This window comes from Bidens hawaiensis, unplaced genomic scaffold (genome assembly GCF_021521415.1).
Source record: "Bidens hawaiensis isolate Kalapana, Puna unplaced genomic scaffold, B.hawaiensis_p1.1 tig00032165_1, whole genome shotgun sequence".
NCBI classification, from domain to species: Eukaryota; Viridiplantae; Streptophyta; class Magnoliopsida; order Asterales; family Asteraceae; genus Bidens; species Bidens hawaiensis.
Window position 1 is genome coordinate 20,326 of NW_027495470.1, and position 71,626 is coordinate 91,951.

The 71,626-nt window shown below is 40.3% G+C and overlaps 4 protein-coding genes and 3 pseudogenes across 11 annotated transcripts in view; 5 read left to right on the forward strand and 2 right to left on the reverse strand.

Moving 5' to 3' along the window:
- Positions 1-630, forward strand: part of LOC143583192 (putative inactive receptor kinase At1g48480) — a 6,727-nt pseudogene extending 6,097 nt beyond the window's left edge. The window contains exon 3 of the transcript XR_013144114.1: positions 10-630. The product of XR_013144114.1 is annotated as a putative inactive receptor kinase At1g48480 (transcript). The remainder of the gene's footprint in view (positions 1-9) is intronic.
- Positions 631-3,462: 2,832 nt separating this feature from the next.
- Positions 3,463-8,111, forward strand: LOC143583179 (plant UBX domain-containing protein 2-like). The gene is made up of 3 exons (XM_077065556.1): positions 3,463-4,561; positions 6,658-6,936; positions 7,755-8,111. The coding sequence occupies exons 1-3, from the start codon at positions 3,749-3,751 to the stop codon at positions 8,001-8,003; spliced, it is 1,341 nt and encodes a 446-aa protein (XP_076921671.1). The 5' UTR covers positions 3,463-3,748; the 3' UTR covers positions 8,004-8,111.
- A 6,902-nt stretch (positions 8,112-15,013) lies between these two features.
- LOC143583180 (protein TIFY 7-like) lies at positions 15,014-31,016 on the forward strand. 4 transcript variants are annotated; one of them, XM_077065560.1, is made up of 10 exons: positions 15,014-15,133; positions 15,235-15,320; positions 28,807-28,845; positions 28,989-29,038; positions 29,144-29,282; positions 29,365-29,459; positions 29,552-29,819; positions 29,906-29,963; positions 30,623-30,734; positions 30,765-31,016. In XM_077065560.1, exons 2-9 carry the CDS (start codon positions 15,242-15,244, stop codon positions 30,714-30,716), a joined length of 822 nt encoding a protein of 273 aa, XP_076921675.1. In that variant the 5' UTR covers positions 15,014-15,133; positions 15,235-15,241; the 3' UTR covers positions 30,717-30,734; positions 30,765-31,016. The 4 variants fall into 4 exon arrangements, with proteins under 4 accessions (XP_076921675.1, XP_076921672.1, XP_076921674.1 ...); XM_077065557.1 differs by having other exon boundaries at positions 30,623-31,016; XM_077065559.1 differs by having other exon boundaries at positions 15,028-15,142; positions 15,242-15,320; positions 30,623-31,016.
- Positions 31,017-32,420: 1,404 nt separating this feature from the next.
- Positions 32,421-36,779, forward strand: LOC143583182 (cysteine protease ATG4-like). Of its 2 annotated transcripts, none has more exons than XM_077065562.1 (9): positions 32,421-32,628; positions 34,260-34,724; positions 34,800-34,885; positions 35,107-35,157; positions 35,244-35,623; positions 35,720-35,858; positions 36,074-36,129; positions 36,223-36,293; positions 36,461-36,779. In XM_077065562.1, exons 2-9 carry the CDS (start codon positions 34,274-34,276, stop codon positions 36,655-36,657), a joined length of 1,431 nt encoding a protein of 476 aa, XP_076921677.1. In that variant the 5' UTR covers positions 32,421-32,628; positions 34,260-34,273; the 3' UTR covers positions 36,658-36,779. The 2 variants fall into 2 exon arrangements, with proteins under 2 accessions (XP_076921677.1, XP_076921676.1); XM_077065561.1 differs by having other exon boundaries at positions 32,421-32,620.
- A 2,149-nt stretch (positions 36,780-38,928) lies between these two features.
- LOC143583194 (glucan endo-1,3-beta-glucosidase 3-like) lies at positions 38,929-51,625 on the forward strand (annotated as a pseudogene). The gene is made up of 5 exons (XR_013144115.1): positions 38,929-39,183; positions 40,212-40,830; positions 50,558-51,148; positions 51,238-51,265; positions 51,366-51,625. The product of XR_013144115.1 is annotated as a glucan endo-1,3-beta-glucosidase 3-like (transcript).
- A 575-nt stretch (positions 51,626-52,200) lies between these two features.
- On the reverse strand, positions 52,201-54,211 carry LOC143583193 (uncharacterized). The gene is made up of 2 exons (XM_077065570.1): positions 53,907-54,211; positions 52,201-52,621 (listed from the first exon to the last, which is right to left on the reverse strand). Exons 1-2 carry the CDS (start codon positions 54,195-54,197, stop codon positions 52,460-52,462), a joined length of 453 nt encoding a protein of 150 aa, XP_076921685.1. The 5' UTR covers positions 54,198-54,211; the 3' UTR covers positions 52,201-52,459.
- Positions 54,212-58,761: 4,550 nt separating this feature from the next.
- LOC143583196 (cell number regulator 10-like) lies at positions 58,762-60,167 on the reverse strand (annotated as a pseudogene). Its single transcript, XR_013144116.1, has 4 exons — positions 59,977-60,167; positions 59,796-59,867; positions 59,087-59,289; positions 58,762-58,979 (listed from the first exon to the last, which is right to left on the reverse strand). The product of XR_013144116.1 is annotated as a cell number regulator 10-like (transcript).
- Between the last annotated feature and the right edge of the window lie 11,459 nt (positions 60,168-71,626).

The following is a 71,626-nucleotide window of genomic DNA, read 5'->3' on the forward strand; positions in this document are numbered from 1 at the left end:
TTATTATAGGAAACATGGAGGAAAGATCTCAATTAACATGGGAGATTAGAAGTAAAATTGCTTTGGATGTAGCTTGTGGTCTTGAACACCTTCATTCTCACAATCTTTCTCATGGTAATATTAAATCAAACAACATTCTTCTCACCGTTGGATACCAAGCATGCTTGTCGGAATCCGGATTGATACAACTTGTGTCATCTTCGACCCCAAACTTGTCTGGATTCCGCGCTCCAGAGTTGATTGATACACGTGTAACATCTAAAGACGCGGATGTGTATAGTTTTGGGATACTGGTTCTTGAACTTTTGACGGGTAAGGATCCTACGGATTTGTTGAACGAGGAAGGGCTTGATCTTCCTACATGGGTCCAGTCGGTGGACGATTCTAGGTGGAAGAACGATGTGTTTGATATAAATATGGTAAACAGTAATGATAACTCGGATAAGATTATCAAATTGTTGCATCTTGGTATACGTTGTGCTTCTCAAGTTCCACGTAGACGAGGTTCTATAACCGAAGTGGCGAAACAAATCAAGAAAGTATGCAAGTTTTGATGTGCTTATTTAGTTACTTTTTTTAAATTGATGTCTGGTTAGTGTTTGGAATCTTGATGTATATTTCTTGAGGATTGATTGATGTAAAAATATTATTTTTATCCAATATTTACATCTGCTAGTATTTTTTAATTGTGGGGCAAAAATTGTGATTCAAATTGCTATAGAAGTCTTTGTAGATATAATCCTAAAAAGTGTCCATGAACCATTCTGTTCCATATATTAGCTAAGTTGACCAATGAACACATAGTTAGGGATTAAAGCCCAAACAAACAGCCCAGTTTTTACTCAAATGGATTGTATCTACTCTCTGCTTTCCATTTTTAATTGTCTACTCAAGAATTTTCCCTTTGCTTGTATCACCATAGTATAGGATAGCAGATTATATTTGTCACACATAATTATGTGGACAATATTAGGCTCTTCCTACCTAAAACTATTATTAGTAGGATCCTCTCCGAGGACATGATTGGAGATAGGAATTCTTGAAGAAATATGATTAAAGTTAAAGATTTTTATGAAGAAATTAGCACCTTAAGGCTTCTATTTACCTTATTTTGGTCACACATCATATACTATTATTATTATTTTATTATTACTAGTATTGTTTTATTATTACTGTTATTATTAGTATTATTATTAATACTACTACTACTACTACTACTATTATTATTATTATTATTATTATTATTATTATTATTATCTCATTTAATATATATTGCCTCATACATATGATTACATAGATGAGGGTCTCTCTGAAAGCCACCTCTTTATCCCGTTGGATAGAGGTACGGTGTGCCTACATCCCACCCTCCCCAGACCCTACTTATAGCTTTGCTGTTGGTGGGACTTTACTGGGTATGATTGATTGAAGTCTTATGGAACATGTTGGATCTTTAGTTGGTCACTTGTGTCGATGGTCAGGAGGGTTCACTTCCAAGTAATCAACTTTTGTTAGCCTGGTAAATGGAATCTGTTCTAAATCTTATGAAATGTCCTATTGATAAAAATATACGATTTGTGTAGCTTTTGTTAGCCCGTAATTGCGTTGGCCGGCTCATCGAGCCTATGATGAGCTGGTGTTTTGTTTATCATGTTGGGTCCGTAATATGATTTACAAGGAATAAATGTCGAGCTAATGACTTAGACAACGATTTATTTATTTATTTATATAGATTTTTTTTTACTAATTATTATTTTAATATGATAAGGCTTTGTATTATAGTCTAATTAGGTTTTCAAGTTTAAATTAGTATATATATACCCGAGCTTGTAGGTCATACCAATGTGAATTGTAATTTTCGAGTTGAATGATGCTTATAGAGATCAAGCTTATGATCTAAATTTGTTTTCTTTTTATGTGTTGATTCTGGTTACCAAACTTCAGCCTTTTCTTTGCTATGAGTGCTCAAACTCAAGACCTCATGAAGAACTCTTTTCCGGGATTGTATTTGCTTATGAGTTATCGAGTTTAGGATATAATTAGCAAAGTTTTTGTGGATTTTGTATGATTATGTAATAGTTAGATACCATGTTCATGTTTAATGTAAGAATTTTGTTGATACCACCATACTTTATATATTTCTTCATGAGCTACCCTCATGAGTCATGGCCTCATGATCAAGACTAAAGGACACCTTGTCAGGCCCAATTCAAGTCGGCCGAAGTTTAGTAAGCCCGAGTCAGGACTGGGCAAGATTTAGTGAGCCCAAGCTATGGTTGGCCCATTATGATTAATTCCAAATTAACTTACATGAATAGGGGTAGATATGAAACAAAAGACGGTTCGGGCTTGGTAAACCGGTTCCTGACACGGCCCAATAACACAGAATAACCAGTTTAACTTAAACCAATTTAAACCCGACACCACCCTATAGTTTGGCTACCGGTTCCCCTCTCATGGCCCATATCGATTCGTAACCCGACCTGATTCCCCACAATCCAATTTCAAATTGACCTAAACCGATTTTTACAGGGTTCAAATATTATCTACCAAAGCCGATTAATGACCCAAACCGGTTTATCCTCAACTAGTTTTCACCATCTGGTATGGCCTTCAAAGGTTTGGTGTACTAAACAAGTAGACATAAATCAACTTTTTAATTGTCGTGTCTAAACAGATCAAATATCCATTTACCTATTAAGTACCCATCAGTACCTGATTATATGTTATATACCCTAAATAATTACCCTTAAATATATGTACCAAACAATCAAACACGAGCTACATCATTTCAATCCAACATCAAGTAGACGACGTACAAACCCTTCTCTAATTCCCCCTTCTCTGGATCTCCGGTAGTATGGTGTTTTCCATCCACATCTCCGGTACTCGCAGCCCTTCGATTCTCTGGCAATCCAGCCTCCTCGCAATTGCAGCAGCGCCACTGGCCATCGAACGGCCGAACCCTTCTTCGATTATTCAGCAGGTTTGTGTCTTATCGTGTACACATGGTATTAACAAATTCGCGTTCGAGTTTGGGATACAGGTACACGATAAATTTTCATATCGTGTACATGTATGTGGTCATACACAATAATGTGTATACATAATGTTTTAACGTAAGCCACACGCCAATCTTGGATATGGTCGCACCATAACTATCGTACTTTCAACACATACATGAATCAAAAACCTAATCTTGATGCATGTAACAACCAATAATAGCCAAATATCCAAATAACCAATAACCTCCAACACAAGGCAACAAACCGAAACCCGACATTAGTAACAAGTTCATCGTCTTCTTCATTATTCTTCGTTGTCACTTTCAATTCATCCATCTTTTCAATCAAATTCAACCACTTTCTTCAAATTAAACCAAAACGCACTTTTAATTGTTCATCAATTTCTTTAGATCAGCTGTTTTTTGATCTGGGTTTTGATCAAATTCAAGTTTTTTTTTTTCAGATTAAACCAAAAATCAACAAAACCCACCTTCAATTCTTCATCAATTTCTTGAAATCATCTGTTTTTTGATCTGGGTTTTGAACAAATTCAAGACTTTCTTCAAATTAAACCAAAAATCAACAAAACCCACCTTCAATTGTTCATCAGTTTCTTAAAATCAGCTGTTTCTAGATCTGGGTTTCGATCAATTTCAAGACGTTTTTTTCAAATTAAACCAAAACCCACCTTCAATTGTTCATTAATTTCTTGAAATCAGCTGTTTCTTGATCTGGGTATCAACCAAATGGACGATATGAAGGATAAAATGAAAGGATTCATGAAAAAGTTGAACAAAACTTCATCTTCCAGCAAATTCAAAGGCCAGGGTCGGGTTTTGGGCTCATCTTCTTCGGATCCGGTTAATCCGAAACCGACCCGTTTACCCGATCCGAAACCCGTCACTTCCCGCCCACCCAGTTCGTCAGTTTCCAACAATTTGCCTCAAAAGTCTTTAATTTCTGAAAAAACTGAAAAGTCAACGGATGGGTTTGACCCCTTTGATGCCTTGATCACAACTGGTAAGAGGAATAAAAATGGGTATGATTTGAAGGTGTTTGAGTGTCCGGTGTGTAGTCGTGTGTTCGGGTCGGAACAAGAGGTGTCTGATCATGTTGAGAGTTGTTTGACTAATAATGAATCACAATCAACCGATGAACGAATACCGAGTGAGTTGGATACTTGTGTTGGTGCGTATGTTTCTGGGAAGCCGTTGGACGGGTCGGTTGAGATTGTGCTAAAGTTGTTGAGGAATATTGTTAAGGAGCCGGAGAATGTGAAGTTTAGGAAGATTCGGTTAGGGAACCCGAAGATTAAAGAGGCGATTGCTGATGTGGCGGGCGGTTTGGATTTGTTGGAGTGTGTCGGGTTCGAGTTGAAAGAGGAGAATGGGGAGATGTGGGCGGTGATGGAGGCTGCGAGTGATGAGAAGGTTAAGTTGATTAAGCAAGCGGTTCGCTTGTTGGAGCCGCCGAAGAATGATAATGTGCAGCCTGCGGCTGCAACTGCGCAGGCCAAGGCGGTTGTTGAACCGGTGGAGGTGAAGAAAGTCGAGAGACAGGTATATTGTTATATTCTGTTGAATTGTTACGGTTTTGTCGGTTTCTTGTATATGTGTTATAAGTGGTCCTATAGGATTGTTTTATGTTATAAGTTTTAAGGCTAATTAGACAAATTTTGAGTAGAAACAACAACCATACCGGCGAAATCCCACCCATAGAAATGCTATTAGTAGGGTCTGGGGAGGGTGGGATGTAGGCAAACCGGACATTTTTTTCAAAGGATAGAGACGTTGCTTCCAGGGGAGGCAAGAAGAAGGTAACATGCAAAGGCCATCAAAAGTATAGGAAAAGCTAAGCCCCTAAGATATGTACCCGACTACCCTCTCCTAAAATGTCCTTGACCTTAATCTTACGTTTTCACGAAGTCCTATTAGAAGTGCAAGTCTAGCAACTCCTACCTAATCCGCTCATCCAAGTTAGTTTGGGTCTGCCTCTACTCTGCAAACCTATAACAAGTTTTGATATAACAAATTAAAGTTAGGTACTTAGGGGTGATGTGTTAACCGATTTTGTCCTGTTTACGGTGTAGGGTTTATTAAGTTCTTGCCTTTTAACTTTCAAGTCAAATGGGTAGCTTTTGAAGAAAATAAAGTTACAAATTTGTGGCAATTATTATAATTTTCTTTTTGCATTACTAAATGGTAAAAGTGTTTATTTTCATAAAAAACCAGTGATTATGATAACAAATCAAAGTATACGGAATCTTTGGTTGACAAAAAATATGCTCGATTGAGGGTGTTTGTTTTTGCAAGTAGCATTTGTATTGCTTTATGTTGTTCATCATTTGCCATTTTTGTTTCATAGGCCTTCCTTATATGATGATAGGAGATTAAGATCTAGTTACGGGTCGTGTACACTTGTTTTGAAGTACTATCGATGGATCCTATAGAATGAAAAATCTTGTAAATTTGGATAAACAAATAGTGTTGGGGATTTTGATATAGCAACGTGGATTATTTAGAGAGTCGTGTGATAACTTTCAGATTAAAACTTATTTCGGTGGTTCTCCAAAACACGTTAATCGGATGAAACTCTAAACCGAGACAAGAATTTAGAATGGAATTTGTGAGGAAGATTGAAAGGAGCGTCATCTATATCTGCAAGAGGCCGTTAGATGTGGATAACCGCATAAGGCAGTTATAATTCAAATTTTAATTTTGATTAATATGCCTCCAAAATAATACTTCTGATTATGTGTGACACAATCATAAATTAATTTTCAAGTGAATTTTTAATGAAGCAATATTAACGAAAATAATTTTTTTCTAGGGGCTCTGCCCCTTGGACCCTGCTAGGGGCAGGATCCCACCACCGAGGCGCTGCCTCCGGACCCCCTAACATCATAGTAGACTAAATCAAGCGTGCACTCCGCACATCCCGAACTTTCTTAATGTTTATTTTGATTACATTGATCGCCTAGTTAATCCAGTTACACTAAAATACTAACAACTAGACCCTTAATTCTTTCTTTTTTATATGAATTTGTCTTTGAAATGGTCAATTGTTTGACCTTCCCATTATCAATAAGCTTATAGTGCCCTTATTAAGAAACCTTTGGATGTTTTAGTTGGCCACATTGACTATACCGTAAGTGTTATTTTTATCTTTTATATTTGCAATAGATGATACCGTGACTTTGCATTATCGTTATACTTTAATATCATTCTTTCTTTCTGTTGGCACATCACCTTGTCTATTTGTTGGGAGAGAGCGAAAAATTGGGGTCATGATTGACTTTCTATTGGATAATTTGAGGGAATATTAGAAGTAAGCATTAAGGCAGGACAACCTGTTTTAGACTTTTTTAAGAAGTCAAAGTTCTTTGTAGAATACTAGAATATATAAAGATGCTATCTATTCTCTATGATAGTTTAATACAATGTCAGCAGGTTCATAAATTTCAGCTTAACAGCCAAGTTCCTAACCGATATTGCAAAAATACAAAAGGATAACATAAACAAAATTATGACTAATTTGTGAAATAATTCAAATATCACATTTGTTAACTTGTGTTCAAAAACTTTACAAAAATGGAAATATTTTTATGTTTGATTTTTTATTAATAGTTCTATATAAATCATTTTCTTTATCACAGATTAGAGTGTTCTTTTCTGTATCTGAAAGTGTAGCTGCAAAGATTGAGCTTCCGGATTCTTTCTATAATCTCTCCATTGATGAAGTGAAACGAGAAGCCGAATTAAGAAGGAAAAAACTTGCAGAATCTCAACTTTTAGTACCAAAATCTTACAAGGAAAAACAAGCCAAAGCTGCAAGAAAACGACACGAAAAAACCGTCATCAGAATACAGTTTCCTGATGGGGTGGTGCTCCAAGCATTTTTTAACCCAAGGGAACCAACAACCGCTCTTTACGAGGTTAGCTGTTAAAAAAGATTGCATTTTTATTTGCTTTCATGATTATTTCCGATGCGAGTCACGTTTATATTAGATACCCACAAACCGAGAAAGTGTAATTTAATAATCTTGTTTAAAAATTTATATTTTATATTATAGTTTGTGAGCTCGTCGTTTGAAAAGTATCTTTATCGGTATCATTTATACTAGACACTTACAAACCGAGAAGTGTAATTTAACAAACTTGTTTTCGAAAGTTATGTTCTTTATTATATTTTGTGTGTTCGTTGTCGAAACAACTCATTTTTATTTACTTTCTTGATTATTTTAAATGCGGGTCTCGTTCATACCAGACGCCCACAAATCGAAAGTGTAAATTAACTATCTTTTTTCAAAATTTATGTTATTTGATATTATTTAGTGAGCTTGTCGTTGAAAGATCTCATCTTTATTTACTTTCATGATGATTTTCAACTCGGGTCTTGTTTACAATATACGCCCACACACCGAAAAGTGTTATTTAACAATCTTATTTTTTTCAAAAATTATGTTTTTATTATAGTTTGTGAACTCGTCATCGAAAGATCTCATTTTTATTTACTTTGATGATATAGACATCTGTAACCCGAAAAGTGTAATTTAACAATCTTTTTTTTTTTCAAAATTTATGTTTTTTATTATAGTTTGCGAGCTCGTCATTGAAGCACCTCATCTTTATTTAATTTTTTATGCATATTCCCTGTGTGGGTCCCAGTTTTACTAGACACCCACAAACCGAAAAGCGTAATCTAACAATCCTTTTTTTTATTTTTTTTTCTAATTTATGTTTTTAATTATAGTTTGTTAGCTCGTCATTGAAAGATCCGAGCTTGGAATTTGAATTACTGCATCCTGTTTTGATAAAACGTCGCGTGATCCCAAACTTTGGAGAGAAAGTTGTAACACTTGAAGACGAAGATTTGGTCCCATCGGCTTTAATAAAGTTTAGACCAAAAGAAACGGATTCGGTTGTTTTTACAGGTCTTTGCAATGAGATTCTTGAAATTATGGAGCCTTTAGTTTCTGAATCAGCAGTTGCACCACAATAACAGTTTGAGCATGATAATGATTTTATGTTGTCAATCCTCTTGTTGGACACATTTTTGTTATATTGAATTGCTATTGTTTTGTTATCTTTTAGTCCATACAATCACTGGGATAAAACTGTCAAAGTTGCATAATTTTAATTTTAATATTAAGAGAAAAGTTAATATTAGTTAATAATATTAGTTAATTATTGTCTATAAGTTATAGTATTTAAGTTTACTCACTTGGATTCGCGCCATTATTTAAGTTTATTGTCTAAACGAGTTGAGTGGAGCCAAGCATGAGATTATCTAAAACCAAGTACAACATATATGAGATGCATAAGTTTTCTTGAATGCTTTAAGGTCAGTGGCGAAGCTTGGACGAAGATGTCGAGGGGCCAGACGAAAATACGCATTAAAAACTCGTAAACAGAGGGGGCCGGGATCTAATTTTGGGTTGAGAACGGGTAAATTTGCACTACGTATAAAAAATGTCGGACGAAAACGGATAAATTTACAATACTGCGCAAAAAAACGGAGGGGGCCGGGCCACCCCTGGCCCAAACTATCCTCCGCCACTTTTTAAGGTTACACATTATAGTTTCTACAATTTAAGTGTTTAAACGGGTCCAAACGAGTTGTGTCGAGGCGTCGAGCCAAGCCTGAGATTTTCTAAGATTAAGTACGACATATATGTGATGTGCAAGTTTTATTCGCGCCATTATTTAACTTTATTGTCTAGACGAGTTGAGTTGAGCCAAGCCTGAGATTGTCTAAAACCAAGTACGACATATATGTGACGCGTAAGCTTTCTTGAATGCTTTAAGGTTACACATGATAGTTTCTAAAATTTAAGTGTTTAAACGGGTCTAAACGAGCTGTGTCGAGCCAAGCCTGAGATTGACGAAGATCAAGTACGGCATATATGTGATGCGTAAGTTTTCTTGAATGCTTTAAGGTTACACATTATAGTTTCTATAATGTAAGTGTTTAAATGGGTCTAAACGAGCTGTGTCGAGCCAAGCCTGAGATTGTCTAAGATCAAGTACGACATATATGTGATGCGTAAGTTTTCTTGAATGCTTTAAGGTTGCACATTATAATTTCTACGGTTAAGTGTTTAAATGGGTCTAAACGACCTGAGTTGAGCCAAGCCTGAGATTGTCTAAGACCAAGTACGACTCGTTAGTGTAATAAAGCTTGAGCTCAATTCCTTTCAAGTAGCATGTCTAATCGAGCTCGGATCATCAAGAACTTTTGAAGCTCGGGCCTGGGATTGGCTCAGCTTGGCTCATTTGTTATCTAGAGTTAAATACATTAATAGTCTGTGTAGTTTAATAAGAACCGACATATTTGAAAGCCTAAAGTTGAAAAGCAACATGTTTGATATTTCTAGTTTTAGTTTTGTAACAGTTTTGTGATCTAACACGAACTTTTGTCTATTTGGGCGTTGAATCACTTGATAAGCCCTGCACATAAGGGTGTGGTTGGCATAACACTTACCCCCTCTCTCTTGCCGCTTGTTGGCATCATTCATGCTTATTCCGTTGTTTTCCCTCTTGAAAACCCTAGTGTTATCGTTATTTATTGTACACTTTGCAAAACCGTAGCATTTAAGATTGTCATCCTTTGTTGCGGCCTTGCTAACCAACTAACCAGACGACAACAATACTTCTTATGCACTTTAACTTTTATTTATCTGACTTTGTTTTCAGGGTACTGTTCGACCTTAAATCCCATGAATGACTTCGACAACACGAGGATCAACCACCCAATGAATCTACACCATGGTCTCCGATAGAACTTTGTTTAAATTAGGTTTTGATCAAGAAAAATGTAGAACACACAAATTACAGACAAGAGTAGAATGACGCCCCCATGATGTATGTATTACTTGTCTTTCACGGGCACTAACCAACATTGTCGAGTTTGAATGAAGAAGATGGTACTTGATCGGGATAGAGTTGAGACAATGTATAGTTCGAATAAAAAAAGATAATTTGGTATAAAATAAATTAAAGTACAAGAATAACCAAAATAACCTCATGTGCAAGACACATAGGGCCCTTTTTAACAAAAAATCGACGAAAGCTAGTATTACATCTCGAAAGTGTTATAAAACTGAAACTAGAAATATCAAAGTTGTTAGTTATAAAACACGGAAACTGTTTATGTATTTAGCTCAATTGGATACTAAAATATAAATTTCATATTTATATACATATATAATTATTTATTTCTTGTTTTTATATCTTTATAGAGTATAATACTTGTTATATGAAATAAAATCTATTATATTCTTAATGAAAACGAGAGCATAACATGTGATGCACAAACATGGTCAAATAGCACATTTGGCATTTAAGTTTTATTTTGCAATATAATACACTTATTAATCAAAAATAAAATAATAACTCAAGAAAAGGACCACCAATTCTTTGTATTTAAATAAAAACAAAAAAAATATTATGAATATTCGCAAAGACAGCACAAATTGTAATATGTGGTTACTAGTTTGATTAACCAGGACCACATTTATCAATTATCATAGCAAGATTAAACATATCTGTATCTCAATGGTCCATAACTTATTTCTTCAAGATAAGTTTGTTTATGATTAAGACAGAAATGATTAGAAAGGAAAAAAATCCAAGATTCAATGGAGGTTTTTGAATTAGCTATTATTACGTAAAGTTGCGGTCTCTCAGTTGAGACAGGTTTAGGTTAAAATGGAAATTCTGGAAGATGTAATTGTTATGTAGGTAATTAGGTATCGCCACGGGTGTTTCTAGATGGTTGTAATGTGTTATTATTGTAATTGTTGGCATGTTACTTATTCTGTATTGTTTGTACTTGTTTTGCCCAACCTGAGCTTATTTATCGGTTTTCTCAAAACCCCAAACACAACATTGGATACAGCTATGAAATCTTGTCCTGAGAGTACCAACTTGTGTAATACTCAAAGATATGTCGTGTATCATTTGCGGGGATTATGATTGTGCTTAGGGTAATCGAATAAACAATCTAATGGAATATGCGAAACCATTACCAAGTGTATGTTGGTGAAGACAGTTGTGTCTGACTTAATTGAGTTGGAATCTGGCTAATGACAGTCAAATTTGTTGACCCCGTCCTGCCTTAATCACATGACTGTATATTTAGTTAATTGTATAACTTTATTTTCTTTCTTTTATAAGTTAGGTATAATAATTACTTCTTACAAATTTATTTCTTAGTAGAAGTTAGTGGTAAACCCATATGTCTTAATGTAAGTTAGTAGTAAACCCCAGGATGTTACAATGTAAGTATTAAGCATACAACCTTTTAAAGTTACATATTAATTGTGTTATTTTTGAATTTTGATAAAACGTACGCGTATCTGTGTAATCAAATCTTTAATTCGTTACTAACATCACATATTAAAAAGATGCCGGGGGGGGGGGGGGTGTTAATGTGTGTGCACGCGCATCTTATAAAGCTTATTTCGACAACATTAATGTCTTGACTTGTGAATGATGAGTTAAGTACAAAATTAAATTTTAGACAGGGAAATATAAGAATTGTATAAACACATATTCATAGTGCATCAAAGATAGTCCACATATGGTGAGGTATATGGTTGAATTATTACCGCATTTAACGCAATATATGTTATAATATTTTTATTTATATTTATATATGATAATAAATTATATTCTAGTAATCACATGTGTGATGCCCTATTTTGAATTTTTAAACATCACATTGTTTTTAATATTTAAAAAAAACATTACATTGTTTTTAATGTGTAACACCCAAAATTTTTAAAATTCAATAAAATATAATTGGTGGGGTAGTCAACTCACAAATTACTTTATATAAAACATAAAAAGTATAAAACAATGAAAAGCATCTATTGTGGGGACATAGACATGGACATGGTTTGTGCAAAACCATGGGTTTTTGTTTGGTCCTCGTTACATATTATTATACATAAATATCACATGTGTTTTTTTAATCAATTTTATAATATATATGATTATTAGGTCGACATAAATATCACATGTGTTTTTTTAATCAATTTTATAATATATATGATTATTAGGTCGACATGTTTACGCTTCCACCCAAAGATTCCTTTACAAATTATATACTGGTTCATGTACACCTTTTAATATCTGCTATCTATATTGCATTTTAATACATGCGAAAATGGCGAAAATATAAGTTAAAGTAACAAATTAATTATTATAATTATTAAAATAAAATGTATAATTCATTAAATCTTTTGAATCCCTAAATCTATTTAAATTTTTATAATTTTGTCTGTCCTGTAATGGATGAGAAAACAACTTTAGATTAAAAACGGTCATAAAATGGCTTGTTGCTTTCCCGAATAATTTATTCATTTAATTGTTAAGTTCGCTTTGATTCGAGAAGTTTATCTATTTTACTTTAAATGTATAAAAGTCAAACTTTGTATACTTGTTATTTTTAATAAGCAAGTGTAGTATAACTTAAAAAAAACAACTTTAGATTAAAAACGGTCATAAAATGGCTTGTTGCTTTCCCGAATAATTTATTCATTTAATTGTTAAGTTCGCTTTGATTCGAGAAGTTTATCTATTTTACTTTAAATGTATAAAAGTCAAACTTTGTATACTTGTTATTTTTAATAAGCAAGTGTAGTATAACTTAAAAGGGTAATCCCGTCAAATAACATGACGAGTATTAAATAGTTCGTGATAAAAGAAAAGGTGTGTAGGTTCTATAAATATATGACAATTGATCACAACAAGATTCATGTGACCACACATCACTATTAGGCCACAAGTAAAACACCTCTTGCCACTCATGTTGCACAACTCGTTTAATTTATCAACACGACGTAGATGATATATAAATAATTAGGTTTACAATCAATCGTTTTAACTTGTTTAATAAACATATCACTGTGTATACTCACCTGTTAACCTGTTTAATAATAGACCGTGTCGTATAAAATTTAAACAAATTTGCTAACTTAAGGATTTAAAAGTCTTTCATTTATGGGAAAAATAGTTAAAAAAATAAAATTACTTAATTAATATTTCTCTTGAAAAACACTTAGGGTCTCTTCTTAAAAAAACTAATTTGAATCATTGTGATTAAAGTTATTCTAGATTTAAATATGGTTGTTATCTTAGACTGAGGTTATAAGGTTGTAATTATGTTCAAGTTAGTGTTAGATAATTGAGACGAGTACATATAGGTCTTGTTTAAGTTCATTAACTACAACACATAAACTTGATATGTTTGTCGCCTCCACGTATTACGCGTTAACAACAAATTTTATAAGTTCGTAACTTTAACATTAAAAGAGGTGAGGTGTTGAGTTTTAAACAATATTTTTAAATTTGAGTGATACAAATCCGTCAAACTAGTTGGTCCCCGGCAAGGTCACAATTCATTTTGGAGGGAAAACGTTTGGTAATAAGTCGTATTAATGAAACTCAAAATAAATTTGTGAACCAAACTATGGTTTTTCGAACAAATTTTTTTTATAGGTTTGCAGTTTATAATTACACTACTTGTAAACAAATAAAATCATTTCTAATGTACTAAAAAACACCGACAAAAGGTATATGATCAACCATTACATCAGATTCCAACCATCTTTAAAAAACATATTTACGTTTCAAACTATCAATACTTTTATACTTGGTTTTTGTCTTAAACTTACTTTTTTTACTCGTATCTAAAAATAACAATGAGGACAACCACATTTTCCCCATACTACGACTTAATCGTGATATAATTGTAGGTATTTAATATACATGTTCGTTAAAATCTTGATGTTTTAAGAGGTGGTCCAGTCTTTCGTACCGTAGTCAGTGAATCATACCAAATTACCCGACCCAACTTTTAATACCTTATTTTTTAATAGGTCTGGATTGGTCACATGTTAATTTACTGGCCGCATGAGTTGTTTATTCAAAAATTCGGGCTCATCTCATTTACTATTTATTGATTAATTTAAATATAAGCTAAAGGTGGATAAAGAATCGTCATTCAAACAAAATCTATTTATATATATTTTTAATTCTTTTTATATACTTCAAAATAGATCTTAACCGAGCCAAAGAGTAATCCCGATAGCTACTTTATCCCTACATTTATAATTACAATAAAAATTAATTTTTTTTCTTCTCACTTCAAATTAAATAATACAATACATTTTTATACATTATCATTACTTTTTTCTCTCCCATCACTCAACGACTTTAAAAAAATATCAAAAATTTATAGAGCATGAACCACGTCATACCAAATTTACTTATGAGTAAACATTTCAGGTCTCTCATACACTCACAACCACGCACAACTACTCCATAATATTTAGAGAACACACTTACATAAATATAGAGTACCTATCGTGAATGCCCTAAGCCCCACTAAAGATGATGTAGTTCTTTAAATGGGTTGTAACGTGTGAAATTAATACATATAAGTCCAAACGAGAGTTAACATTAAAAATTACACAAGGTTCGATAAGCTTAAACGAGCTTCCATGCAACGCTCGAGCTCCGGCCCAATAACTCTGAGGCTCGGCATCACTCGAGCTCAACAGGAAACAACTCGAATCTTTTTGAGCTTTTTATCAATTCAATATCAGTAGCTCAACTTATTTGCACCCGTGACACCAAACCCGCTTTTAATACTTTAGTTTTGAAGAGGGTTATCCAGGTGCTGATCTACTAGCTACAAAATCATTTTTTATATAACTTTTAATTTTTTATATATATATTTAGAAAAAAACCTTAAATAATTCTCGACGAGCCTAAAAAAGCTTCTATGCAACGTTCGAGCTCCGGCTCGATAACTAAACAAGTTTTATTTAAGGCTCGAGATCTACTCAAGCTTAAAAAGGCTCAGCTTTTTTATCATTTCAGTATCGAGTAGCTCGTCAGCAGCTCAACTTGTTTGCACACCGCAACACCAAACCTGCTTTAAGAGGTTTGCCACGTGCTGATCTACCGTGTACAAAGACAACCACTTTACAAATAAGTACGCAAAACATAAGAATCACACCTCCTATTAATAATCTTTCTCTCTCTCACATATACACACAAACACAAGCTTTTTTCTGTAATCTTGTTGGGTCTTTCTTGATAAAGTTTTGATCTTTGAAGGTGATTTAAGTTTCTTGATTTCAAGATTCTTGTGGGTGTTCTTGATTCATCAATTTTATCAATTTTGGTTGTAATTATAATATAATTTATAATTTGTGTAGGTGAAAGATGGAAAGAGACTTCATGGGTTTGAATTCTAAAGATTCAGTGGTCAAGGATGAAGCTGTTGATGGATGCAAAGATTCAGGTTTATTTATTTATTTATTTATTTATTATTATATAAATATTTTGATCTAATTAAAATTATATTGAAGAGGTAGGTCCCCGCAGAGCCCAGTTGGACCCGCAAGACTCACCTTGCAGAGGGACGTCTGCTCAAGGACCAACTGGTTCCGCAGGACCCACCATGCTCAGAGATGAAGACCTTACGCGCAGTACGCCAGCTGTTCACGCAGGGAAAGCCTCCCAATGGTGAAGTACCCCGCCTGTCCCCGCAGCTGCGGATACAAGCCATCAGGGAAGGCTACCCGCACTAATAGCAAGGCTACACGCACAAGGCACTAACTCAATAATTCAGTGTCACCTGAAGGAATGAGCAAGGCGGGAATACTCCCGCCCAAATGAGCCAGTCCGTATGCTTCTGGAAGATCTTTTGTACTATACCTGCCAAGGTATGGACAAAATAGACAAGATCTGACCAAAGCAGCCCATGAACCAATCACAGGGTGACAGCTCACTGACAAACAGTACGAGGAGCATGCTCTAGTACTGTTTGTCACTATTAGCCGCTGCCTACTCACCAACCCTTGTCATGGCACGCACATAGCCTGCAGTTGGTGGAAAAGGAATAGTACACAGCCGGCCTGGTCACTATCAGCCGCTGCCTACCCACCAACCAGCATGGCACGTGCGTAGCCCGTAGTTGGTAGAACAAGAATATTATACAGCTGGCTGTACCTGCTTGGAAACCTACCTTCGGCTATAAATACTCCAACACCTTGGAACGGTAGGATCATCTGGTATTTTACCTTCACTAGCTATTTCTCTCAATATACACTTATATTCAGAGCAATCTAGTCTGATTCTCACGCTGGAGGGTGGTCGCAAGGAGGAACCCCCCCCCCCTTCTCAGTGACGAGCTCACGGTGTCTGTTTTGTAGGTCATCTGAAGAACATCCTTCTTTGCCGGACCTAACCCTCGTGGGAAACATTACTTAACCCCCAGATTATCCATAATCTACTCGGGGTCGATTAGTGTTTCTTCATTGGCGCCATCCGTGCATAAAAGCTAGAACTAATTCAGTTTTTTCAAAACTTCTGAAAAAACGGTTAACGTTAATCCGGTCCCAAGGCCAGTAAGTGACCAAGAAACCCCGGTAACCACAACCCCAGCTACTGGGGGGAACACCGGCGGTTACACAAATTTTACGAACACTACCCCGGTTACCCAAGCCAGGGCAAGTGCAGTAAACAATATTTCACTGGGGTTCACTGATGCCAAGTTGGAGAAACAGACGAGGCTCCCTCGCCAAACACTCGATCAAGTTAAGGCGTGGGCCGAAGCACGTCAGAAGGAATTCCAAGCTGAGTTGAATGAACGCTTGCGTTCACTCCAACAGGCTGACGAATTCGGGAGCACTCGACAACAGCTCAACATGAACAGTGAGTGCGAGTACTCGGACGACGATCGGGAGGAATCCGACACTGACGCGAACCCTCGCCATAGGGCGAAAGGGAAGCGTATAGAAACGGGCTTCCAACCAAGAAGGAATTTCGGAGAAACCTTCAAACCAAGGAACGCGGGGGGAAACCCACGCGACTTCTCCAAAACCTTTAGACCAACTGCTGCAAATGCGGGAACATCCAAGTTTGCAAGGGACATTGCGGAAGCAATCGCCCGAGAAGTGCCAAATAGATGTCCAACATCGGCACTTATGATGGTCTATCCGACCCAGACGATCACTTGAACAGATTCATAGCGGGGGCAACCGTCAGTAACTGGACGGAACCCACGTGGTGTTATATGTTCCAAATGACGCTGGTTGGAGCGGCCAGGGCGTGGTTTGATCGTTTACCGGTCCACCACATCTATGATTGGGCGGACTTTCAACACAAGTTCAGCCAACACTTCAGTCAACAGAGGAAATATACTGAAGAGCAGTGGACGATCCTCAACTGCGTGAGAGAGGAAGATGAATCTTTACTAGACTTCATCACTCGCTTCAACTCCAAGAAGCTGAGTCTGGGCAACATAAGTGAAGATCTTGTTCGCGCTGCTTTCATCCCGGGCGCCGAATACCCAGAGCTTATCCGCACGTTGACGGGTAAGGACGGCATGCCATCCACATGGGATGCCATTATGACGGCGGCCAAGCGCTTTGCCGAGACGGAGAAGCAACTGGGTAGGGATCTTCCCCAGAGTACACATCTCTACACGCAGAGGACCAGAGAAAACAATGTTCGGATCGCCCGGCAGAACAAAAAGAGGAAGCTAGGTATTTGGCAGTCAAGGGTAAACTTTGACATCTCATCCAGCTCTCGCCCTCTTGTTGGCGGAAGGGATAACACGCACCCTTCAAGCCGAAAACACCGGTGGACGCCACTCACCAAAAGCGTCACGGAGATATTTGCCACCGAAAAACTCCCATGGCCAAAAGCTCCAATGATCCGGCAACGACCTAATGCGGATCAGAGCAAATCCTGTGACTTCCACGGGACAAAGGGTCACAGTACAGAGGAGTGTACATCCTTGAAGGATATTGTTGAAACATTCGTCAAGGATGGAAGACTTGCACACCTTGTGGCATCAATCAAGAATGGAGGAAGGAATGATAACCGGTATAAAGGCCATGGACGAAAGCCCGTTGATATCAGCATCCACATGGTTCATGGCAACATCAGAGGAAGAAAAAGACGAACGACAGAACCATGCGAATGGAAGGAAGCTGAGGTGCGCTTCCCGCGAGTGCCAGGAGGACCCAGCAAGGAAGGCCCTATCGTCATCAAAAGCCAGCTGGGGCATTACATAACTTCCCGCACTCTTGCTGACAACGGCGCCTCGTCAACGGTTATGTACAGGCAGTTCTTCGACAAGCTAGACGACGAAGACAAAGAACGCCTGGAAACGGTTTACGCCTCAATGGAAGGGTTCGACGGCAGCACAAACACCCCCTGGGTATCCTATCTTTCCCCGTCATTCTCACGGACGGGAAATACTCCCGCACAGAAGACGTGGACTTCGTCGTAATGAGGAAGCCACATCACACATACGACATCCTCTTCGGGAGAGACGGGATGGCAAGATTCAACGCCGTGGTATCTTCAGTCCACGGCATGATGGGATGGCCAACTGCTGAGGGTGTAGCGATGATCACCGGTATCCCCCAGGTATGCATCGCATCCGTCTCATCTAAACCCAAACCAAAGATGGCTAAACCAACCATTACCGAAAAACAAAAAAATGGGCCCTCAATGGCAAATACCCTAACCAGGCTGTTACAATTGGCCCAACAATCGCTGATCCTACGCGCACCTTACTCAAACGCTTACTACAGAGAAACGCTGACATCTTCGCGTGGACACCAGCTGACATGACTGGTGTACCTCGAAGTAAAGCAGAGCATAAGCTCAAGTGTGACCCGACTTTTACGCCAGTCATACAAAAGCGCAGAGTAATGGGGGCGGAACAGGCTAACGCGTGTAGAACCCAAGTTAAGGAACTCCTTGACGCGGGCATCGTACGCGTTAGTAATGGACCCTCAATGGCAAATACCCTGACCATGCTGTTACAATTGGCCCAACAATCGCTAATCCTACGCGTACCTTACTCAAACGCTTACTACAGAGAAACGCTGACATCTTCGCGTGGACACCAGCTGACATGACTGGTGTACCTCGAAGTAAAGCAGAGCATAAGCTCAAGTGTGACCCGACTTTTACGCCAGTCATACAAAAGCGCAGAGTAATGGGGGCGGAACAGGCTAACGCGTGTAGAACCCAAGTTAAGGAACTCCTTGACGCGGGCATCGTACGCGTTAGTAATGGGCCCTCAATGGCAAATACCCTGACCAGGCTGTTACAATTGGCCCAACAATCGCTGATCCTACGCGCACCTTACTCAAACGCTTACTACAGAGAAACGCTGACATCTTCGCGTGGACACCAGCTGACATGACTGGTGTACCTCGAAGTAAAGCAGAGCATAAGCTCAAGTGTGACCCGACTTTTACGCCAGTCATACAAAAGCGCAGAGTAATGGGGGCGGAACAGGCTAACGCGTGTAGAACCCAAGTTAAGGAACTCCTTGACGCGGGCATCGTACGCGTTAGTAGATATCAAACATGGGTTGCAAATCCCGTTATGGTACCGAAGGCTAACAAACAATGGCGCATGTGTATAGATTTCAAAGATTTAAACAAAGCATGCCCCAAAGATTGTTACCCGTTACCCGAAATTGACCTCAAAGTGGATTCATTAGCACCGTTTCGCCTTAAATGCTTCCTTGACGCATATAAGGGGTACCATCAAATCCACATGGCTGTAGATGATCAGGACAAAACCGCATTTCGGACGCCCGATGGCACATTTTCTTATCAAATGATGCCATTCGGACTTAAGAATGCAGGGTCCACATACCAACGCCTGATGGACAAAGAGTTTCATGCCCAAATTGGGAGAAACTTGGAAGTCTACATGGATGATTTGGTCATCAAAAGCCCTGAGCCAGAAACGATGTTGAAAGACATCGAAGAAATTTCAACACGCTCAGAAAGATAAACATGAAGCTCAACCCGAGCAAGTGTTCCTTTGGGATGGAAGAAGGGAAGTTCTTGGGAGTCATTGTTACTAAAGATGGCTTCAGAGCGAACCCTGAAAAGGTCGAAGCCATTATCAAAATGGAATCTCCTACTACCATCAAGCAAGCCCAGAAACTGAATGGACGCCTAGTCGCACTTAACCGCTTTTTGTCAAACCATGCGGATAGGTCGTTTCCATTCGTGTCAACATTGAGAAAATGTTTAAAGAAAACGCACTTCCGCTGGACACCAGAAGCGGAAGCAGCTTTTCAGGAAATTCGGTCACGCTTGATCGAACTCCCAACGCTCACAGCACCAGAAGCGGGGGAGGAATTAATCATATATCTTTCTGCCACAGATAGAGCAATCGGGGCAGTCCTGCTAGTAGAGCGGAAAGGTATCCAGATGCCTATTTACTATGTTAGCCGTGTCCTAACAGACGTAGAAACCCGGTACTCCACCCTGGAAAAATTAGTCTTAGCACTTGTGCAAGCTTCACGCAGACTAAGACGATATTTCCAGGGTCACCCAATCACCATTCTCACCAACTTCAAACTCGCAAACGTTCTAGGCAAACCCGAATTATCGGGACGTCTAGCCAAATGGGCAATTGAGTTGGGGGAATATGCGATAAAGTACAAGCCAAGACCAGCTATGAAAGGCCAGGTCCTGGCCGACTTTATTGCAGAAGTCCCCGCTTCGCGGGAGAAAGAGTGCCAGGAGGAGGCTCAACCCTCCCCAGCACAGGACATCAATGATGTCTAGCGACTCTACACTGATGGAGCAGCCAGCAACGAGGGTTCAGGCGCAAGGTTGACATTAACCAACCCAGCAGGCCAAGAATACACTTACGCTATTCGACGGGATTTTCCAAGTACGAATAACGAAGCCGAGTATGAAGCATTCTTGGCAGGGCTGAGAATTGCGCGTAAAATGGGAGTGAAAAACTTGGAAGCCCACGTGGATTCCATGTTAATAGCCAACCAGATAAACGGAACATACACGGCCGTGAACGACACAATGGCCCTGTACCTCGCACAAGCAAAAACCCTTATGCGCGATTTTAATGATTGTAAAGTCATACACGTCAAGCGTAGCGAAAACAAATCTGCGGATGCGTTAAGCAAGCTTGCATCATTAGCCTTCACTCATTTGGGAAAGGACATCCGCATTGAACTCCTCGAAGCACCATCAGTCCCGCACAAGGAAATTTGTGTCATCCAAACCGGTACAGAAACGTGGATGACACCAATAATAAATTACCTTGCAGCGGGTATACTACCAGAGTCAAAAACACAGGCAAGAAAAATACGTTGTAAAGCATTAAACTATCAACTCATCGATGACATCCTTTACAGACGTAACTTTCTTGGCCCACTCTTAAGATGCGGGGGCAACCAAGATGCTGATTACCTCCTAAGGGAAGTACACGAAGGCATCTGTGGAGTACACGCAGGTTCACGCGCTGTTGTAGCTAAGCTAAACAACGCGGGATACTTTTGGCCGGGGATGCATACGGATGCGCTGGCATACATCAGAAAGTGTAGGTCTTGCCAGCTCAACGCACTCAACACGCATCGCCCGAAGAACAAACTTGTTCCAGTCACCTCTTCATGGCCATTTCAGAAGTGGGCCATCGATATGACATGCCCATTTCCTACAGCAGCAGGAAACGTTCAGTTCCTAGTGGTAGCCATTGACTACTTCACCAAGTGGATAGAAGCAAAACCCTTAGCCCAAACAACCGCAAAACATATTAAAAAATTTATTTGGGAATTTATTATTTGTCGTTTTGGACTTCCACAGACTTTGGTGAGTGATAACGGCACCAACTTTGCTGACAAGAAGCTACAAAAGTGGCTAGAAGAACTTCAAATCACCCACACATTTACCTCAGTGGCACACCCACAAGGTAACGGTGAGGTGGAAAGCAAATAAAAGCATCGTCGAAAGCATAAAGAAAAGACTCCTGGAACACAGATCCGGCTGGGTAGACGAAGTTCCACACGTCCTTTGGGCAAACAGAACGCTGAAAAAGGCCAGTACGGGAGAAACCCCGTTCAGCCTCACTTATGGCACTGAAGCCATGGTCCCAGTCGAAATTGGTTTGCCCTCACCAAGGGTCTTGATTCAGCCAGAGGACAATGATGCGGAAAGACGGTCAGACCTTATGCTAACCGAGGAACGCAGAGACTTAGCCGCAGCGCGTGAAGAAAACTACAAGCGACAAATGCAAAAGTATTACAACACGCGGGTAAAACTCTGCAACTTCAATGTAAGAGACTACATATTGCGTAACAACGAGGCTTCAAACCAAGAGCGCCCAGGAAAACTGGCACCGGTCTGGGAAGGACCGTACATTATTAAAGAAGTTTTGGGAAAAGGCGCATACTGGCTCGAAATGCTCGATGGCACTCCTATCCCAAGAACATGGAACGGAGCTCAATTATGCAAATGTTACATGTAGATCAATTCCAAACTTGTAAAGAAAAGGCCTAGAGCCACTTCTAATGGAAATGATTCTCCTTTCACATTGTGTTGATAGCCTTACCTTTATACTTATGAACTTCCCACGCTGATATGCCGATATTCACCGCATAAATATGGGAAGAAGTAAGTCGTTGCGTGTGGAAGGCGGCAAAACCCGCATAAACACATAAAACGGTAAAATTTTCTAAGGAAAACCTTCACGCAGGTCAGCTATAGGTGAAGTTTGGTCATCCCAATAAATGAAAGTGACGGTCCTACCCGCACAATCATGATAGAGGAAACTGAACATTGACCTATTGGCAACCGCGCGTCGAAAGGTTAACTTATTAAAAACACTTAGAAAATTTCAAAGAAAAAGATGAGGAAAACTTCCACGCAGGTCAGATATAGGTAAGGTTTAGCCATCCTACTAAGTGAAAGTGACGGTCTTATCCGCACAATCACGAAAGAGGAAGCAAAACTTTAACTTATTATCTGCCACGTTGAGAAGTTAACTTATCTAAGTACTAAAGAAATTGCTAAGTTAAAACAAAATATGAGCGAAATAAACAAGGCAAGGCATTAACAAATAATTTTTATTCCATCAACATTCAAACATTACAATAATTGCTGGGTACATACCCGCATACAAGATTAGAAGTCTACAAACATAAAAATCTACTCTAATGGTGGAAAGGGATCTAAAGTATCAAGCTTCAGGACCACTCCCACTTGGACCCGCACCATCAGTAGAATGTGGCGGTTCAAGGAAAGCTTTGAGGATAGCTAGCCCATCATCAGCAGCAGCAATCTCGTTTACCTTCTCCACCACCGGATGCGGGAAGGCGGCATACTGATTCACTGCTTGGTCATACGCAGCTTCAGTATCCACATTGTAAAGAGGGAAGTTGGAAGGCGGAATGCCTTGTTCAACAAACCCTAGACCAAGCAGGAAGCCAGCCTTTTCCCCATCCTCATGAGAAGCGTTGAGGGCTGCGCTCATCGCATCGTCATATGATGTGTTCGTGAACACCCGATGCACAACCTAAAAAACAGAAGTATATCAAAAACTCTTCAAAGTGTAAGGAAAAGGGTAAAGAAATTGTGAAACTGCGCATACCTGCGACAACGCTTCTCGAATAAGCCATTCCTTGGTAACCAGAGCCTCCTGGAGGGCAGCTTGAGCTTCATTACGGGCGCGTTCGGCTTCGTTCTTTGTAAGGTTGGCAAGCAACACATCTTTGGCTGCAGCCTCTTCGACGCCCTTTAGCTTACGCTCAGTGTGGTCAAGCACCCCCCTCTGGTCCAAGATCTCTTGGAGCTTCTTGGCATCTTCCATGGCCAAGGTATCATGAGCCTGCTGGAGCCTCTCTAATTTGGCTTTAAGTTCCTCATTCTCGATGCGTAGAGGCTCAGCAGCAGCTTCAGCCTTGGTGGCCCTCTCGGTTGCGTTCCGTGCAGTTTCCTTAGCCAACCGAAGCTGTTCATTAACCGCTTGGGCGGCCTTGGAACGGGCCTCGAGACGAGCCTGAACGTCAACCTCAAGGGCTTTGAAGGCCTTCTCCTTTTCCGCAGCAACGGCGGCAAGCTTCGCATTCTCCTCCGGATAGCCCGCGCCTGAGCCACTTCAAGGCTACGCGCCGTCTTTAACTTGTCGTTTTCACGACAAAGTAGCTTGACGCGCGGCTGCATCCGGGCGAGGAGGATTCGGAGCTCGTTGGACAGCCTACCTTCCTGGTAGCTGGCCATGGCTTCCCCCAGCGCACCGCTTGGGGCGGCGTGACGCGCCCATTCGACGCAATCCTCAGCAGTCCGGAGGGTCGTTCCCCGGCGGATCTTCCACCGAGGAGCGTACACCTCGTTGGAATCACGAACTGCAATAAAACAAAAAACAGTTAAGAGAGAAATGATGAAAGGGATATAGGCCAAAATAACCCTACGCACCTGTAGGGTCGACAACAGGCCGATAGCCACCAAACCCATCACCTGAACCTAAGGGATATCCATCCAAAAGGTCAAGGAGACGGGAAGGAGGCAAGGATTGGCTAGACGCCCCAACCCCAAACGTACCTGAAGGACTGGCCGTAGTCGCAGGCGCCGGAGGAGGCATGGTGGAGGCTGCCGCGGTGGAAACCAACGGAGGTGAACTCACCGGAGGTGAACTCACAACCGTGGCCGCGGCTGCGGAAGAACCCGCAAGAGAAATCACCGCCGGCTCAGTGATGGATTCTGTAAAAATGGCACTGACGGCCGGCGGGGATAATGTTACAGCTGGAACAGTTGGCTCAACGGGATGAGCAACTGAACCAGTACTGCAAGCAGGCATAGCCGCCTTGGTCATCGCCTCGGGTAGGTTGACCAAACCTACCTTCATGGGTCCAGAGCTGCTCCCTCCCGCTCCACTCTGGAATGCCGTAGCATCCACGCCTGCACGAAGACAAGATATATAAGTATAATAGCGGAAAGATATGAAGTTAAAGTTATGTACACTTACGGGTCCTTTTGAGCTTGAAGATGCGAACAGGCGGGGAAGAACCCGATGGAGCCGGCCTCTTCGTACCGGTCACCGTCGTCGTCCTGGGCTGCTCGGAGGTGACAGCCGTTTCAACCTCCGGAGCAGTGGTCTCAACACCACCTGGGTTCCCCGCCGCCTCTTCACTCTCGGTCTCCGACTCAGACCGGTTCACCTGGTCGGCGGTGGAGGCTACCTTCGCCTTGCCCTTCCCGCCAGCAGCCTTCTTCTTCCGCGCAAGAAAAGGACCATCTGCGGATTCCTCATCAGAAGATGACAAGATTAGAGGAATTCCGGCAGAGGTTTCAGCATTCAGAGGGCGAGGGTTAAATAGTCTTTTACCTGGCCGCGTGGCGCTCAGTATTTCGTGGCCTGGCGGGTAGGCCTCCACAAACCGATCCGCAGTCTGCGCAAGGATGGGCAACTCGTTCTCGTCAAGAGCGGGTACCCAACCGAGCGGGACCGTCAGCTTCCCGCGGATGCAGGAGGGACTGCAAGTCATTTCCCTCTGAAATAAAAAGAAAAACAGTTAGAAAAAACCCTAAATCAACAAAGAAGACGGAGCATACCGTAAGGGATAAAGTTCAAACCGTATTCAAGTACGATGGGAATCTGTGGCGCATCCGCCCCAGCATCCTTCCACACCCTGCTCATACCGAGTATCACCATCCCGGACTCCGGAAAGCGGTAAACCGGAGTCTGGATCCGGGAAATCTTGGAGAACCATTCCGCCTCCTGGTAGTTGGAGGCGTGAAGGCTGGGGAGAGCTCTCCCGTTCTTAAATGTCATCGCTATAGGGACGACACGGGCAGAGATGTAAAAGAACTCCCGCTTCCAAGACCGAAGACTGCGCTCGGTAGCCAGATCTTCAAACCCTTGATCCGGGTGACCAGGGTGTACCAGCCTTGGATGCACCTCCAGGAGTAGAAGGTCATCAGGCGGTCGACGTGGGGATCCACGCCAAGAATGAGGCACACCCACTCAAAATGGCGGATCTTGGCGATCGCCATTGGGTGTACCTCCGTCAGGTGCACACCGTGTCTATCCAGAACACGGTATACAAACTTCGTCAACGGGAACCTAAGATTCCCATAGACGAAGAAAGCGGCATATACCCCTATTTTGCCCTTGGGGGCATCGTACACCGTCTGGTGTGGCTCCGGAAACTCAGGCTCGAACGGCTCGAGCATGAACTTCCGGACGATGTACCGGTAAAGCTCGATGGGAAGAGCACACTGGCATTCGTCAGCAGTGCTCTTATCGTCCTTATCGGACGTAGACGTCGGGTTCTCGACATACAAGTCAGACTCCTCGACGGTAGCTTCTGGATCATGAGTAGACATGTTTTGGAGGTAAAGAACGATTTCAGGAGAATGCTTGACAGAAAGTTAGTATTCGCCGGAAATCGCTTAGAAGAAGAAGAAAGAAGTGAAAGTGTGGATTACCGTGAACCCTCTCCCCCTTTATATACTCATCGCAATGAATGCGATGAATTTAATGCGGAGGAGAGAGAAAAGAGCTGGTGCAATGAAACTATGACACGTGGAAAAAACAAGCTGGCAACAGCTGTTGACGGGACGTGCGCCGTAAAATCCGCACCCACGCGCCCGAAAAATCGTGTCCACGCGCCTGAAAAAGCGTCTGGAATGACCATGTACTGTCACGTCGCCATAACTTCCTGCACGTCCTGACACTGTCAGAAGAAACCGTCGGACGACGTTTCAACAGTTTGGACTGTTCTTATCCTTTCACCAACTCTTCGAATTTCAAAAAGATTCAAAAGTAAGCGGGACTATACCCCTTACCTTGGCAACCAAGTAACTATAAGACAGGTGCGAGTACAGTGTTAAGGCAAAACCCTTCACATACTTAGCACCTGCAGGGAATTGAAGCCAGGAATACCTTGGAAGTAAAGTAACTATAAAACGAGTGCGGGTACAGTGTCAAGGCGAAACCCTTCACATACCTAGCACTCCGCAGGGAATTGAAACCAAGAAGGATCTTCTGGGCCATGCTTGAGGAAACGGGAATAACATCCCCGCATAGCGGGAACGTCGAGAACTAGATTGTTTGAAGCTCCAAGATGGAATTGGTTGTTTTAACATAATTGATCACTATGTTCAAAACTACCAGAACCTCATGGAGAATCTACGCAAGTGGAACTCAACGCTCCTGACTTGCGAGGAGGTTACAGACCTACCCGCATCATACCCAAAGATCAAGCAGAAAAGTCGGGAATTTCTGCACGTGACATTAGGAAAACCGCGGGAAGAATCCCCACGGAAAACCTTAAAACTAAAAACCCTTTGCTTAAGTCCAAAAGTTCACCTCACTTATTTACAATTCATGAGAAGAACATTGGACTGGGGGGACTTGAAGAGGTAGGTCCCAGCAGAGCCCAGTTGGACCCGCAAGACTCACCTTGCAGAGGGACGTCTGCGCAAGGACCAACTGGTTCCGCAGGACCCACCATGCTCAGAGATGAAGACCTTACGCGCAGTACGCCAGCTGTTCACGCAGGGAAAGCCTCCCAATGGTGAAGTACCCCGCCTGTCCCCGCAGCTGCGGATACAAGCCATCAGGGAAGGCTACCCGCACTAATAGCAAGGCTACACGCACAAGGCACTAACTCAATAATTCAGTGTCACCTGAAGGAATGAGCAAGGCGGGAATACTCCCGCCCAAATGAGCCAGTCCGTATGCTTCTGGAAGATCTTTTGTACTATACCTGCCAAGGTATGGACAAAATAGACAAGATCTGACCAAAGCAGCCCATGAACCAATCACAGGGTGACAGCTCACCGACAAACAGTACGAGGAGCATGCTCTAGTACTGTTTGTCACTATTAGCCGCTGCCTACTCACCAACCCTTGTCGTGGCACGCACATAGCCTGCAGTTGGTGGAAAAGGAATAGTACACAGCCGGCCTGGTCACTATCAGCCGCTGCCTACCCACCAACCAGCATGGCACGTGCGTAGCCCGTAGTTGGTAGAACAGGAATATTATACAGCTGGCTGTACCTGCTTGGAAACCTACCTTCGGCTATAAATACTCCAACACCTTGGAACGGTAGGATCATCTGGTATTTTACCTTCACTAGCTATTTCTCTCAATATACACTTATATTCAGAGCAATCTAGTCTGATTCTCACGCCGGAGGGTGGTCGCAAGGAGGAACCCCCCCTTCTCAGTGACGAGCTCACGGTGTCTGTTTTGCAGTTCATCTGAAGAACATCCTTTTTTGCCGGACCTAACCCTCGTGGGAAACATTACTTAACCCCCAGATTATCCATAATCTACTCGGGGTCGATTAGTGTTTCTTCATATATATTTGATGAACTGAATTGAATTGAATTCAATTATGTTACAGTTTAATCTAATTTTTCTGAATTTGTGTTGTTATTTTTGCTATATTTTATTAAATAAATTTTTGAAAGTTTTGGTTTTTATTTATTTTTAGTATTTTGGGTTGAATAGATGTTTGGTTTGATTTGGGTGTTTTTAATATTTGAACTAATTAGAATCATACATATTTGATGAGCTGAACTGAATTGAATTTAAGGATGTTACTGTTTAAACTAATTGAATTCTAGTGTTATTTGGATTTAGGATTATATTTTATTAAATAAATTTATGATTTTTTTTAGTGTTTTGGGTTGAATAGATGTTTGATCCAATTTAGATTTTTTTTAAAATATTTTAACCTAATTAGTATCATAAATATATTTAATGAACTGAACTGAATTCAATTATGTTACAGTTTAAATAAATCAATCTGCAATTTTGTTATTAGTTTTACTATATCAAGTGTTATTTGGATCTGACCTTATATTATTATTACTCATGATTTTTACCTAATTAAGATTAATTATGAAAGATTATTACTTTTTTAATTTATTTTTGGGTTGTTGAATAGATGTTGGATCTAATTTGGTGTATTTTAATCACATGCAGGGTTTTCAAAGAACTCTGCAGTCAACTGGCCTCTGTCAGGTAAAAATCTTTAACTGTAAAAACATTCTTAAATACTTGATTTTTTTTTTGATTATTTTTATTTTTTTTAAGGTTGTTGATGAAAGTATGAAACTTATGAACAGTTAACTAACTTTTTTTTTTTTGGTTTATTGATGTATCAGGTGCAGATGGTTTCGAAGGCCCGAAAAACCGCCAAACCGGTGAAATTCAGGTTAGTTGATAATCTTTCATTTAAAGATTTTCTTGAAACTGTGTTAAAAGTCACAAAACAATTTGTACAAGATGTATAGTTAAACATTGTATTTTATTATTTTAGAAAACCATTGGTAAGCAAGCGGTTCCTATATCCGTTAGCCACCCGTTCTACCGGGCTCAGTTTGGCAGTGCATCCTTTAAGCAACATGGAGTTGCGGTTCCATCTATCGGTTCCTTTCTTGCTGGAACCACCGAACCGTGATATGAATTTTTTGTGCTGTTTATACCTTTATCTGTTTTGAGATGACAATTTTTTTAATTATTATTTTTCGGTCAATCGAAGGTATAATAATTCCAAGGCTTCTTGTGCTCCCGCTCAACTAACCATCTTTTATGGCGGCATGGTGAATGTGTATGATGATATCTCCCCCGAAAAGGTATAAAGATGAAATCTTTATTGTTAAAAATGAAATCTTGATGTAAAAAGCTCGAGTCTTGATTATCTTTTTTTGGATTATATTATATATAGGCTCAAGCTATTATGTTGTTGGCGGGAAATGGTGCATCTGCAAGCACACCTCAGGCTAGGGTTCAAGCCCAGGTGCCGGTTTATGTGAACCAACCAGTTAACCCGCAGACCTGCTCAGCCATCTCGAGCCCAATGTCGGTGTCTTCACACCCTCTGGGCCCCACTCACAAAGATGAAGGTGCTAAAGCCGTAAAAGGCTCGGTGGCTCATGTTAACAAAGTGGATAGCCCGAGAGTTATTAGTTCGCTTGAAGAAGTTATGAAATCAGGTAACATATTATTCTTTTTATATTTTTTTTAACGTGTTTTCCAAGTTGTTTATATGGAAGTTGACAAATCAATTTGTCGTATTCAGCTGTTCCCCAAGCGCGCAAGGCATCTTTGGCTCGGTTTCTTGAGAAGCGCAAAGAAAGGTATAAATCTTCAAGGGTATTTTAGACTTTTAAACAAGTAACCGAATATAAGCATGACAAAAACGGGTCAAAACAGGTTAAAAAATTGTAACTTTAGACCATCTGTTTGCACGAACGTAACACCATTTGTCCCTAAAATGGATGGAGGTTTAACTTTTTTTGTAACGTGCACCTTAAATGACCAAAATACCCCTAGGTTTAAAAAAGAAATAGTTATTAAAAATCTCATGGGCCCCGCTTTTTTATAAATAAATTAGATAAACAAAAAAAAATAGATTAATAACCTTAGACCAACTGGTTAAAAAATTGTAACTTTAGACCAACTGTTTGCACAAACGTAACACCATTGGTCCTAAAATGTATCGAGGTTAACTTTTTCCATAAAGTGCACCTAAAATGACCGAAACACCCCTAGGTTTAAAAAATGAAAGAGAGTTTATTAAAATCTCACGGGCCCCACTCTTTTTATCGATAAATTATATAAACCAAAAGAAAATTTTAATAATCTTAAATGGTATTTTAGACATTTAACCCAATAGTCAAAACGTAAACCGGTCGGGCTTGGTGACGCAACAGGTTCTGTTTAAAATGAGTGTGGGTCAGAACGGGTCGTTTTAAAAAAATATCATTTTTATAGGGATATTTTTTTGATTATACAGAGTAATGTCTTCGGCTCCATATAATGTGACCAAGGATTCAATTGTGAATGGTGGACCGAGCAACATGAACGCTGTAGTCGCAACTGATAACTAGAGAAATTTAATCAAGAGTTTTATAAAACTTGTGTTAAGTTTTTAGGAGTTTAAAGCCACATTAATGTATACATAGTGGTCAAGTTCTCTATTAAAGACGAACAAGATACCGGTATTTTCAACTAGTGTTGGGATGTTTTATGTCCGTTGCGTGTTTTTAGTAACTTTTATATATGTTTATTGCGTGTGAAGCGTATAAGGTAATTTGTGTAGATGTTGGCCGCGTTAAAGTTTGTAACAAAGATGACAATGTAACGTGTCGGTTGTTAAGTTAAAAATTATGTTACTTTACTAGAACAAATGTGACATTTGTTGGTAGGTTTTGGGGGTCATATTCATGCCATCATATTCTTCTATTTATGGCATAAGTTGGATTAAGACTTGTTATGTGTAGTGATGTGATGTCAATTATTAATTTGGTTGAATTTTGGGATTAATTATTGGAGATATTTTGAATGGATTATATTGATATTTTTCTAATTATAAGATCTTCTAAAATTGGATGTCAATATATTAAGTGGTCCCGTGTGGAGCGTAAACCCAAACTTGCTTTTTTGCTGTTCTTGATTTTAGTGTAATCAATATCGTTTTTAGTATAACTGGATTTACTTAATATTAAATGAGAAATTAAAGTAAACAATGATACGAGTTAGAAGTTTGGAAAACATCGGCAAACAATCGATTGGAGATTATTATGATGTCGGACACCATGAAATCTCAAGTGTTCTAAGGGGCAAAGGCTTATACAATGGGGTCGTATCGACTGATTAACGTGGAAAATATCTTCTTTATTAAATTATCACTAGATGTTGCTTTGAATTTGCATGCCTTATGAAACATTGTTGAAAATCCGATGTAACATTAGTTAACAAGTTGATCTATTAGTGACAGGTTTTTTTCTTTAAAATGACTAACTCACACACTTACTAGTTATGGCTAATAGAGTTTTCATTGATAAGTTTCCATTGACATATTTGTCCACCTGTCAATAACCACAGCTCCACAACCGCCAGCTAAAACATGTTGATGGTTCATTTCCTTCTCAAGGAAATCACTTAACCTGCTTAAGAAACGAAATTAACTTCTTCATTTTTCATGAATTAATTCATTCTCGTTCTTTCAGAACTATCCATTTCACTCGATTATTGACTTCGTACACTCGAAATACCTTAGTCTAAAACTAAAATGACACGGTTCTAAAGCTATATAGGATTCAAATTACAAACAAAATCACAAAATCTCCACAAACTCAAACTATTAGTGATTTAAGTTTAATTCCTTAAACAATGTAGATTAGAGGAGGTCAAAAGAACCAGTTAACTGAACCGACCCGAAAATCAAATTGGTTTGAAATCGGTTATGTAGAATCGATTTGTATTTTTCTTCACCGAAACCGGTTCCAAACCTGTTAACCGAACATAAACCGGCCAAAACCCGAACCGAAACCAATCGTAACCTGTCAAGACTCCGGTTTCAACCCGAACCGAAACATATCATAAACAATTTTGACTTTTGTTGATCAAACTGAACCAGTTTCAACCCAAACTGGTTTTGGGTTTTAAACCGAAATATAATAATATAATTTCCTGTGTTGAAAGCAAATATCAATTAATATTATTTTAGTAAACGTAATAATCAGATTAGCGTTGACGTTTAAACTTAAAACAAACTCAGAAGCGTCAATCTCACGCGCTATATTATATAGATACATCAACAATGGCGATATTATTATTATTATTATTATTATACGTATAATTAGGGTTTCAAATCTACACACAAATCCTTCATTTTTTCTTCAACTACTACTCTAATTTCATCATCGATCGATTATTCAACCTTATTACAACCTTATTACGAGCTCAATTTCGTTTTTGATTCATGCGATTCGTATGTCCGTCAAAACCGGTAAGTTTGTTAATGTATTCGATTACGATTTGAGTTAGGTTTAGTTATTATGAGCATAAGGTGTCATATGGATTGTTGTTTTAATCATTTGAGCTATTATTGTTACTATTTGTTCATAAAATTAGGGTTATATTAGAATTAGGCCTTATCAGCCATGTCATAGACTGTTTGTTTTGCTAATTTGAGCTGTTATTGGTACTGTTTTATCATAGAATTAGGGTTTCATAGAATCGGGTCTCAAAAGCCGTCTCATAGACTATTGTTTTGACAGTTTGAGCTGTTATTGTTGCTATTTGTTGATGGAATTAGGGTTATATTAGAATCAGGCCTCATAAGCCGTGTCATAGGCTAAGGAGTTAATGCGGAAAAATATTGGATATTGGTCGAGGATCGCTATGTGAGATATCGGTTATCGCGGTGAGATTTCGGTAATTTTAATATCATGCAAAATCTATATATATAGCAATTTAACACGAACAATTTATTATACCCTCCTACTATTAACAAATTATCCTTTTGCAACTTGCAAAACACTAACAATTGTAGCAAGTAGGAACTGATTAAGACTCAAAACGCCAACATTAAACACTAAAAGTTGAAAATTAAGACTTAAAACACTTATATCGGGAATATCGGTGAAATATCGGTCAGTATCGGCCAAATATCGATCAATATCGCCGATATTATCGGTACCGATATTTTGACCATTTCACATGAGGACCGGGAACCGATATACCACCGAGATTGACTGCATAGGTCATTGGCTATTGTTTTGTCAGTTTGAACTTTGAACTGTTATTATTAATACTATTTCTTCATAGAATATTAGGTTATATAGCAATCAGGCCTCACAAGCCGTCTCATAGACTATTATTTTGTCAATTTGAGCTGTTATTGGTACTATTTTTTCATAGAATTAGGGTTACAAAGAATCGGGCCTCAAAAGCCGTCTCATAAACTGCTGTTTTGCAAATTTGAGTTGTTATTGTTGCTATTTCTTCATACAATCGGTGTTAGGCCTCACAAGCCATCTCATACGCTATTGTTTTGATAGTTTGAGCTGTTCTTGTTACCATTTCTTCACAGAATCATGGTTACGTACTTACATATAAATAAGCCATCTCATAGACTGTTGTTTTGCCAATTCGAGGTGAAATTGTTACTATTTGTTCATGAATTTAGGTTACATAGAATCAAGCCTCACAAGCCGCCTCATAATCGATTTTCTTTTGCCAATTTGAGCTGTTATTTTTACTGTTTCTTCATAGAGTTAGGGTTGCATAGTATCAATCCATCTCTTAGGGCTGATTTCGGTTAGCAAGGTTTGCTAAGCTGGTCTTACTGGGAGGTAACAGACGCGTGTTACAAGTGCGTTGATTATTGATATTTTTTTTACCTTGATGGCATACAACATACTTATCTTTGAAGGTTCTGTAAGCATAAGATCTGTTTATGGTCTTTATGTCTGCACCTTTTATGATTTCTGTTGTGTATCAAATTTGTTACTGAAATGTAGACTTACTTAATAGGTCTAGAGCTATATAGAAACTTAAACGCTAATCCACATGTTTCCATTTATTCTTTGTTTTTCAATCAACACTTGTCAAATTTAAGATTTCCATTAATCATTTTGGTGCAGCTCATGGTTAGGTAATGAAGAATGTACCCGATAGGACTGATACAACTACAGTTAATTCTCCAGATAAAATTTGTGGTCCCAACTGTTCTGAAGCGGGCCCAAGCACCCGAAAATCACCAAAGTCATCATTGTTGTCAGGATTCTTAATATCTGCCTTTTCAGTTTTTGATACCCACAACGAGTCTAAGGTTATCCACAAGAAGAATCAAGAAACTTGTTCTGGAAACCACCATGGTTGGACTGCAACTGTGAAGAGAGTTATGAATTCTGGTTCAATGAGGAGAATTCAAGAATGTGTTTTGGGATACAAGACTAACGTTTCTAACTCAGTTAGTGATATATGGCTTCTAGGTGTTTGCTATAAAATTAGTTTGGAAGATCCGTCTCAAGAACCCGTTCATATCAGTGGATATGCTGCATTTTCTGAAGATTTTTCTTCAAGAATTTTGATGACATACCGTAAAGGTTTCCTTTTTTACCCTTGGTGATATGTTTTTTTATATAGAACAATATTGTGATATGATAAATGATGACAATTAGGTTTTGTGTCTATCGGTGATTCCAAGTATACAAGTGATGTGAATTGGGGTTGCATGCTTCGAAGTAGTCAGATGCTAGTTGCTCAGGTATTAATGATTTAATAATTAATTACATGGTTAGTCCCCGTGGTATGCACGGATTTAGCTTTTGTCCCCATGTTTGAAAAAATACACATTTAGTTTAATAATGTGCACAAACGCAACACCACACCATTGATCCCTAAAATAGACATTTATTAATTTTGGTTGTTAAGTCGGTGTGTAATGACAAAAATATCTCTTCACGTGAACGTTGTTAATGTGTACAGGCGTTGCTAGTTCATCGGCTAGGCAGACCTTGGAGAAAACCTTTGCAACCGGTATGAATATGATATTTTGAGTGATTGGTATTTCTTTATCATTTGATTACTTATTAATGCTTGTTTTTTTGTTGTTAATGATGCAGCCATTTGATCGGGATTATATTGAAATACTAAACATGTTTGTTGATTCTGAGGATTCTATATTCTCCATACACAATCTTCTCAAAGCGGGAGAGAGTTATGCACTTGCTCCGGGGTCATGGGTGGGCCCATACGCCATGTGTCGCACATGGGAGACACTTGCACGTTCCAAGATTGAGAAAAACGAGCCCGAAGATAAATTATTTCCAATGGCGGTTTATATTGTTTCGGGGGATGAAGATGGTGAACGTGGTGGTGCACCTGTTCTTTGTATTGAAGATGCTTCTAGAATTTGTTCGGAGTTTGCAAGAAACCAAGCTGACTGGTCACCTCTCTTGTTGTTGGTTCCTTTGGTTCTTGGTCTTGACAAAGTAAACCCTAGGTAACATAGTGTTTCTTATTGTTTAATGATCCCGTGTATGAATATGTTTTTTTTATTGTTGACTTGACTTTAATTTTCCATTTTGACTTTGACCAGATATCTACCTTTGCTGGCTGCCACATTTACTTTTCCACAAAGCCTTGGCATATTGGGTGGTAGGCCCGGTGCTTCAACATATCTTGTTGGTGTGCAAGATGATAAAGTTTTTTATCTTAATCCCCATGAAGTTCAACAGGTAATGTTCATTTTAGCATTTTGTGTGTGTGCCACATTTCTGCATGTAAATAACATGAAAGATAATCGACTGTTACATGGGGTGTTGAAGTCTTAAAAAACATAGTATGTTGATGTGCTTTTGCTGTCTGAACTTGTAATAATCAGATATGCGTATCTGCTGTTTTTATTTGTTTTTGTCCCATACTCCCTTTAATGTTTTTTTATCATCAACAGACAGTTAACATCAGCAAGGATAATCTTGAGGCTGATACTTCATCATATCACTGCAAGTATGTCTACTTCTACGAATAATTTAAGTTCTTTTTCTTCTTAATTTAACCTCTTTCTCAGTTATTTTAACCCTCATAATTTCTTAATAGCAGTGTTATACGACAAATTCCTCTCGAATCCATTGACCCGTCTCTCGCCATAGGATTTTATTGCCGAGACAAAGGTACGCATGTTACAAATTTGATAACTTTTAACCATGCTGACTTTTTTCCCGACGTGATATCTGAAAACTCGGCTATATCATGTTATTTCCTCAAATGGTTCTTTGGGCCTAAAATAAGTTAAGCTTTTGAGTTTTGACCGTGTTCACTTTTCCTCGTTTGTGTTTAGATGATTTTGATGACTTTTGTTCACGGGCATCTGAGCTAGCCGCAGAATCTAACGGTGCTCCATTATTCACAATAACTCAGGCCCGGCATTCACCAAAATCAAGCAACACCAGCAAGAGTCATGAGGCTGATTCCTTTGATGCAGCTGATGGTGACGATGCTGAAGGCTCTGCACAAGATGACTGGCAGCTTCTTTGATTTAGTCGTGTGATGTTCATCAGAAAATGTGCATAATGGAAAGTTGGAAACTTGGTGTTTGTATGATTTAAAACTCGAAACGGAGTTAGGATTTGGTTGTGTTATGTTATGTTATGTTAGAAGATATGTTGCGGTTGAAGCGTTCACATTCTTTTAAAATGTCAGATGGTTGTAAATTCTTGCAATGCTTTATGTTTCGTTACAACTTTGATTTAACATTTGATGCTAATAAGGGTGCGTTTGGTACTCAATATTAAACGGAACCGGAATACGAATTTCGTTCCGAACGTTTCGCCACCACCGCTTTTGCTATGCTGCCAACACTACTGATCACCACCAATTCCGCTAAGTCATCGCCACCACCTCCTCAACGGGCTGTGCAGGTGGCAACCACAAGGGTTTTGCGATGAAGGTGAGTGGTAGGTAGTGATGGTTGTGACGATTGATAACTGATGAAAAATTAAATTTTTTTATGGTTGTTTTGTCACTTAAATTTGTCATGAATTCCAATTCTTTTGATGTTATTATAATTTCTCAAATTCTAAAATTTACAAAGTTTAATTTTAAATACAAGTGGTTCAAACTTTAGTACGGTGAGTCTGTGTTCCCATCATACGAGTCGTATAAGTCACATGTGTTGTATAACTGTTATACGAGGCCATATGAATGATACATTGACATATCATACTGGCCAACATTTTAGACTGGTCATATCATACATGCCAGGCGGTATAGGTCGTATATCGACACATTACACGATGATAAGAATCGTATAATGTTATACGGACTATATGACTTTATAGATTTGACTTATGTGACAGAGCAGGAGTCTGTAAAAGTCATATCACTCGAGTCGACTGATATTACTAGTGTATTGATGTGTAAATGGTGATGATTTATGCATAATACCACCTTTCTATTAGCTTAAAAAAAGCTTCCTCAATTCAAAGACACCCCTAAAAGGCTAAAAGACATGGTGGAACTTAGTCATCAAATCCAATTATGTTAGCTATATATATATGGCAAACTATATAATAAGTTTAAAATGTTATAATAAAGTGTGTATGAATTAAATAAATAATAATCATCACATTTCTTTGGGCCATATTTGTTTTGTCATTTGTCCAAAAAACAGGAATGCATGACCATTGAGTGGAATCCAACTAAGCAAATTGCCACGTCAGCATATGCAAGTACTAGCACTTGTAGTTGAAGATCATAGGACCACCATAGTTCACTTACACACATAGGATACAACTTAATCTCAACCATCCAATCTCTACCATATGTACATGGATCACTTTTTATAACACCAAATGTTACAACATACTACCTTATTATATTGCAGTTTGACATGTTACACCCTTGAACAAACACAATTTTAAGAAGTTTTCTAAAACATGCATTTAATGGTTAGGTATTTCATTCATGACTCGTAGTTAAGAAAACATAAATTCGAATTGAAACAAAATCGATAATGTACTCAGATAACGATTTTGAATTTGGGTTTCGAGTCGGGCTGGGAATTGAATCCGAATTGAATTCAAATATATGATTTTCGAATCATCCGAGTTTTAACTTTTATTTATTTAAATTAAAAAACGTATATTTTATTTGTTATATGCATTTACTCTACTTTAATTATTCAATTATGTTTACTTACCATTTTCTCATAATTCGATTTTCGCATGAACTTGATTTCGATTTTTCGAATTCAAATAAGTTTTTTTTAATTCAATTTAAAATTCAAATAAAGCGTAATACGTACCATCACTCATGTATTTTGTGCATGGTCGGATCAATACACATAACGAGTCTACTTGAATCCATTTAACGTTACAAACTCTTACCAAAATACAAAATAGTTTCTTAGATTATTTTAAACCAAGTTATTAAATATCTAGTAATGAAGACTTAAAAATTATAAAACGATAAGTTGAATTAAGATACGATTGATTACTATTGTTTTTCAAATTAAGAAATAAAATACAAAGGGATGAAACAAAAGAAGCAAGAAAAAAAAACTTACGATTCACATAATTATAATACACGAGACAATCATAACACACGCAATAGAACCCGTACTTATTTATTAAATATAGATTTTATTTGAAAAACCAGACAACCATAAAACACCCGGTTCATGTCACCAACCAATTGGTTTCGAAAAGTATATATTAATTTACAAAGGGCTTCTCTTGTAATTCTTCAATCTAAAAGCCCATACACCACTGTTTGCCATCCTCAAACAAACCACTTAATGTTTGTCTTCTTGAGCTCTAGTTTCAAACCTTCAATGGCTGTCTAAACTCTAAAGCTCTATACATCAGCATCATAATTAACTCCAAAATCCACTTACTTTACATCTCTAGATTATCACATGTATTCTTGTTGATGAGCTTTGTTGAAGCATAATATTAATATAGTTTGAAGGTTTCATATTGATCAAGACTTCAAGAGTAAAAATGGTGACCAATATCTTAATTCTTGTTCTACTTCTTCCATTGATTGTTTCTGCTGACCAAGGTCAACTCTTTACCCTTTTTTATTTACCTTTTTAACTTTTTATTTTATTCACACTAGAGTCAAAAAGGTTTTTACCTTTACCTTTCTCTTTATTATTATTATTATTATTATTATTATTCTCTTAGCATAATGTAATTATTTGATATGAAAGTTTTTTGTATGATGGTTTGTAGCCTTTTCCTTTTTGTGGGGTGGGGGAGTATAAATTGTCGGCTAAACCGTTTAAACCGTAGAAAGTCGGTCTGTTTGAAATATATATGATCTGGTTTACAGTTTGGTTTTGACGGTTTAATAGTTTAAGGTATAACTTGGAACCGGTCTTGTAAACAAAAAGAATTATTTAAATATAAAGTTGTATATATATTTATATATTATATCATAAACAATCTTTCTTTATTTTATTTTTTAAAAATGAAATACAAAATATTACACGAAAAAAGAAAATATTTGTTTTAAACCGCTAAAATGTCAAAGCAAACCTTTACGACCGACACAACACAACCAACATGACCGGTTCAATTTGTTTTTAATTAAAAACCGTAATTAACGATTCAGCTTAGATCTCACATGTATTTGTCTAAAATCGTAGTTAGCAGTTCGACTCAAGTGTTAGCGGACTTGGTCCCGCGCACTTTATAGCTTCAACCCTAAATGGTAGTTGGGTGGGGGTCCTCTCTAGAGTGCTTTCTTGTCACTATTTTTTGGGTAGTGAGAAATGACCTCAAATTTTGGATGTGTGTGTAGTTGTGTACCATCGTGGTCTGCATTTGTTTATTGTGTTGTTTTGTTTAACATGTCATTCCATTTATGATGCTTTAAATATGTTGGACCATTGCATAACTTTTAATAATTGTGTACAATTAATATTTACTAGTATTTAATCATGGTCTTTTATAGAAACAATAACTTTTTTCTTATATATAAATTCAAATATGTCAATATGTTTTTATTTATGTTTTGATATGTTATATTTGATTTGGTTCCATTTGTGATAAAATTTATATCGAAATGTTACGTCTTTATCGCAGATGCTTTCATAGGAGTAAACATAGGCACCGCGGTTTCCGACATGCCACACCGACTCAAGTCGTCGTCCTACTCAAATCTCAACAAATCCGCCACGTCCGCCTCTACGACGCGGACCCCGCTATGCTCTTCGCCCTCGCTGGCACGGGAATCCAGGTCACGATTTCCGTTCCCAACCAACAAGTTCTCGCCATCGCCCAATCCAACACCACCGCCGCCAATTGGGTTTCCCGTAATATCCTCCCGTACATCTCCACCACCAACATCACCGCCATTTCTGTTGGCAACGAAGTCCTCACCACCACCCGAACGCCGCCACCGTCCTAGTATCCGCCCTAAAAAACATCCACTCCGCCCTCATCTCGGCAAAACTCGACTCCCAAATAGAAGTCTCCACCGCTCACTTTAACCGCACGTGGGACCCGGTTATCATTCCATTACTGGATTTCCTCCAGTCAACCGGGTCCCACCTCATGTTAAACGTCTACCCGTACTACGATTACACGCGTTCCAATGGTGCAATCCCGCTCGATTACGCGTTGTTCCGCCCACTATCACCCGAACAAGAAGCCATCGATTTAAACACGCTTTTACATTATACAAACGTCTTTGAAGAGGTAGGTCCCAGCAGAGCCTAGTTGGACCCGCAAGACTCACCTTGAAGAGGGACGTCTGCGCAGAAACCAACTGGATCCGCAGGACCAACCATGCTCAGAGACGTGACGTCCTTACGCGCAGTACGCAAGCTGGTCCCGCAGGAAATGCCTCCCGATGGTGAAGGACTCCGCCTGTCCCCGCAGCCTCGGATACAAGCCATCAGGGAAGGCCACCCGCGCAGCAAGGCTACACGCACAAGGCACTTAGCTCTCAATCACTCAGTGTCACCTGAAGGAATGAGCGAAGCCGGGAACAATCCCGCACAAGGGCGGGAGGGGGAATACTCCCGCCCAAATAAGCCAGTCCGTACGATACAGGAAGATCTTCTGTACTGTACCTGACGAGGTATGGGAAAAAGATCTGACTAAAGATACGACAGCTTATTGACAACAGTATGGCGAGCAGCATGCTCCTGCACTGTATGTCACTATTAGCCGCTGCCTACTCACCAACTACTGCCATACCACGTGCGTAGCCGTCAGTTGGTGGAACAGGAATAGTATACAGCAGGCCTGGTCGCTATCAGCCGCTACCTACCCACCAACTACCAGCAGGGCACGTGCGTAGGCTACTGTTGGTGGAACAGGAACACTGTTGCAGCCGGCCATACCTCTTTGGAAACCTACCTTCGGCTATAAATACCACAAATGGTATGACCATCTCATCTTATCATATCTCATCTTATATCATCATAATATACCTGATATCTGCTCTAGCAATCTCTTAATATACTTTTATATTTAAAGAGCAATCTAGTCTGATTCTCACGCCGGAGGGTGGTCACAAGGAGGAACCCCCCCCCTTCTCAGTGACGAGCTCACGGTGTCTGTTTTGCAGGTTATCAGAAGAACCATCTTCCAAGGGTCTAACCCCTCGTGGGAAACATCTATCTAACCCCCAGGTTACCAGTAATCTGTCCGGGGTCCGGTTAGTGTTTCTTCATTGGCGCCATCCGTGCATAAAGCTAGAACTTTATTTTTCTCCAGTTTTTTCAAACTTCTACAAAAGATGGTTAGAGAAATTCCGGTAACCACAACCCCAGCTACTGGGATGAACACCGGTAACACAGTTTTTACAAACACTACCCCGGTTACCCAAGCCGGGGCAAGTGAAGTAAATTTTACGAACACTACCCCAGTTACTCAGGCTGGGGCAAGTGCAGTAAATGATCGCCTACTGGGATCCACTGATACCCAGGTTGAGAAACGAAGACTCCCCCGCCAAACTCTCGATGAAGTTAAGGCATGGGCGGAGGCACGACAAAAGGAATTCCTGGCTGAGTTGGACGAACGCCTGCGTTCCGTCCAACAGGCTGACGAATTCGAAGATTACTTGGATGACTCGGAGGAATCCGACTCCGACGCGAACCCTCGCCATAGGGCAAAAGGGAAGCGTAAGGAAATGGAATCCCAACCGAAAAGGCATTTTGGACAAGCCTTCAAACCAAAAAGCATAGGTGGAAGTCCACGAGACTTCTCCAAAACGTTCAGACCAAACGTAGCAAATGCGGGAACGTCCAAATTTGCAAGGGACATTGCGGAAGCAATCGCCCCAAAGAGTGCCAAACAAATGCCTAACATAGGCACATATGACGGTATATCTGATCCAGACGATCATTTGAACAGATTCATAGCTGGGGCAACCGTCAACAATTGGACGGAACCCACGTGGTGCTACATGTTCCAAATGACGCTTGTTGGGGCTGCTAGAGCTTGGTTTGATCGTCTACCGGTCAACCACATCTACGACTGGGCAGACTTCCAGCAGAAGTTTAGCCAACACTTCAGCCAGCAACGGAAGTATACCGAGGAGCAATGGACAATCCTCAAATGCATACGAGAAGAAGATGAATCTCTGCCAAACTTCATCACTCGCTTCAACTCAAAGAAGCTAAGTTTGGGCAATATCAGCGAAGATCTTGTTCGCGCTGCCTTCATCCAGGGCGCGCATGACCCAGAGCTCATCCGCACCCTAACGGGTAAAGATGGCATGCCATCCACATGGGATGCCATCATGACAGCAGCAAAACGCTATGCGGAAACGGAGAAGCAACTGGGTAGAGATCTCCCACAGAGCACAAACCTCTACACTCAGAAGACGAGAGAAGACAACGTCCTCACCGCCCGACTAAATAAAAAGCGGAAGCAAGGCATTTGGCAGTCAAGGGTAAACTTTGACACCTCATCCGGCTTGCAACATCGATTGGGCGGAAGGGATAATGCACAGCCGCACCGGAACTCCAGATGGACGCCACTCAGCAAAAGCGTCACTGAGATATTCGCCACTGAAGAGCTCCCGTGGCCAAAGCCTCCAATAATCCGACATCGTCACGATGCTGATCGGAGCAAATACTGTGACTTTCACAAGACAAAAGGCCACAACACTGAAGAATGCACAGACGTAAAAGACATGGTTGAAGCATTCGTCAGAGATGGGACGCTCGCGCACCTCGTGGCGCAATAAAGGCTGAGCAGGCGGGTGCGTGTAGAACCCCAGCTGGGGAAAACACGAATCAAAATTCCAGCTTCAATATCGAGACTACATGCTGCGTAAAGAACGAGATCCCGAACCAGGTGCGTATCGGCTCGATGGCACTCCCATCCCAACAACATGGAAGGGAGCTCATTTACACAGTTTGCATGTAAATCAATTCCAATTTGTAAAGAAAAGGCCAAGAGCCACTTCTAATGGAAATGATTCTCTTTAAGAACATCGAAGCTGATGATTTTACATTTATACTTTTCTGAACACTAATATGCCGGTTTTCACCGCATAATTACGTGAAGTCATTGCGTGGGAAGGCGGTTCTACCCGCACGAACCCAATAACGTGACAAACCTTCACGCAGGTTAGTTGAAGGGGAAAAAGTTCAGCACCCAAAAATGAAAGTGCCGGTCTATCCGCACCAATCATAACGAGGAAACTGAATAAAAACCTATCAACAACCGCGCGTCGAACGGTTAAACTATGCAACACTGGTGACGGCACACATTACGTGAAGTCGTTGCGTGGGAAGGCAGTCCTACCCGCACGAACCCAATAACGTGGCAAACCTTCACGCAGGTCAGTTGAAGGGGAAGAGTTCAATTATCCCATCAAATGAAAGTGCCGGTCTATCCGCATGAATCATTAAAGGAAACTGAACACTAACCTATTGACAACCGCGCGTCGAACGGTTCAAAACAATTCTTAAAAAGGATGAGGAAAACCTACACGCAGGTCAGATAAGGGTAAAGTTTTGCCATCCTACTAAGTGCAAGTGACGGTTCTACCCGCACAATCACGAAAGAGGAAGCAAAACTTCACACCTATTATCAACCACGTTCAAAGGTTAACTTATCCTCAAAGGATGAGGAAAACCTACACGCAGGTCAGATAAGGGTAAAGTTTTGCCATCCTACTAAGTGCAAGTGACGGTTCTACCCACACAATCACGAAAGAGGAAGCAAAACTTCACACCTATTATCAACCACGTTCAAAGGTTAACTTATCCTCAAAGGATGAGGAAAACCTACACGCAGGTCAGATAAGGGTAAAGTTTTGCCATCCTACTAAGTGCAAGTGACGGTTCTACCCGCACAATCACGAAAGAGGAAGCAAAACTTCACACCTATTATCAACCACGTTCAAAGGTTAACTTATCCTCAAAGGATGAGGAAAACCTACACGCAGGTCAGATAAGGGTAAAGTTTTGCCATCCTACTAAGTGCAAGTGACGGTTCTACCCGCACAATCACGAAAGAGGAAGCAAAACTTCACACCTATTATCAACCACGTTCAAAGGTTAACTTATCCTCAAAAGATGAGGAAAACCTACACGCAGGTCAGATGAAGGTTAAAGTTTAGCCATCCTACTAAGTGCAAGTGACGGTTCTACCCGCACAATCACGAAAGAGGAAGCAAAACTTTAACCCATTATCAACCACGTTCAACATGTTAACTTATTCTAAACACTTGGAAAATTGCTAATTTAAACTAAGTATGCAAGTCATAAGTTTATAAAGCAAGGAACCCAAAGAAGGAAATAACAATCTTATACGCAAAAAGATTAATATTTCACAAATGAATTATTACAAGAATGGCCGGGTAACTACCCGCCTACGAAAAGAAAAATACATCTGTACAAGACTATCCTAGCAATGGGAAGGGATCTTCAGGATCAAGCCTCAGGGCCGCCTCCACTTGGACCCGCTCCATCAGAACGGGGCGGTTCGAGGAAAGCTTTAAGGACAGCTAACCCATCATCAGCAGCAGCTACTTGGTTCACCTTCTCCACCACTGGATGCGGGAAGGCAGCATATTGATTTACTGCTTGGTCATATATGGCTTCAGTGTCAACATTGTACAAAGGGAAGTTGGAAGGCGGGAAGCCTTTCTCAACGAACCCTAGACCAAGCAGGAAGCCAGCCCGTTCCCCATCCTCGTGAGAAGCGTTGAGGGCTGCGCTCATCGCATCGTCGTAGGATGTCTCTGAGAAGACACGATGCACAACCTACAAAGAAAATACAAGTGTCAAACACCTTTTCTATGAACAAAGGAAAGCGTGAAGACGTAAAGCTAAAATACCTGAGGCAACGCTTCTCGAAGAAGCCATTCCTTGGCAACCAGGGCTTGGGTGCAGGCGCGTTCGGCTTAGCTTTTATTGAGGTTGGCAAGTTGCACTTCCTTTGCAGCAGCCTCTTCAACGCCCTTAAGCTTCCGCTCTGTGTGGTCAAGCACGCCCCTCTGGTCCAGGATCTCTTGGAGCTTCTTGGCATTTTCCATGGCCAAGGCATCATGAGCACGTTGGAGAGCCTCTAATTGGGCCTTGAGCTCCTCGTTCTCCATGCGTAAAGGCTCAGCAACGGCTTCAGCCTTGGTAGCCCTCTCAGTCGCGTTCCTCGCAGTCTCCTTAGCCAGCCGAAGCTGTTCGTTAACAGCTTGGGCAGCCTTGGAGCGGGCCTCGAGTCGCGCTTGAACTTCAACCTCGAGGGCCTTGAAGGCCTTCTCCTTCTCCGCAGCAGCTGCGGTCAATCGTTGGTTCTCCTCCCGAAGAGCACGCGCCTGAGATACGTCCTTGGCGCGAGCTGCTTTCAACTTGTCGTTTTCACGACAAAGCAGCTCGACGCGCGGCTGCATCCGGGCCTGGAGAACCCGAAGATCATTGGTTAGCCTACCCTCCTGGTAGCTAGCCATGGCTTCCCCCAACGCACCATGAGGAGCAGCGTGGCGAGCCCAGTCCACGCACTCCACAGGGGTACGAAGGGTTGTTCCTCGGCGTATGTTCCATCGCGGAACATACACTTCATTGGAATCCGACACTGCAAAAAACAAAAAAGCAGTTAGGAAAAAGATGATAAAAAAAAAAAAAAAAAAAAAAAAAATTAAGTGAAAAAGGGCCAAAGGAACCCTACGCACCTGTAGGGTCTATAACAGGCCGATAACCGCCGAACCCATCACCTGAACCCAAAGGAAACCCATCCAAAAGGTCAGGCAGATGGGAAGGTGGCAAAGACTGGCGAGTACTCCCATGCGTACCTGATGGGCCGGCCATCGGTGCCGGTGGGGGGGGCATGGTGGCAGCCGCCGCAGTCGCTGCCGCAGAATCCGCAGCAATCGTAACCGCCGGCTCGGTAAAGGACGCCGTAAAAATCGCACTCACGGCCGGCGATGGCGTAAACTCGGCTGGAACAGTCGGCTCAGAGTGAGCAACTGAACCAGCGGGACCAGGCGCAGGCGCCTGGGTCGACGCCTCAGGTAGGCTGACCAAGCCTACCGTCATCGGCGGAGGGTACTACTCGGTACTTCACCCTGGAATGCGTCAACATCCACGCCTGCACAAGAAGATAAGTGTTAATAAATTTATGAAGTATGATAAATCTACAAAAAGAATGTTTGTACTTACGGGTTTTCTTGAGCCTGAACTACGGAGGGGCGGGGACAAGCCCGATGGGGCCGGTCTCTTGACGCCGGTCACTGTCGTCGGTTCTCCGGAGGTAACAGTCGTAGCCTCCGGAGCAGTGGTCTTCTCACCACCGGGGTTCCCCGCCACCTCTTCACTATCTGACTCGGTGTCAGATAGAAGCACCGGATCAGCCGTGGAGGCCACCTTCTCCTTTCCTTTCCCTCCGGCAGCCTTCTTCTTCCGCACAAGGGGATGACCATCTGCGGATTCCTCAGAAGAAGACAGGATGTAAGGAAATCCAGCAGCGGGTACAGCATTGAGGGGTTGAGGATAGAATATCGCCTTACCTGGCCGCCGGTGGCTCAGGATCTCTTGGCCCGGCGGATAGACCTCCACAAATCGATCCGCCGTTTGCTCCAGGATGGGCAACTCATTGTCGTCCAGAGCACGAGTGCCCACCCGCACGGGACCGTCAGCTTCCCGCGGGAACAGGAGCGACTCCAAGTCATTCCCCTCTGAAAGAAAAGAAACAGTTAGAAGACAAACTAATATAAGCAAGAAAGACAAGACATACCATAAGGAATAGAGTTCAAACCGTATTCGAGAAGGATGGGAAACCGGGACGCATTCTTCCATACCCGGCTCATCCCCAGCATCACCATCCCGGACTCCGCAAACCGGTAAACCGGAGATTGGACCCGGGATATCTTCGCGAACCACACTGCCTCCTGGTAGCTGGAAGCGTGAAGGCTCGGAAGCGCTTGCCCCTTCTTAAACTTCATGGCAATGGGAATGGCGCGGGCAGAAATGTAGAAGAACTCCCGCTTCCACGATCGGAGACTGCGCTCGGTCACGCAGATCTTCAAACCCTTAATACGGGTTGTCAGGGTGTACCACCCCTGGACGCACCTCCAAGTATAGAAGGTCATCAGGCGGTCCACGTAAGGCTCAATACCAAGAATCCGGCACACCCACTCGAAGTGCCGGACCTTGGCAATCGCCATCGGATGCACCTCGGTCAGGTGCACACCGTGCCTCTCCAGGACACGGTACATAAACTTTGTCAAAGGAAACCTAAGGTTCCCATAGACAAAGAATGCAGCATATACCCCGATCTTGCCACTGGGGGCATCGTACACAGTCTGGTGGGATTCAGGAAACTCAGGCTCAAGAGACTCAAGCATGAATTTCCTGACGATATACTGGTACTGATCGACAGGTAGAGCACACTGGCACTCGCCAGCAGTACTCCTATCGTCGGCTACAGCTTCAGCATCATGGGAAGACATTTTGCAGAGAGAAGAAAGTGATTTCGGGAAAATGCTTGCCTGAAAAGGGGAGTATTTGCCGGAAATCACTAAGAAGAAGAAGAAAGGTGAAAGTGTGGATTACAAAGAGGCCTCTCCCCCTTTATATACTAATCGCAATTAATGCGGTGAATTTAATGCGGATGAGAGAGAAATCGAAGGTGCAATGAAACTATGACACGTGGCAAAAAGCAGGCTGGCAACAGCTGTTGACAGGACGTGTGCCAGTAATTTCGCGGCCACGCGCCCGAAAAATCGTTTGGAATGACCATATAATGTCACGTCACCATAACTTCCTGCACGTCCTGACACAGTCAGAAGAAACTGTCGCACGACGTTTCAAAGGTTTGGACTGTTCCTATCTTTCCACCAACCTTTCGAATTTCAAAATTCAAAATTTAAAAATATTAAAAAGTAAGCGGGAAAATACCCCCTTACCTTGGCGAACAAGTAACCGTAAGACGGATGCGGGTACAGTGTAAAGGCAAAACCCTTCACATACCTAGCACCCGCAGGGAATTGAAGCCAAGAAAACCTTGGCGAACAAGTAACCATAAGACGGATGCGGGTACAGTGTTAAGGCAGAACCCTTCACATACCTAGCACCCGCAGGGAATTGAAGCCAAGAAAACCTTGGCGAACAAGTAACCATAAGACGGATGTGGGTACAGTGTTAAGGCAGAACCCTTCACATACCTAGCACCCGCAGGGAATTGAAGCCAAGAAAACCTTGGCGAACAAGTAACCGTAAGACGGATGCGGGTACAGTGTTAAGGCAAAACCCTTCACATACCTAGCACCCGCAGGGAATTGAAGCCAAGAAAACCTTGGCGAACAAGTAACCGTAAGACGGATACGGGTACAGTGTTAAGGCAAAACCCTTCACATACCTAGCACCTGCAGGGAATTGAAGCCAAGTACCTCGGCAACCAAGTAACTATAAGACGGGTGCGGGTACAGTGTAAAGGCAAAACCCTTCACATACCTAGCACCCGCAGGGAATTGACGCCAGGAATACCTTGGAAGTAAAGTAACCGTAAGACGAGCGCAGGTACAGTGTTAAGGCAAAACCCTTCACATACCTAGCGCTCCGCTGGGAATTGAAACCAAGAAGGATCTTCTGGGCAATGCTTGCGGAAACGGAAATAACATCCCCGCATAGCGGGAACGTCGAGAACTACGTTGTTTGAAGCTCCAGGATGGAATTGGTGGTTTTAACATAATTGATCACTATGTTCAAAACTACCAAAACCTCACGGAGAATCCACACAAGTAGGACTCAACGCTCCTGACTTGCGAGGAGGTTACAGCCTACCCGCATCATACCCAAAGACCAAGCAGGAAACTCGGGAATTTCTGCAAAAGACAAGGACTTCCGCGGGAAGAATCCCCATGGAAAACCTTAAAAAACCCTTTTCAAAACCCTCTGCTTAAAGTCCAAAAGTTCACCTCACTTTATTAAACACTCATGAGAAGAACATTGGACTGGGGGGACTTGAAGAGGTAGGTCCCAGCAGAGCCTAGTTGGACCCGCAAGACTCACCTTGAAGAGGGACGTCTGCGCAGAAACCAACTGGATCCGCAGGACCAACCATGCTCAGAGACGTGACGTCCTTACGCGCAGTACGCAAGCTGGTCCCGCAGGAAATGCCTCCCGATGGTGAAGGACTCCGCCTGTCCCCGCAGCCTCGGATACAAGCCATCAGGGAAGGCCACCCGCGCAGCAAGGCTACACGCACAAGGCACTTAGCTCTCAATCACTCAGTGTCACCTGAAGGAATGAGCGAAGCCGGGAACAATCCCGCACAAGGGCGGGAGGGGGAATACTCCCGCCCAAATAAGCCAGTCCGTACGATACAGGAAGATCTTCTGTACTGTACCTGACGAGGTATGGGAAAAAGATCTGACTAAAGATACGACAGCTTATTGACAACAGTATGGCGAGCAGCATGCTCCTGCACTGTATGTCACTATTAGCCGCTGCCTACTCACCAACTACTGCCATACCACGTGCGTAGCCGTCAGTTGGTGGAACAGGAATAGTATACAGCAGGCCTGGTCGCTATCAGCCGCTACCTACCCACCAACTACCAGCAGGGCACGTGCGTAGGCTACTGTTGGTGGAACAGGAACACTGTTGCAGCCGGCCATACCTCTTTGGAAACCTACCTTCGGCTATAAATACCACAAATGGTATGACCATCTCATCTTATCATATCTCATCTTATATCATCATAATATACCTGATATCTGCTCTAGCAATCTCTTAATATACTTTTATATTTAAAGAGCAATCTAGTCTGATTCTCACGCCGGAGGGTGGTCACAAGGAGGAACCCCCCCCTTCTCAGTGACGAGCTCACGGTGTCTGTTTTGCAGGTTATCAGAAGAACCATCTTCCAAGGGTCTAACCCCTCGTGGGAAACATCTATCTAACCCCCAGGTTACCAGTAATCTGTCCGGGGTCCGGTTAGTGTTTCTTCAGTCTTCGACGCGGTAGTCGATGCGGCTTATTTCGCAATGCTGTATCTAAACTACACAAACATTCCGATTCTTGTAACCGAATCGGGCTGGCCGTCAAAAGGCGGCCCCGACGAGCCCGATGCCACCGCGGACAACGCCAACGCGTACAATAGTAACTTAATCAAACACGTTTTAAACAACACCGGGACTCCAAAACACCCCGGTGTGGCCATCAGTACTTACATTTATGAGCTTTATAACGAGGATTTGAAACCGGGCTTGACATCCAAGAAAAACTGGGGGCTTTTTAACCCGGACGGGAGCCCGGTTTACGTGTTGCATTTAACGGACTCCGGGCCCGTGTTGTCAAATGACACAACAAGCCAGACTTATTGTGTTGCAAAAAGTGGTGCTGATGTGAAAATGTTGCAAGCCGCGTTGGATTGGGCTTGTGGGCCCGGGAAGGTTAATTGTTCGTTGATGTCGCAGGGTGGGCCGTGTTATGAGCCTGATACGGTCATGGCCCACGCCACTTACGCGTTCAACGCGTATTATCAACGGCTGAGGATGGCGGACGGGACTTGCGATTTTAACGGGGTCGCTACTGTCACGACTACGACCCGTGTAAGTCGTTTACTTGTACATTATGCTTGTTAGATTGTACATTTCTTGTACAAAAATTATTGTTTACTAATAACTTGTTGAATATTTATATAGGTTTTGGTGATTGTACGGTTCCAGGAAGGTAACAATAACAATATAACATACTTATTATTATTATTATTAATATTATTTTTGTAATTATAAGTTTATAACGTTACATGTTGTATTTTGTTTTTATGTAGTGGTGGGACTAATGTGACATTCACTAATGGTACATCTATGGTTCCGTCTACAAACTCGACTACTTAGGGCACGTTATCGCTATGTAACTCGGTTTCGTTTTTTGACCTAGCAAGAGCGTTAATTTTGTTTGCGGGTTTCTTGTAAATGTACTCGAATTTGTTTTGATGTTCGTTTTTTTAATTAGTGTAGCATTCTTTTGTGTCGTTGGGTGTTAATCTAGTTGGCTTGATTTTAACTTTTAACTTGTTAGTAGAGGTGAGCTAATTTCAGATAACCCGAAAAAAAACTTGAAGCCTGGACCAATGGGACCCGAAACCCAGCCTGTATCTTTGTTTGTCGGGTCCCCATCGGTTCTAGACTTCAGTAGAAATCAGTGTAATTGTGACCGAAACCCGACATGCCTATTAAGGTCTGGTCCTCAGTTATGTTTGCCATATGATATTCGGTCTCGATTGGGTCACCTTTGTAAACGAGCTGAGTTGTGATTGACTGGGCTCAAGCTCGGCTCAATTTGACTTATAAGAGCTTGAGCTTGACTTGTTTCGAGCTCTTTTTCTAAAGCTCGAGCACAGCGCGTGGGTCGTTTTTTTCAAACTCAAGTTTGGATCGGGTTGGCTCGTTTTATTATATATTAATTTATATACATTTATAATTATTTTATATATTTTGAGAAAAACCTTATACGAGCCTAAACTCAGCTCGAGTGTTGTACATTAAACCAACCAAAGCTCGACTTTGCGATATGAAATTAATACATAAAAGTCCAAAGAGTTAAATATAAAATACACACAAAGCTCAATAAGGCTCGACAAGCCCATATGATCTTTCCACTCAAGGGTCCAGCTTGGGCTCTATAACTATACGAGCTTTATATAATGCTCAGCTAGTTTTGAGCTTTTAATCAATCTGATCTCAAGTAGCTCGCGAGCAACTCAACTCGCTTGAACACCTAGATTTACGGCATTAACACTAGACACAAGTTACTCTAAAAAACACGAAAAACTACTCGATGTCATACAATATGTTTCACAAAAACTTGCTAATGTTGAACTACTAGAGTGTTTTCCTACAACTAAGGTTACACTAAGATCAGTTAATGTTGGATGATTATCGGGTCAACGGTTGTCTTGAACAGAAGAGCATGAACTTTGTCGATCGAAAAATATAAAAAACATCCCGAAGAATGTGTGACATATGATCCAAAGCTAGTTCCCACAATGCAGTGCCAAGCTGGTCCATATAAACAATCAAATTTCTGTAAACAACAAACATATAATCATATTATTAGGAAAGGTTATGTTAAGGTTAAAAGTGTTTTATTATCTTTTTGTTTGGTTTTTTTTTATAAAAAAAAATCTATTGAATCAAGTTTAGATGACAAATAAGTTAGTCCAAGTCTGACACACATACATGATATGATACAAAGTACACACAAATTTGACCATTTTCTTTGGAATTTTCTGTTTAATTATTTTCAGATTCTTGGACGTGAAGGCTCATCAAAAGTCTAAAAAACTTAATCCATACGTGCAAGTGGACTAGATTATTTGTAATAATGTTATTATTATTTAATTTTTTTTTTCTAAAGTAAACATGGCAATTTAATAAATCTTTTATCGAATAAATAAGTAACAAAAAAAATATATGAACTCTTATGATATTTATACATTTTTATTATTGTGTCACTCAAATAATCTAGTTGCTAATCTATATTGTTTCTCGAGGGACGGTTTACGTGTTTAGAGTTATGAATTTATAATTACGGTTATAATAGGGGATGTAAGTGAGTCGAGCCAAACTCAAGGCCCAAGCTCGACTCATCACTGAAAAGTCAAGTTCGAGCTATGAGAAACTTCAAAAGCTAACGTTCGACTTGACTTGGCTTGTTCGATCTTTATATAATTACGTTACATGTGTAATATAATTAAAATTGTAAAACATAATGTATATTTTATTTATTATTCATAATACTAGTATTGATTATGTAATTATATAGTATAATAGTATATCATATTCTAAAGTTACAATATATCTATATTCCATCATATTCTACAAAGATTATTACATTTATATAATTAATAGGTTTCTTTTAGCCTGATTAGAATTATCAAGTTCATTTTATAAAGGTCGAATTCGAGCTCATTTATTAAATTAGCTTTTGTTTAAGTTTCAACTTAATTCGAACTTTTAATATCAGCAAGTAAATCTCGTGGAACTGCTGAACAATTTACCCCTAGCAGTGTTGCTGAATATTTTAGGCGTTAGTTGGACTGTGGGGTAGGTAGTAGTGATTAATTGGGGTTATTCATATTGGAATTTATATGTAATTTTTGAATATACATAAATGTACCAAGTCTTATATATAAAAATACATTTTTGACCGATTTTGACCAAATAACGATTAATCAGCAACTAATCGGTGGGGTACCAACTACCAACTAGCGATTAATTGATATCTAATAGGCATCTAGGCGTAATTTTTACAGCCACAAGTTATTCGTTACGGGTTTATGGTAAGAAAATAACTCTAAAATACATACCTTCTTCAGGGCAAGAGCAAGACATTTGCTATCAATCTTCTTCACATTTCCCTTTCCCAGAGAAACCGAACGAAGATAATCCGTCGAACATTTTAGCGCATTGTCCTGCATTCCAATCGCCATATCCGAAGCTCTCACTCTAATATTAATATTATTATTATTATTATTATTATTATTATTATTATTATTATTATTAACTTGCTTTTGTTCTTGATCAGCTTCTTTCTTTTTAAGAATTAAGCTGCTCAAGAACTTGCTTCTTCTCTCTAATTCTGCTTCTGCACCTTCCATCAATTCATTTCATACCAAATGTGTATGTTTTCTATGAGAGTATATATATGTATATGTATATATGTATTATTAATAATAATATTATTATGTATATATATTATGGAGTTTGCTTTTTTAAAAAGGGGTGGGAATTGCTTGAGTGATGGGGGACCGGCTTTAATTTTTAAATTGTAATTGATGCCGGAAATGGAGCTATTATAGATTTATAGTCAATAGACTACTTTTTATGTTTGATTTTATGAAAACTACTTAAATAATAATAAATATGCATGATATTAATTCTTTTTATAGAATTAATAATTTTCTTCTTTTGTATTTATGTTATAAGTTAACGAATTTGCTGATTACGATCCCATATTTTATCATATTTGTTTTCATCGGTTTGGGACTAACAGAATACTAACGCTGTCGGTCCCTGATAACTAGTTTTCTAGCCAAATGGAGTTCTTCTGGCAACCTGCAACTAACGTTGTTAGCATTTTGTTAGTCGCGGACTGTTGAAAACAAATATGATAAAAGGTGAGATCGTTATCAGCCAGTTTGTTAGTTGGGACCGACAAAGATAAAAAAAGATAGTTGAGATTAATAAAAATTAATGCACCTAAGTTAAATAAAGAAAATATTATGATGCATAATACATGTGGGAATTTTTACATGATACTAAGACTGAAATATGTGAGTTTGAGTTTAGTCTAATCGTGTACGGATAGCTTTAAAAATTGTAGTTTAAATATAGTTATGTTAAATTAATTTATAGTTTTAGAATAGAATGTAAAGAATAAATATATTTAATTTAATAGATTAAAGTTATAGGAATTCAAAAAGAAAATTCACTTCTCACTAAACCTAAAGAGTAAGACTAAAGAATAGGTTAGGCTAAAAAAATGGGCTTTTGTTTTCATAAAACCAGATAATAAAGGTTCTGGCCTGTGGGCCACAAATAAAAATAAACGAATAAATAAACGAACGTTAACAGAGAGAATTAAAGTGAAGGAGCATAGACTAATAAAAATAAACGAACGTTAACAGAGAGAATTAAAGGATACGATTAGGCCTATAAATGATTCAAATGTTTATTGAACTGTTCGTTAACCATTCAGCAAAAAGTTCATAAATGTTTATTTATTTAATAAACGAACGAACATAAACATATGTTTTGTTCATTTATTATGTTCATGAGGTTCATTTATGTTCTTGCATATTCGTTTACATGTTATTAGAAAAATAATAAAATATTGTTTGTATTTTACAAATTATATCGCCCAAATATGTTTTATGTTTGCTCGTTTGTTTTCCTTATTGTGTTCATTTATGTTTATTTGTATATGCTCATATATGTTCATTTACATTCGTTTGTCTTTGTTCAATAATGCTTGTGAACTGTTTGTTTATATTTTAAACGAACAAATACAAACGAGCACGAACATGTTCATAATTTAAATGAACGAACATGCATGAACACAAATATTCGTCCTATTACGTGCTCGTGTTTGTGTTCGTTCGGTTCGTTTTCCTTCCGTCTGAAGTAACAAAGATTTTTGTAAATGTTTATTAAACAAACGAGTATAATGAATGGTCCTTTCATTTGTCTGACATATAATTTAATCTCTGTTAGGTATTTATTGGACGTTTAATCATATTGACTTGAGTAACAATAATTCACGCGACATAAATTAATACCATTAAACTATTTATATAAATGGTGATTAATTAACAGTTATGGCATTTTACTTTCGGACCCACCAGAACAAGGTAGAAAAAAATTGTAATTGCAATGACACGTACGTCTTAAAATGTTAATAAGGCGAGTTTATTAAACGAAAATACACATGTAAGAACATAGTATATAATATAAGTTATGCTTTTTTTTATTAGTTTTTTGAATTTAATTTTGAGGGGTTTTCTATTAAGATCAAACACTTTCAAAAAAAAAAAAAAGACAAAAAAAATAATAAAAAGATTATAACCCAAAATATAAATCATAAACAAAAAAAGTCAATACACCAAAATGTTTCCTACGTTGTCCTCGTTCCATAAAAAAAACCCACCGAGAATCGAACCGAAACCGAAAAATTGACGAAAATGAAACAAAATGCCAAAACCGGACAACATCAATTGGAATCGAAAAAATCAATCTAAACGAAACTAAAAGAATTCAAACCGAACAAAAACGAAACTGAAAAAATGGACAAAAATAGTCCAGAATTGACCAAAAATAAACAAAAGAAACCAAAACCCAACCCGTCAAGTGTGAAAACTCGTGTTGGTTTGAAACCTGAACTGAACCCGTTCAAATCTGAAACCCGTTTCGTGTCGAAACACGTGTTGTACGAAAACTCATTCCGATCCGAAACCTGCCAGATTTCCTTAGGACACTAACCCACATCAACCCATTTTTTTGAACTTGTCGACTCATTTTGACCCGAAAATAAAAATGATAGAACTTTAAATGACTCCTTTTGACACATTTAGTTAAAACCTTTTACTAAAACCAACCCATTTTATTTTTAAAGCAACTCAAATTGACTCATTTGTAATAGTTTGGATCAAGATTGCCACCCCTACTCGCTGCGATAACCGACATCTCAGATATCGGTCATTGACCGATATCTAATATTTTTCCGCATTAACTGCTTAGCTTCTATACACACCCTATACCTTCATATCATATTGAACTCTCGACCTCAAAGATAAAAAAGAAACACCATACCAGTATGTAGAATGTCCCTTGAGACAACATGAGCCGATTAATAGTAAAGAGATTCTAACGAAGAACAGAAAAACCCTTATAAATACTTTTATATAATGCATGGATAATAATCAAATACGATATGAGAGAGAGAGATTGAAATTTTGTCAACCATATCAATATTAGGCGATATATAGACTCCAATAAACTTGGGCATAAAAACCAGCTTCTGGACCAGACGTTGTGTATCTAACCCCGAGTACGAATCAGGTTTCGGTTTCCAGGTATCTAGAACTGGTTTCACCTCTACCTTGTTACAACCCGAACCCGACCCGGCCGAAACCCAATAAAAACCGGTCAAAAACTCGATCATACTCGCAACCGATTCACACCCTACTCGATTCTTGACTTTGTTGACCAAACCCAGAAGTCCAAAACAGGTTCCTACTGGCTTCGGTTTCATAAAAAAACATGGCTTGTGCACCTTTAACGTCAATACAATTATCGATTTTGAGATTTAGTGCATATAAATTGTTTTGCATAACTAATGGGAAAATGAACTTTGGTACTGGGACCAACTTTTGGGCTCAAATTCGGTCATACATGCCAAGTTCATTCCTTTAAGCTCTCAATTTTTGTACGTCAACATTAAGAATAAAATAAAAAGATTTCCTATATAAAATAAAAAGAAAAAAATTAAAAAAATATTTTAAACATTTAACTTAATAAAATATGAAATTTGAGTTTCTATTCTATGAAATTGCCTATTTGCTAAATTTTCATAAATTTGACGAATGTTACGTGTAAATATTTTACTAGCTTTAGACTCATGTACTACACGTCTAGTATACGCGTATAATTAAATAATATAAAATATTTAATAAATAATCAAAATATATACTAACAATATACTTATCATAAATTGTTAATATAAAGTAATTATACTATACAATTTACTACAATTTTAAAATAAAGAATTATTTGATTAACAGACATTATTTATTGTTGTGTTACTTTGTTAACTCACGGAAACATAACTCATAAACAAAGAAAAAACGCACTTTATAAATTATGTCAATAGAAAAAAATTTGTTTAAATTTCAAAGACAAGGAAACCTAAAAGTTTAATATTTTGAAAATTTTTCTAGTGAAAAACGTTATTTTAGATCATTTAATTATAAATAATGAAAAATATAATTTGTAGGATAGTTAGTAATTGTTTTCTAATACAGGTATTTTATTTTGGTATGTTATTAAATTACGCATGCTAATTTACTAAGTTATAAATTAGAAAAGAAAAACAAAAAAGAAGACTATGTTAAAAGTTACTAAATTTATATTTATATATATAATGAATGAATAATAATAATTAAAAAAAAACCGTGAAGATAAACATGGAATGACAAGTGCCTAAACATGTAGCTTTTTAGTATAGTGTAGATATAGATGCAGATACAGATTTATGATATTCGTTTGGTAAATAAACCCTATGATTAGAGGATTTTTTTATACTTAGTTTCTTTTTTGAATGACAAAATATTTGCTCTATACAAGGATTTGAAATATTGTCTTTTGACCTCTTGTTTCACATCTTAAAGTGAGAATGACTTTATATTTAGTATCGATAGTTGTATACATTATCTTAATCACAAATTTGATATATAGATAACTTTTATTCATGTCATTTATATCATTCTTGCCTCATTAATCAAGTGTAGTTTGCCTATTGTTCATTTGAACTACTCTAGTTCACTTCTGTTCCACTCCATCTCGTTTGGGTATGGTTATTGATCTCGTAGCAAATAGATTTCCGGACATGTTCATAAGTAGGAAATCAATAACAAGTTCTGACGGATACATATCGTCGGGTGCTAAAGGATAATCAACTAAAAAGTTATATCATAACTTACTTAAATTTGAAATTGCACGTGATATAACATAACATACGATATAAAACTAAAACTTAAAATGTGATAAGTAATATAATGTAAAATGAGTTTCAAAATATGCTGTCATTCGAACCAATCACCGAGTCATTCCATTAGGAACTACGGGCACAACCTCCACTCCATCTTTCTTCTCTCCGGCATCTCCTTGACATCAAGTTCCAAAAAAACCATCAAAACCATATAATGTATAATATATAGAAGAAATTAATACACAAGTATATGTACTCATGTGATAATGATATTAAATTTACCAATTACGCTACGTTGTTGAAGTTCACAGTACTCTTGACATAACGCACATCTCTCGCAACAAAAATGAGCCAAACAGTCTCGAAAGCGCTACCACCCAACATATATTGTTTCCTAAGTTTTGAACGATAAGTTAACGAGTATATCCATCCACACCCCGTAGCATATGTCAAAAATGCATAAATCGCCGCACTAGTAACGCATGCTGCAATAAAATACAAAGTCACACTTATTTTTTAGAAGTAAAACCCTTTCTCAAAATGAACTAAAATTTTTAAATACTAATGTATATTGAAGGTAGATCATAAAGTTTGTAACACCTAAAAAAACCAATCTTAAGGTGACAATTTGATCTAACATTTCTAAACTAGTTATCTTTTAATTATGTTTAATTATTATAGGGATATCATCCCTTTTAATGATTATATTTTATTTTGGTGGTTAATTACAAAATACAAACACCTACACAAAGCGGTGACATGATTTTTATAAGCCTATTAGATAATCAAAGCACAAAACTTTTAAATAAGTTGTCAATGAATAATAACTTTAGTACCTTGAATTTTTGGGTACCGGGTACATTTACCTATTTGTGTTCTTGAATTTGGTTTTCGAATGAGTTTTTAAAATCAAAATTTGGGTTTAATTCGATTAGACTAAACACACGTATCGCCTCTAAATTTTGGCTTGACATTGCCAAGTTACACTTACATGTTTTTCCATCGTCAACTGCTTCCGCAATTCGTCCAAAAGTAACACAAGGACACCAACATGTTATGCAACCTTATATAAATAATCATAACAAAAGTACATAAGAAAGTATATTAATAAATAAATTCATACACATTTCTTGTTTTTATTTATTAATGCGCAAGATTAAATAACGACTTACAAAGTGGGACGTTAGAGCAGCAGTTAGAGAGGCCAGACGACCACTGCGCCTGGGTGTCGAATCCAAGATCAACCGGTGCGGGTAGATCATCTTCATAGTTAGATGGTGGATCAGTCAAAAGTTTCTGGTATGCATTGTGGTTTGTGGAAGACATGGTTATATATTAAGAATAATTTATGTAGAAAGTAAGTTTGGTTATAATCTAGTATTGTTTTTGGTGAATAATTTATGTAGAAAGTAAGTTTGGTTATAATCTAGTATTGTTTTTGGTGAATAATTATTGATCAACAAGAATCTATATTTATAGCTAGCTTTGGTTATTTAATAATGTAAGTGTTCATTTACAAGGAAGGCCCTTTACATTTTTGTATACATTTTAATAATGCAAGTGTTTTATAGAGGTAAGGTACCAAAAAGACCCGAATACCCTTAAGTATCACCCGCGGGTCACAGAGGAACCTTTAATAGGCCACCCGCGGGGCATACGGATCACCCGCATATCACGATAGAAGAAGAATCTCCTCATATCACACGCGGAAGCATCCTTGCACCCTCGAAAGTCGTCCGCAGGATAGGACGTCAGTCCGCCCAAACGACCGAGAGGAAGTGTCAGCGGGACAGCTGTCACCAACTAATTACCATCTAGAAGAATATCTACGATTGTTACTTGAGGAATACGTGACCTACTGGCCAATGAATAAAGGACACCTGGCCAGGTTGTTATAACCGTGCACATGGCCAGGGTGCGATCTTTCTTATCATTGAGCGACACGTGTCCAGGTTGTTATACCCATGCACATGGGACGTGTAGCTTAACCTATCATAAAAGGATACGCGTCCAGGTGGTTATTGAAGATCTTCTAGAAGAGGACAGCTGGCTCAATTACCTTCCTACGTCCTTCGGCTATAAATACCTTGTCAAACGGTATGAGGTATTCATTCACTCACTTGCATTCTGACTACACTTAGTCTGTTTACTTCAGTACTTTCTCCGTTTATGAACGTTACTGATTCTCACGCCGGAGGGTGGTTACAGGAAGACCCCCCCTCTTGTCCTTCCTGTAACGAGACTCACGGTGTCTGTTTTGCAGGTTCCGGTCATTGGACTTTGGGAAGTCATACTCATATCCTAGTTGTAATTATCATAATTTATACTGTGGACTCATTGGATCCAGGACCCATACCCGGGGATCGGATCCATGTTTCTTCATTAGCGCCATCCGTGTTGGTGTTAGAACTGCATAATTTTGTCTCCGTTGGTTTTTGGTTCGTTTGATATGAGTAAACTTCCTGAAGGGCCAACGGGAACTCTTGCACCCGATTCACGTGTAATTAACACAGAAGCACCTCCGGGTCTTAGTGTTTTTGCACGTATCACAACTCCGGGTGGCCGTGCTCTTGAGCGTATCACTGCTCCGGGGTCACGAATCACTGAGGTAACACCTGGGGTTTTACCCTAGAAAATGTTACAGCACCAACCGATCCCACTCCCACAAACATGGGACGTGCCTTGGCACCGGAAGGTTCTAATTTGGGTCAAAAACGAATTACAGAAGAGACTCGCCGGAAACGGCCAAAATTGGATCTGGAAAATGATTCAGGCGATTCTGACATCGCGAGATCTCATTAACGTAATTCTAGATCCAGAGGAGCATTAACTCCTGAAGAGTGGCTCCACGTGCAACAACAAAATTTGGTGGCTGAATACGAGCGAAGAAAGCGTAATGAACGAATTCACGCTCGCACTTTGGATTATGAGGAATCTCTAGGGGATCTCCTTCCCCTCCACCAATAGTGAGAGGAAGTCAGATTCATTACAGCCAACAGGCAGAGCCAGAGTTTGGCGAATTACCGAGGCTACGCCCTCGTTCTCGCATAGACATGCGGATACCATCCTATTTGGACGAGTTTGATAGTTACGATTCATCTTTTCACCCGGGAGATTACAGTATGTATACCGGGGATAGTAGGATGAGCTCACAGGCGAGAAGCAGTCATCCGCATGACATAGTCCGCCACACCGAGTACCATAGCAATGCTGAACGAGACTTTACCAAACCATACCGGCCCGCGGCCTTCGCCAAAAAATCAAAGTTCATAGCAAGCATTGCCCCAACGCCTTTTCCTGTTAATGCTAAAATACCTACATCGGTAGGTAAATACAATGGTATGACTGATCCAAGTGATCATCTCCAGAGCTTTGTGGCAGTAGGTGGTGTTAGTGGTTGGACGCTTCCCTATTGGTGTCACATATTCGCGTTGACACTAACAGGGGCGGCAAGAAAGTGGTTTGAAAAGTTACCCGACGGTGAGATTTCTAGTTGGGACGATTTGGTGAAGAAATTTTCTCAACAGTTCAGTCAACAGAAGAAACATACTCGAGACCAATCAGAAATTTTAGATGTCGTTCGTCGCGATAACGAGTTTATAGAAGATTTTATCACCAGGTTCAATGATGAGAGCCTGAACATCGGTGGAATTGGTAAAGACATGCTTCGTGGTGCCTTCCGCAAAAACATAAAATGTGATGATTTAGTCCGCACACTTACTGGCAGAGATGGAATGCCAAAAGAGTGGGACGATCTCATGACTGCAGCAAAGGTGTATGTGAACACTGAGAAAACATTGAGAAGTGGTAACTCAAAGCAAAAATTTAAAGTCGAGTTTCAAACTCCGAGACCAAATAGACAGGCAAAAGGCCCTATCTGGTCAAGACTTCAGCCAAGTATGGAAGCACCAAAACCATTTGATGCACGATCCCTCATAGGCAACAAGAACAAAGCGGGACCCTCGAATCGAGGCCCCAATAATTGGACTCCTCTTTCAAAGACTCCCGCCGAAATTCTCACCACGGAGAATGTGAATTTTAGAAAACCCCAGCCACTGACGAGAAGGTCATTCCTTGACCCGAAAAAGCGTTTGTTCATATCATGATGACATTGGTCATAATACGAATAAATGCAGAACATTAAAAAATGAAATTGAAGCAGCTGTAAAGTCTGGAAAACTTGGACACTTGGTAAAAGGTGGGAAACCTGACAATGGTAAAGCTCCCGCACGGGATATCCAGGGTCCGAGTAAAAAGAAAGTAAGAGATTTAAACGTCCATATGATACAGGGCGGGTACGATACAAGGAAAAAGAGGAAGGAGTCTGATGATGAGGAATGGAAGAATGAGCCAGTGATCTTTCCTCGTATCAAGGGGGGCCCGATTAACAAAAACCCCTTGATCATCACTGCCCAACTCGGACACTACCGTTCCCAATACTTCTTCTTCGACACCGGTAGTACTTCGGACATTATGTATGAACAATGTTTTGAACAACTTGACGAGGAAGATAAGGAAAGATTAAAACCCATCCACGCTCCAGTATCGGGGTTCGGAGGGGAAATAATGCATCCGCGAGGTGTAATCTCATTCCCAGTCACCTTAAGTGACGGAATTCATTCTAGGACCGAAGAGGTCGAATTTTTGGTTCTGCAAGCAACATCAAAGCATGACATTATTCTCGGACGTGAAGCGATTGGTGACTTTAATGCTCATCCGCCCACAGCACACTGTGCAGTAGGAGTTCCAACTTGCACTGACATAGCAATAATTTATGTTAATCGGCACTGCTTTGCAACCAAGAGCTCAAAACCAAGCAAGATTCCAAAACAAACTGTGAAGACTGAACCAGAGAAATGAGTTTTGAACAAAAAATTTCCTGATCAAACTGTAACAATAGCACCTGCTATTTCCGAGATAGTACGGACCTTCTTAAAACAGTTATTATCAAAGAATATTGATATTTTCGCGTGGCAACCCGCGGATATGACTGTTGTCCTGCGAAACATTGTGGAACACAAATTAAGGGTAAATCCGTTGTTTACACCAATTGTTCAAAAACAACGTAAGATGGGTCCGGAACAAACAAAAGCAATGAACGAACAAGTCCAGGATATCTTACAAGCTGGAATCATCCGCCCAATTCGTTACCAAACCTGGGTTGCTAATCCTGTTATTGTCCCCAAAAGCAATGGGTCATGGCGGATGTGTATCGATTTCAAAGATCTAAATAAAGCATGTCCCAAAGATTGTTATCCCTTACCTGAAATAGATCTCAAGGTTGATGCTGTGGCACCATTCAAATTCAAATGCTTCCTGGATGCCTATAAGGGCTACCATCAGATCCGCATGGCAGCGGGCGATGAGGACAAAACAGCATTTCGTACTGATCAAGGCACCTTTTGCTACAAAACGACGCCTTTCGGACTAAAGAATGCGGGAGCCACATATCAACGATTAATGGACATAGCGTTCAAAGATCAAATTGGTCGGAATTTACAGGTGTATATGGATGATCTCGTAATCAAAAGTGTTGAGGAAGACCAGATGTTGAGAGATATTGAAGAGACTTTTGAAACCTTAAAAGGTATTAACATGAAATTGAATCCGGCCAAGTGCTCATTCGGAATGGAGGAAGGAAAGTTTCTTGGAGTGATTGTCACGGATGCGGGCTTCAAAGCTAATCCATATAAGGTTCAAGCTATAGCTCGTATGCCCTCCCCTTCTTCCCTCAAGGAAGTTCAAACACTTAATGGTCGATTAGTCGCTTTGAATCGTTTCTTGGCAAACCATGCAGCCAAATCTCATCCATTTATCTCAACATTAAGAAACTGCCTTAAGAAAGCACATTTTAAATGGACTGCGGAAGCTAAACAAGCTTTTGTGGAGGTTAAAAGATGTTTGATGAAATTACCCACGTTAACAGCACCCCAAGCGGGAGAACCTTTAACGTTATACCTATCGGCTTCAAACATTGCCATCGGGGCTATCCTTTTGACAGATCGAAAGAACATCCAAACACCGATCTACTACGTCAGAAGAATGCTATAAGACCCGGAAACAAGATACTCCATGCTTGAAAAACTTGTTTTAGCACTGGTCTATGCTGCCCGACGCCTTCGTAGATATTTTCAAGGGCACCCCATCAATGTCTTAACTGGATACAAGCTCAAAAATGTTCTCAGTAAACCAGAATTGTCTGGGCGGTTGGCTAAATGGGCCATCGAGCTAGGTGAACACGCAATAGAATACAAACCTAGGCCAGCAATCAAAGAGCAAGTGCTGGTGGACTTCATGACGGAGGTCCCGCATCACAAAGAAAAAGAATGTTTGATCGAGCAACAACCCCAAGTACCTCCGGAATTAGGACAGATTTGGTCCTTATTTACGGATGGAGCTTCAAGCAGTGAGGGATGTGGCGCAGGCCTCAGGTTAGTCAATCCCGAAGGCCATGAATTTACATATGCCATAAAGTTGGACTTCAAAAGTACCAACAACGAGGCAGAATATGAAGCTTTCTTGGCAGGCTTACGGATAGCCAAAAAGCTTGGGGTTAAGCATTTGGAAGCCCGAGTGGATTCTATGTTGATCGCGGGACAGATCAACGGCACATATGAAGCAAAAAATGATATCATGGCTTCATATGTGTCACAGGTGAAAGATCTGATGCTCCAATTCTCTTCTTGCAAAGTCATTCTTATAAAGAGAAGAGAGAACAAATCAGCGGATGCTCTCAGTAAATTGGCTTCAACAAACTTTGAACATTTTGCCAAAGACATTCGCATCGAAATATTAGATCGCCCGTCTGTTCCGTAGCATTAAGTTTTAGTGATCCAAATGGGAGTAGAATCCTGGATGACACCCATAATAGCATACTTGTCATCCGGAGCACTTCCGGAAGAAAAGGCAGTGGCCCGGAAGATAAAGCACAAAGCCTTGAACTATCAGATACTTGACGGTGTTTTGTACCGACATTCCTTCCTCGGACCGTTACTACGATGTGTGGATGCCGAGGACGCGATCTACCTAATCAGAGAAGTTCACGAAGGCATTTGTGGTCTTCACGCTGGACCGCGCATGGTCGTGGCGAAATTAATGGATGAAGAATACTATTGGCCGGGGATGCACTTGGATGCGGGAAATGAAATCAGAAAGTGTGATTCTTGTCAATGGCATGCCCTAACACGCTACGACCAAAGAACGAGTTAGTTTCAGTCACTTCAGCTTGGCCGTTCCAAAAATGGGCTATTGATATCATGGGACCTTTCCCTGAAGCCCCTGGACTGGTCAAATTCTTGATAGTAGCCATTGACTACTTCACAAAGTGGGCGGAGGCTAAACCGGTTGCTTCCATAACAGCAGCATGTGTCAAGAAATTCCTGTGGGAATTCATAATATGCCGGTTTAGTCTTCCTCTGGAACTCGTTAGTGATAATGGGACACAGTTCGCGGACAGTGGGCTACAAAAATGGTTGAAAGAGTTACACATTTCTCAAATCTTCACCTCACTAGCTCACCCGCAAGCGAATGGTCAGGTTGAACGAACCAATCGGACCATCAAAGAAGGAATTAAGGCCAGACTATGAACTAAAAGGACGGGTTGGGTCGAAGAATTGCCCCATGTGTTATGGGCTTTCCGCACTCAAAGGAATTCCAGTAATTCCGAAACCCCCTTTAGTTTAACTTATGGCACAGAGGCCATGATTCCAGCCGAAATCGGGATCTTATCCGCCAGAGTCCTTATGATTGAGGATAACGATCAGGAACTCTGGATGAACCTTAACCTCCTTGAGGAAAGAAGGGAATTGGCATCGATCCGCGAGCATAATTATAAACGCCAGTTGCAAAAATATTACTACTCGCGGATCCAAAGATGTGAATTCGACGCGGGAGACTTCGTCTTCCGCAGTAATGAAGCCTCAGGGCAAGAGCCTCCGGGCAAGTTGGCCCCTACCTGGGAAGGACCTTATAGAATATAGAAAGTTCTATCTAAAGGTGCCTACAAACTAGAAAGGTTGGACGGGACGGAGATCCCTAGAACTTGGAATGGGGCCCAACTGAGAAAATGCTACATTTAGAGGGTTTGACTTTTGGCCTGCGTGCTTAACTAGATGTTAGGAACCTTTGTAATTTCGTTTCTTGTAATTTGGCTTATGCCTTAGCTATGAAAACTTTCATTTCAGTCATTTGAGAATTGTATTATCATATAATCCTTTATTCGTACACAAAGAAAATCCTCTGAAAACACTTATATTATAAAAAATAAACAAAGTGTGCCGGATACAATAATAAACCTTCTTTATTTATACAAAAAGGGATTACAAGAGGTGGAGAAGCCTAATTAAAAAGAAAGAAAAAGATCTATCTATGGCGCGACATTTTCGTGTTCTGTATCCTTGCCTCCCGCATCTCCCACATCTTTTGCATCTTCCTCCTCTTCATCAAGCTCAAGAAGAGTCTTTAACTGCTGAATGCTGTCTTCCTTATCAGCAAGCTCGGTTATCTGATCCGTCAAAGAAAATTTTAACGAATCGAAATCTTTTGATTTCTGCTTAAGGATGGCAACAGTGTCTTGACCAGCTAAGACATACTCTTCCGGACGCTTGGAAGTTGAGCCAAAATGGTAACCTTCTTGGAAACCCAGTTGGCGACCAGCTTGTTTAGAAGCTTTCAAAAGGATAGCAACACAGTTCCCAAGTTCATCACTAGCCCGAACATCGGCGATGACCTGTTGAAACAATCATACATGAGTGACTCTACAACACTTAGATTATTTGTGATAAGAATAAAATATATACCTTGGGGATGGCTTCCGACAGCAGCCATTTTCGATCCGCTTTGGCTTGGACAAGTTCCAACTTATGACCAGCGCATTCCAAGGCCTGCGCACGGTTCTTGGCATTAAGGTCAAGTAGACGCTTGTCCTTAGAAGCTGATTCAGCTTGAAGAGTCTCCATTAACTTGGCTTGTTCATTCAATAATTTGGCTTGTTCGTCCAATTTTTTCTAGAGAACACCCCTCGCTTCCTCAGCAGCGGATCGAGCAACCCTTTCCGCCTCCAGGGCCTGGTTGGCTTCCCTGGCTTCGTTGATAGCCCTAAGGGCTTCTTCTTTGGCATCGGAAGCAGAGGCCGCCAGTTTGTCCCATTCCTCATTCATTGCCAGCCAGTCTCTGGTTATTTCATGGGTAGTGGAAATAGAATTTGCCACATAGTAAGAGTGGGAGTTCAGCAATTCCTGGCGGATACTGAGGCGACGTCTCTCCTTTTCACCATGCGGAAGACTCTCCCGCAGAAATTCATAACATACGTCCACGTCACGGAATGTCGAATCCCGACGTAAGGTCCAATTAGGTTGATGCGGGGTAGGGTCTTCCTCTTCAGGAGTAGGAGAAGTTTGGGAAGCATAAGGGAACGTGCTTACACCCCCTTGATCCCTGAAACGGTAAACATTATAAGAGGGCGACACCTTGGCATGATCAGATGTGTCGACCCCCTTGTCCTTCAAGGGAGAATCATCTGCCACAATGACCGGGTCCTTGGCAGTGTTAGGAGGCGGTGGTGGCGGATGAAGAGGTGAGTCTTTCAAACCAGAAATACCTTCAGAAAGGTTATCCAGGTTCACTAAAAACCATTAATGGAGGGTTAGGAATACTCCAATTCAAATAAGATAACAAAGTAAAGAAAGGTTTTGCATACCTAACGAAGGGTCTTCAGCATCAAGTTGCTCCAAACGCGCTTCCAAGGCGGCAGGATTTGTCTTTTTGGATGTTTTCTTCTTTAAGACAATCTTTATCGGGTCAACCTTACGCTTGCCCACCACCTTAGAAGTGCCCGCATCAACGACCGGACGTGTACCCTCAGCGGTAACATCATCAGTTTCTGGACCCTTAACGTCCGCAGCAGTATCAACGTCATCTTGACCCGCCGCCTGGCTAGCAGCAGCTCGTTGACGGGTAAGACCTGCAGTTGAACCCACAGCTCTATTAACATCAGTTGAACAACCTTCTTCGCAAAGTGATGACTCCTCGCTAGACGAAAAGAGTACAATCACTCCGCTAGAAGTAATAGCAGTCATAGGTCGGGGTTTCAAAATACCCTCACCTTTTTGGATGCAATCTTTAACGTATGCCTCACCTTTGGGATACATCGCTTCAGAAACTTTGGGTTCCGAACAAAACGCCGTGGGAAACACAAAGTTAGAACGAAAAGAGTACAATCACTCCGCTAGAAGTAATAGCAGTCATAGGTCGGGGTTTCAAAATACCCTCACCTTTTTGGATGCAATCTTTAACGTATGCCTCACCTTTGGGATACATCGCTTCAGAAACTTTGGGTTCCGAACAAAACGCCGTGGGAAACACAAAGTTAGAACTGGTGCGTTCAAGAAAGGGTGCATCCCTTTTATCGATAGGACGACGCACCATCATCCCCCCTTCATGATCCAACAACGTGCTAAAGGCGGAACCCTCACCTATATAAACAACAGAACAAGTCAGAAATTGGGCGTTTACAAAAAAAAAAAAAGAAAAGAGAGAGAGAGATATAACACGAAGCTTACTCTTGTTGGTCATTTCGTAGTACGGTTCTAACTTGGGGAATGGCCATAGACGGCTCATCTTGGCGCTTACCATCGCCCCTTCATGAATTGGGCGTAGAGGAGTTGGCGTGGAAATTAGCGTTTTATACCACGCCTGACCCTCATGAGCACTGGCAAGAGCCACAGGCATGAGAGCATCTGACTTACATTTCGTCATCTTGAAATGAATGACGCCCTCTCGGATCCAGAAGAATTTTGGTTTCCAGCCATGTAGACTACGGAGCCACTCCGTACCGATGGTCCTCTTTTCGATGGTTGCAAAACTGTACCATCCATCACGAAAGGTCATCTTATAAAACACGGCAAACATGCCAACAGTCGGTTCAAGGTTGCGAGATTGGCAACAGAACTCGAAATGCCGAACCCTCAACATCCCAAAAGGATGGATCTAGGAGAGATGAATCCCATAAGTCGTCAGGATCGATTCGACAAACTTGGTCACCGGAATCCGGAAGTTCCCTGTTGTAAAGTGGTCTATATATACAGCCATTTTCTTTGGAGGCGGACTCGTAGCAATAGAACCACTAGCAGGACGTTCTGGTTCCCACTCCGTCGTTTATCCATATACGTTAACAACGTCGTTATAATCTTCTTCTTTAAGGCAGACAACGACCTCGCTAATAGTAGGGGTACTTTTCTTTTCTTTCGCCATTTTAACAACAGAGAGATGAAGAAATCTCAGAAAGAGGAAAAATCTCAGAGAAGGTTGAAAAGTCTAGAGTGTTTGGGAGAAATCTGAAAGCGATAAAGATTAAATGGAAATCGCAAGTGTTATATTTATACCCATCGCAATTAATGCGATCCATAAAGTGACAGAGGAGAGAGAAACCGCGGACCGCCAGATGGCTGACAAGTCAGGCGGGAATTTCAAGATAATGCAAACAGGCTGTCACCGGCGTTCTCCACGTCTTGTCAGTTGTCCTCAAAGAGTTTCTCTCTCCGCCACGTCATCATAGTTATCCAAACGTTTAAACATTTCAAAAAGTTGTAAATTTCAAAAATATCTTTTAGAGATATTTTCTTCAAACAGTTGAATGTACACAAAAGTCAAAAAAGCATTTTCTCATTAATTATTCAAAACATAATTACAAAAAGAGAAAAGGAAAATTACAAGCATCAAACATCTAAGCCTATCCTAAGGATTCGAAGTTGATGGGTCTTCCGAACCCTTTAACGAAGTATCTTCCGAAGAATCGTCCTCAGATTCTTCACCAAGATAGATCTTTAAAAGTTATAAGCCATCATCTGTGGAAGCAAACTCCGGGAGCATATTTTGTAACGGGAAGACCAAAGCATCATGCTCTCTAACCCGATTGGCACGATCCTGTTTTACATTTACGCCATGAAGCGGATGATCTCGGAATGTATGATTGCTCTGAGCATAATTCATCCCTTCATGAAAGCCTATAACACGCCCAAGCGAAGAGGAAGTAGCCATCAGATTGGCAAAATTGTCGTTAAGCTCCTTACTTCCCTTGATATGGCGGATGACCTGTGGGGATAGAAATATAAGTTTTCATTATCAACAATATGAAATAGACAACAAATATCAAAGTATAACTTACAGCATCAACTCCCCGAGTAAAGAACCACTGACGGTCCTGCTCCGCACGTTCTGCCCGAGCTTGGAACCATTTTGATTCCGCAGTGGCTTCCTCATGAGCTCGAAGGAGAGTGTCATAGGCAATTTGAATCTCAGCCGCACTCTGGTCCTTAAGATCGACTCGCTCCTTCTGCAATTTTAGCTCAGCTTCAAGATCATGGATCCGGGCACCCTGAAGAGCCATTTGATTTTCCAACGCAGAGTTTGCTTCTTGGGTCCGGATTAAATCGTCCCGGTCCTTTTGAGCCTTTGCCCGATCAGCTTCACGAATGGAATTCTGCCTTTCACAGGCTTCTTTCCATCGACGGGCAGCGTCAGCGTTACGATCTTGCTCACTCTTAAGGGCATTCTCCGCGTTGGCTTGTTTCCACTTAGCAGTTTGGGCAGCAATGCGATGCTCCTCAGCTTCTTTCTTAGCAGCTTCAGTGGCCCGCCGAGCTTCTCCCACTTTACCGCCAAGAGTACGCCACTCACTTAAGACCTCCTGGCTACCGGCCAACGCGTTAGCTAGATGATAAGCTACATTCGTGTGAAGATCATGGCGGGAAAGGTCACGTTGATATGCCATTTCAGTAGGCGGCGTACAGTGTTCAACGAAATCCATACACGTTCTAGGATGAG

Excerpts from the sequence above, each read along its gene's own strand:
- LOC143583179 (XM_077065556.1), top strand. The coding sequence starts at position 3,749 with ATGGACGATATGAAGGATAAAATGAAAGGATTCATGAAAAAGTTGAAC. Across the intron at positions 4,562-6,657 it reads TGAAGAAAGTCGAGAGACAG|ATTAGAGTGTTCTTTTCTGT; the intron begins GTATATTGTTAT and ends TCTTTATCACAG. Across the intron at positions 6,937-7,754 it reads CAACAACCGCTCTTTACGAG|TTTGTTAGCTCGTCATTGAA; the intron begins GTTAGCTGTTAA and ends TTTTAATTATAG.
- LOC143583180 (XM_077065557.1), top strand. The coding sequence starts at position 15,242 with ATGGAAAGAGACTTCATGGGTTTGAATTCTAAAGATTCAGTGGTCAAG. Across the intron at positions 29,039-29,143 it reads GCCAAACCGGTGAAATTCAG|AAAACCATTGGTAAGCAAGC; the intron begins GTTAGTTGATAA and ends TTATTATTTTAG. Across the intron at positions 29,820-29,905 it reads TGAAGAAGTTATGAAATCAG|CTGTTCCCCAAGCGCGCAAG; the intron begins GTAACATATTAT and ends TGTCGTATTCAG.
- LOC143583182 (XM_077065562.1), top strand. The coding sequence starts at position 34,274 with ATGAAGAATGTACCCGATAGGACTGATACAACTACAGTTAATTCTCCA. Across the intron at positions 35,158-35,243 it reads GGAGAAAACCTTTGCAACCG|CCATTTGATCGGGATTATAT; the intron begins GTATGAATATGA and ends TTAATGATGCAG. Across the intron at positions 35,859-36,073 it reads ATCCCCATGAAGTTCAACAG|ACAGTTAACATCAGCAAGGA; the intron begins GTAATGTTCATT and ends TATCATCAACAG.
- LOC143583193 (XM_077065570.1), bottom strand. The coding sequence starts at position 54,197 with ATGGAAGGTGCAGAAGCAGAATTAGAGAGAAGAAGCAAGTTCTTGAGC. Across the intron at positions 52,622-53,906 it reads TTGCTCTTGCCCTGAAGAAG|AAATTTGATTGTTTATATGG; the intron begins GTATGTATTTTA and ends TGTTGTTTACAG.